Source organism: Aythya ferina (assembly GCF_964211825.1).
Source record: "Aythya ferina genome assembly, chromosome: 1".
Classification (NCBI taxonomy): Eukaryota; Metazoa; Chordata; class Aves; order Anseriformes; family Anatidae; genus Aythya; species Aythya ferina.
Window position 1 is genome coordinate 92,772,453 of NC_140296.1, and position 53,208 is coordinate 92,825,660.

General features: G+C 42.4%; 1 protein-coding gene across 1 annotated transcript; it reads right to left on the reverse strand.

The window, feature by feature from the left end:
- Positions 1-1,450: 1,450 nt before the first annotated feature.
- Positions 1,451-45,704, reverse strand: UMODL1 (uromodulin like 1). Its single transcript, XM_084536023.1, has 21 exons — positions 45,467-45,704; positions 38,208-38,369; positions 37,696-37,802; positions 35,565-35,757; positions 34,503-34,643; positions 33,578-33,697; positions 31,644-31,898; positions 31,360-31,472; positions 29,600-29,819; positions 25,835-25,972; positions 24,553-25,281; positions 21,257-21,369; positions 16,242-16,455; positions 14,626-14,763; positions 12,424-12,875; positions 11,584-11,726; positions 10,483-10,719; positions 9,551-9,710; positions 7,179-7,263; positions 4,749-4,953; positions 1,451-3,096 (listed from the first exon to the last, which is right to left on the reverse strand). Exons 1-20 carry the CDS (start codon positions 45,642-45,644, stop codon positions 4,766-4,768), a joined length of 4,086 nt encoding a protein of 1,361 aa, XP_084392149.1. The 5' UTR covers positions 45,645-45,704; the 3' UTR covers positions 1,451-3,096; positions 4,749-4,765.
- Positions 45,705-53,208: the final 7,504 nt, after the last annotated feature.

A 53,208-nucleotide genomic window follows, 5' to 3' on the forward strand; every position in this document is an offset into this window, starting at 1 on the left:
AGCCTGATGTAGTCTGTAGAAAAAAAAAAAGAGAGAAGCCTTGAAAGGCAGCACCTCTATAACAAGGATACTACTCAGCTGTCTGTTTGCTGCAAGTCCTGCAAGACAGGCCCCAGGACAAACTATGTTTTGCTGAGCAGACCAAAGAAGCCATTAGGAGGCTCTGTGCTCTCAGCTTTCTGTCACACTGTAGCTAACATCATGTTTTTAGATCAATTGCAATTAAACATTTTCAGTTCCTCCAACTTGTTTCCTTCCTCAGCCTACAAGAAAACTTTCCAAACAGGCATTAAAAAATCCACTCCTTTATATTTTAATGGACAAGGAAAGTTTCCAATTATCTCAGCTTTTTTCCAACCCTACTGGGACCGGAGTTTGGCAACATTATAACGTGAGAGCAAGGAATAATGATGAGTGTTTTGCATCAGGTGTCAGCAATATGGTTTTCTCGGTGAACAATGGAGACATTAGGCACGCATACTGCTGGTCTAAAATGCTTCTCAGGAAATAAAGTAAAAGGTCAAAGCTAACTCTTCAGATTTTATTTCTACACATTTTTAATTGTCTCAAATAATTTTCTAGAGCCAGTTCTTCCTTACCAGAGCAAAAGGCAGCAGCAGACTGGAAAGGGGAGAGGGTCAGTGCTGCTCCTCCAAAAGAGTTCTCCTTGGTTGCAGAACTACATATTTGGTAAAAGTGCCCAGGCACTGGTGTGGGGAATTGCCCACAGTGTCTAAAATGAGTCCTCCAAAGATATCAAACCTGGTCAGAGCAGCAGATGGAGTGAAATAAGTAGGGACAGAGGGACCCTACTGCACTTCATATGTAATACCTCAACCAAACAGCCTGTTCTGTGCCTCAGCATGAAAAGGAGACACGGTGCTGAGAAAATAGTGACTGCTAGCCACTGAAAGATAGCAGACAGGAAAAAAAAAAAAAAAAAAAAAAAAAAAAAAAAAAAAAAAGATGAATAAAGAAAATGGGTGGCACCTGTGTGACACTTTTGTGACAGAGATGAGAAAACAAACATTTGGAGCAAGTGCTGATGCTTTTCCCTGCTTTTCACTCTTGGCTCCAGATGAGTTCACCAACATCCTCAGAGACACTAGTTTCAGACTGGATCACCACAGTACTAGATTTCTATTATTGGGTTGGGAATGGTGAATACTCTTTTGTTTGTCTTCACCACAAGCCATAAAACTGAAAATATGTTTGTCCCTTGCAATGGTGAAGAAAGAGACTTTCAGTAAGCATAAGCGTACATGTTTGGTCCTTGGTATTTGCGGACCAATGGTGTTTGGATAAGGTCATGTGTTGCATTGTGAGTGATGTTTGAACATCATGCTAATACTTTAACAGTTCTTCAGAAGCTGCCACATTTACACAATACATGTCTTAATGCCCATGGCTAATTCGTGAGAGAAAAAAATAACAGTACAAAAATCAACAATTAGATATGAGAGTGCTTTTATTAAGACACAAAGACAAAGCTATTCAGATAGTCACAATATCAGTTTCTGCTGAGCATGTAAGGTATCAAACAGAAGCTTTTGCTTTGCATTTCAATCTGAAGACTAGTGCTCAGCTTTTGTAAATAGCATTGCTCCACTGAAATCAATAGGCAAATCTCTAGTCCTGTCACTTTCAGGCAGTTTACAATTGTAAGTACTGTAAACTAGAAAAATACGTTTAGTAAAATAAATTATTCTTTCATTGTGTGCAGAAGGTAAATGTATATTTGAGAGCAAACAGCAAAAGCGAGGAGACTCATACATAATAAAAAGTTAATGGTTGTACTCATCAAACCTTAAAATTGCAGATTTAAACTGCAGTTTCATTAATAAGTTGTAGCCAAGTGATTTTATTTATTTGTTTATTTTTATACCAGGATCTGGGAACTGATATTTCAGCAAAGAAAAGACAATGAAATTAACTTACAGATTTTCAAGGTAAAACCTCCAAGATCAGCCACTCTTACATTTTACAAAACATAGGCCAAATCTTTACCTGGTTATCTTAGTACCTAACAGCAATTGGACTAAGGAGACAGAAAAGCAGATTTCCAATGCTTTCCAACTTGCTGTTTCCAGCCCTAGGAAGGAGTCCTGCAAGAGCTGCTCACTGTGTGGAGATTTTTGTTCTGGTTTATCCAGCTGAACAGATTGTTGTGGTATCCAATGGAGCACAGAAACTAAACCTTTGCTGCTGCAGTAGTGGTAGGGTCTTGCAGCCAGATGAGATACGGCTCAAATTTATATCTACTGTATTGCAATTGGAGTGCTCCCACTTCAGTAGGCAGCACACGCTGTACCTCAACTGCACAATCACTCTTCTCTAATTAAACAGATATAAGTAGGTGCCAATTGAGTTATCTGGAAAAACATGAATTGCCAGACTCAAATTTATTTATTTTTTTCCCACCAAACCCTTATCAATTAAAGAATTTACAATCAAATCTCAAAACTCATGCTGAAGAACATACTGAGCAGGCTAAGCCACAGATTCATGATGCCTTTTTCTTTATTTTGTGGCAAATCAACTACTTGTTCTTCAGCTTCTGTATACTTAAGGCGTTGCACAATTAGGTCTTCAACATTGCTGCAGCTCAAGGTTTCAACCTCACCTTAAGTAAATAGTGAACAACAAAGTAAAAATGAGATCTCTCAAAGAGTTTGCTGATTTACTTCCTGGAATATTTATAGAAACACAAATCTGTGAGTAGTAACGACACAAGTGATGCCAAGAGGGGAAAAATGGCACAGTGGGACAGCAAATCTTGGAACTTTAGTAGAGAACTGTGAAGTCCCTCCTTTTCCCCTTGTATTTTTTTTTTTTCCATGGAGAAACTGCCAAGGAAATTGATTTCAACCTGGAGCTGCAGTCACAAATAGTTCTTTGGACATTAGGGAAAAGCCAAATTGCTAACAACAACAACAACAAAAAGTAGGGATACAGAAGCCTTTTACTTGTGACATTAATTTGGAAGAGCCAGTGTTGCAACCAGTTGTAACTACCATCATGAAGAGTAATGAAAGCCAAATGCTGAGTAAAGACAAGCTTCAATTCTCTGTGAAGAGACACATAGCCAGTTTCCAACTAGGAAAAAAAATAAATTGCAATTAAGAAATGTAATGAACTACCTTACAAAGACAGTGAGGTGCGTAGGGAAGGAGAGATGAGTTGTTCTGGTATCTAAAAGGAGCCATTGAGATTCCAACATGCAGATTATATATAAACATTATAAGCATGAAGATATCCTTTATGCTACAACCTCATTGTGTAACTCCTTAATTGCCATTAATATCAAGTATTGCAATCACTCATAACCAAGAGTGCAGAATGATAAGTAACAACAAGCCAGTCTTCTCTCTGTAGAGAGACTCAGAGGCTTTATGTATAGGTTTTAATTTAATGGACCTAGATATGCCCTTTGAGCTGGGCTATGGCTCCCTAGTGGGACCTGTATCGCTGAAGGCTGCAACAAGATGCCCCAGGTGCTTTCCCTTCAGGCTCCGAACTGACAGCGCTGCCCAGGTTTCAGGAAGCAATCAGAGCATCATCCTCACCTACAGAGGTCTCACAGAAGCTGCCCACAAATGACTCCAGAAGGTGATCTTTGTAGTATAAGACATGGGGAAATAGGCTCTTCAAGAATTTGCAAATAGGCAGCTGTGATACTAGCTTCCCTGTCCTTTCTCTGTCATGTTCTTAAGAGTCACTGCACCCAGTGAAACGAACTGTTATCTGCAAATACCATCATGATGAGCCTGTGAATTAATGAATTTGCTGCAGGCATGGCAGCTGTGTCGTGATGTGTGAGGCCTCCATCAGGAAAGAGTTACTCGCCACCTGTGGCAACACTGTCAAATAAGCCCTTGCCCAGGAACAAAATGAGATCAGATCCGCAGTAAACATCCTTGAGTTGTGAAGCAATGTTAGGTATTATTTTCCAGGAAGCCAGCTTTCTAACCTCTTTTTCCTGTTCTTAAAGGCACAAAGATACAAACTGTGGTGAACAGCTAGATATTACACAAGAAAAAAGAAAAAAAAAAAAAAAGAAAAAAGGAAAAAAAAAAAAAAGAAAAAAAAAAAAAGGAGAAAAAAAAGTGCTGAATCCTACAGCATTCTGGAAAAGTGTTAAATTTTTAAATTGCAGAGGCAGAACTTGTTGTAGTAGTTAACTACTCAGAAAAGTCTTTTCAGACTCTCTGCAGGCAATTGCAAGCACCACTTGCACATTAGCAACAGTTGCCATTGTTTATGTGTAATATTCCACCTTTTTTTTCTTTTTGAAAAACAGCCCCTCCAATAAATAAAATGAAACCCAAGTTTTTGAAGAAAGGGATAACTTCTAAAGCAAATTATCTTCTGAAGCAGACTTATAAAGAGAGTGGCAAAGTATTCCTCCTTTATTATACTAATCCATGATCCAAAACTCAAAGCAACATACTTTTTGTGGATATGGTTATCTATATGGTTCTTCAAAAGTTGCCAGTCATTTACTATGACTGAGACTAAAGCCATGAAGGAAGATGAGGAAGATAAAATTATCCTCCTCCTCCATGTTCTGCAGCATCTGGAAACAGGCAAGAATAATAGGAACTTCATATTGTTATGATTTTCACCCACAACTAAACGGACAGGAGATTCAAATAACCTTAAGTAGAGGATGCTCATCTGCCATATTTAACCATTTCAGGAAGAGCTAAAGAGCTAAATAAAGTAATTTTCCATGATTCAGTACTTACTGGTAACTTGGAAATCACTAGTTGTAGAACACTTGGTAGCTGAAGTTGTCAGACTTGATTCTGAAGTTGTATCTTCCCATCTTTCGCTGGTACTGGAAAATGACAAGGCTCACAACTCCCACCACAAAGCCAAACACAGCAATAGCAATAAGGATGATGTAGCCAACTCCCATCCCAGACTCCTTCTCTGTGTTTGAATCAGATGCTAAAAAAAAAGAAAGAGGTTAAAAACAGAAGCTTTGAAACTCTTATTTATTATTTTTTTCCAGAGCTAAAAAGACAGTCAAGGAGTATAATCTTGCCTACAGATTAACCAATATGTGTGCTAAAGCCCAGAGCTATGATACAGCATTGATTCAGTCTTTTGGGGAAGGTACTTCTCATGAAAAGGCCTATGAGCCACAGTCCTTCATTCATCTGTGATTGTTAAAAACTCATGATTTGCATTTATCTCATGGGTAAACCTTCTTTAAACACAAAACATTTAGGGAAGAATTATTTGTGTGTTCTGAGTCTCTAGGCTCCCATTCCAGTAAGTAGAGATCTGGCCAGTGCAGCCACTGGAGCCACACTGAAGTCACCATGGGCTTCTTACACCTCTATTTCTGTTTACACATACACTCTTGCACACTTCTAATTCATTCTTGTGAGCGTTCGATGTACCTGCAAAAGCATCTCTTTGCATACGTTTACAGGACAGCACTCATATAGCCAACCACCTGTGCAGTACCTGAGTTGCACAGAAGACAGGTAACGATGCATATATGCCAGTAATTAGAAACAAGATTTTTGGCCAAACGGCCCTGTCAGCAGCCATGGAGGCACATGATAGCAGAGCCCAAGATACATAATGTCCAGGGATCATTCCAAGACAGGCCAAGGGAGTGTTGCACAATATATTTGTGCCTATTTTGAATTTTGGTATCAAACAAAGGAATTAAAAAAGAAGATGCACAGTCAAAATGATAAGTCCGTAGCCCAACACAGACAGGACAGGACTTCCTGAATGTAATGTATCAGTGGCCTTTCCTATAGTATGTGGCAAGCAGTATAGGTAGAGCCATTAGGACTTTTTCATGTTTTACTGCAGCAGCTTACCTGACATAGCAATTCACATTGTCTCCTTCAACACAGATCTGGGTATCACTGCCTATGTCTAGCATCACACTTAAAATGCAATACAAATATCCAAACTGGAAAGAAAAAAAAAGACTACATCTTGTAGCACCACACGGCTACAGCTTTGCTGTACTGCTGTCCTGCCACCCAAACAAAGCTCCCCTCACCAGATTTTCTTTTGTGTGATGGCCATTCTTCAGCATTAGAAATGCATCAGGGTCTTCAGTGCAAATGGGAGTGAGATCTACTTGTTGCAAATGCTGTACAAAGAAAGCTGTATTCATCTCTAAGTTTTTAAAAAAAGAATTAAACCAGAAATGAACACTGAAGGCGTATTCTAACAGACTAATACTAGCACATGAGGGAAGAAAAGTAAAATAAGCTGAGTCAGAGCCTGTTTCAAGTTCCAAAAGAACATTGTGGCCATTACAGTAGAGGGAAAAAAAATATCCCAGATCCATTATCAATCCATCACTAACCTATCTCCACAGACAGAAAAGCTTAAGTGACTGGCGGAACAGGCAACCAGCAAGAGGAAAGAGGGTGACTTCTGTCTATTGACAGTAGCCATGTGTTAAAACTGTGATGTTGCTGTGTGCAAATACTCTCAATTAGTGTTTTATGTTAACACAATATGAATGCAAAGGGCTGGAGGAAGCCAAATGAATGAAAATGTTAGCGGCAGCAGTTGTACTTGAAAATATCACTCGGGGTAAGTGCAGAAGGGGCAGAAACATAACAAATTAGACCTTGCTTGTACACAGAGCTGATGTTCGCTCTCTATTAACCTGTACTGCACCGCTCTGCCAGATTAACCAAGGTGCTGTGTATCAGCTAGGCTCTGCCACATTCTCTCACAGTAATAATGAAATCAATACCAGGGAGTCTGAGGAAACATGGCAATGCAATCTCTAATCTCATCTGATTTTGGGCTTCAAATCTCAAAATAACCATGGTCTAAGAGCGGTGTAAGGTAAACCAGAAAAACTGATTGCAATCTAAGAGATGAGAGCAGCTTTTGCACTTTACAATTGTAATTACTGCTTGATTTTGTGGCTGTTGCACTTGCTATCCTGTGCAAATAGCTACACTTTTTTCCTCTCCCTTTCATCCCCCTTGATAACCTGACAGTCACTTCATCAAGGAGGGCACACGCTTTTCCACACTGTCACATGGCTTCAGTGAGAACTCCTCCTCCTTGGAAAAATACACAGAGAGTTTTGTTTCAACAGGCATTCAGATTCCTGTGCAAACGATAATATTGGTGTTTACTCAGTGTCCAATTTTTGCAGGCATCTATTTGTAACTCACCCGCAGATTTACACAGAGGTCCCCAGGATGTTCTGTGGGTAGCGATGATTTCACCGGTTTTCAGGGATCGAGCCGCGTGGCATCTCTGCAACAACCAAGTCAGACTCCAACAAGTCACATGGCTGACTAATTAATGATACAAAGCCTTCAGATGAGTATGGGAAAGCCCAGTGCTGTTCTGACCCACTGAGGTTTTTGTTTCTTAATGTTATGTATTAGTTTCACTGAAATGAGCCCCCAAATGAAAGTTCAAAAGAAATGGCATTAGGGAAACATCAATCTAAGATCTCTATTCAGAAACACTGGAAAACACTGCTGTGAACAGACATTTCACATAGACAACCTCTTTCTTTTCATTAACTCTCCATTTGTTTTGGAGAAACCTTAAAGGTTGGATTAGATGATCTTTGAGGTCTTTTCCAATGTAAATCACCCTGTGGTTATGGGAGAATAAACTTCTCACTATTTCTATATGCCAGGGTTTTGCAAACATTTTTGCTTGGATGCTTCTACTGCCCATGGCAGGCACGGCAGATCCTACAACCAGCACCAGGATCAGCAGTGGCAACATTCACCCCCTGCCAAGTTGTGTCCTTTGAAAACAACACACAGCTCTTCAGAAATATGTGCACTACTCATCTGGGAACTACTGGTTTGTAGCTGCAACTTTGGCCTGCCCTTGAATAGATTTCCCAGTACTTGTCCACGTAATGTTTTCATCTCTACCTAAGATACTGAATACTCAAACTTTTCTTATGGGATGAATTTTGTGCAGGAGAAAGAACTATATATTTCCTCTTTTTTTTTTTTCCAAGTCTATATGAATAATATAGAATATAGGAAGCAAGAGGGCTTCACTGATTAACCCTGCTGTGCCTTGTTTACTGCAGATGTCAACCTTCATCAGACCTCTAGGCCTCATCTTGGGCAACAATTACCCTGTCACTGACCCCTGTAATGCAGCTCATAGCCAGGCCTTCAGTTAGCTGAATTCCTAAACTCTAATCCATGCAGCTACAGCCTGCCCTAACAGCAAACGTGGTAGCTCCTAGAAAAGCATTTGGTTGATTCCTTGCAGCAGCAACAGCAGTTCACACAAACCATGTCCAGCCCATCCCTCTTATTCCCCTGCCTCGAACCTACCAACGTGTCTCTCCTCAGCTGTGCAGGACACTGCTTGAGCAGCCACACCATGAACCTAGGGAGGGATCCACCTCCTCCATGGGGGCATAGCATGGGGATTGCTCGTGCACTGATTTTTAACACACAAAATCAGCTCTGAAACCTGGGGCCATCTTTCCATCTGTCAGTCGTGTGTCCTGTTCCTACCTTTTTTATTATTATTATTATTATTATTTTTAATCTGGAGGAAGCTTTGTACTTTGAGAAAGGAAACAAGCATTTTCTGCTGGCTACTTTGAACCTTTTAGGAAGAGATTGGCTACTTTATAATGAGCTTAAACTGAGTTATTTAGAGCTAGAGGAAAGTGTTAAACAATGGAGAAGCAGCAAGCTGTTAATGAAAACATCCTTGACAGAAAAAAAAAAAAAAATCACAGGAAGGCTGACAGAAGGAGGGGAGAATTCCTGTGCATAGGCTATAAAGAAAAAAAAAATCAGTAAAAACTGATTTATTATTATTTTCATTTATTGCCATGGTAGCAACACATTTTTAGATTAAGCAGTGTGAGCAGTGTGTATCACTTACTTAGAAATAAAAGAAACAACAACAAAAAATGCTTTGGAGTACAGTAGGAAGACAATTAGGGACTGAAGTTTTTATGAGAACAGTGCTTGGTTTCCTACTTCAAAAGCAACAGGGTTTTAAAAAGCCTTGTTAAACTCTATTGGATTCACAGCCCTGGAAACTTAATGCCATGGTGCTTCCTCCCTGGCACCTAAACTCTAACCTGGAGGAGCAAATCTCTAGGGGATAGATAAAGGATAGAAAGGATAGAAAGACATCCTAAATAAGTTTGGTCAGACTTTCCCACTGAAACTGGCAGTAAGGGTGATAGTTTTTTTCTGTGGCATGTCCATCTGAGGTGGAACATTTCTAACAGCCTTTCTCACTGTAACTTCTGCTCATCACCTTCTGGCCACCCCTAGACAGAGGTGAAGGGTTCAGTCCTCACGTCCCACAAATTTCTGACACCCGTTTCTGTGCATGCTCCATGATTTTCACTACAAGAATGAGGAATAGGAAGAAAGGGGGATGCTTCCATATGGCTATGGTCCTTTCCCACTCCTCCCTGCTCCCAGCAGGGGATGAAGGAGCTATTTGAAACCCTGTTTGGAAACATGACTCCTTCAGTTCCACAAAAGGACTGCATGGCAAAGGAGAGAGAAACAGCACATAGCAAAACCCTTACCGTCCTGCAGGTGCTTCCTGGTGTCTCCATACAAATACGAATTTTGCAGTGTAAGTAAACTACAGAATTGTTGACAAAGGAAAAAATTTTCAGCTTAAACTGTGCTTTGCTTGAATTCCCGTTCTCTAGCAGTGTGGTGTACGTATTTGGGATAGGACAGCTGAAAAGGAGGAGAAAAAAACACAAATATCAGGTAGGGCTATAGAAGACATGTTATAGCACTTAACTCAGGTTGTAAGACTCCTTTAAAAAGCCACAGCCACACACTCCAGAGTTTGCAAAAAACGTCCACTTTGCAGAGTTGCAAAAGGGGAAGAGTGATAGAAAGAAGGATTTGAATTTGGCTTCACCAAACAAAAAGTGAAACTAAAAATATATTAAAAGGAATAGCTTTTGTTACTGAGTAAAAGGACTATCCTGTATTTTAAGGTGAAGGATGAGCATAGGGGACATGGCATGAGGGTAAAATCAGGGATCCAGACAGGAACAAGCCTCTTTTACCAGAAACTGCATTAATACTGTCTGTGAGTCACAACACACAGGAATCAACCAACTTACACCTTCAGTGAAAGAGTTACATAAGCTCTTGGTAATATCCAAATCACGGAGATATGGGTGAAACGCCCATATGTCAAAAGTTCTTTCCCTATTGCCCATGAAAACCACCTATTTCTTTTGGTCAAATGTACAACGCCTTTACAAAACTATGGGGAAGACAACCAAACTCAAACAGCTACCACATTCCACTTTGAAAACATTTTCTTTTCGTGCCTACCTTCCTGGTTCAAAGAAGGTGTGGCCAGTCAAAATGGTAAGGGACAGTGTATATGAATGACAAAAACACTCAAAAAAGGCATTTAAAATATAACACATCCGTAGTCAGTACCATTCAATGTAGGGCACACGATATTTGCAAGTGGTGTTTGCTATACCTGTTGTTGATAAAAGTAAATGAGAGGGGATCCACTGAATTATTAGTCGGAGTCGCCCAGCAGTCAGTGAGGACCACCTTCAGCTTGCTGTCTGCTCTCTGGATCCCCACTTCAATCAGTATATCATCACTGGCAGAGACACTGAAGTTTTTTGGTATTGGGGAGTTTCCAATAAACAACTGCATTTCTGTTCTGAAGTGCCCAGATCCATGTAAATCCTCAAAAATGGTGTAAACTCTGAAACAGGGAGTAACCACTTTTAAAGATCACAAGTTGGAGTGTTTCTGTAAGTCATAAAATGGTGCCTGTTTCTCCACCTGTTGCACATGTAAGTAGTGAAAGACGCCCAAGATGCTAGGGCAGTGTTCAAGAGAAAAAAAGTGAAAATGTATTGAGTTCTCAGATGGGATGGTAGGAAGCATGGAAATGAAAAAGGGAGAAAACAGATGGCATAATGTCTTGGCAACACAAATTGAGCAGGTAGAAATATTTGAGTGCACGTGAAGGAGAACAAGACTATGAGATGCCTTAAAGTTCAAATAAGGAGAGTAAAAGCTTAGTGCTGAAGACAAGAGACAAGAAATTTAAGGAAAAGGAACAAACCTGAACAGTAAGTATGAGAAAATTAGGAGTTAAAACTTGTCATCCTCAGCAGCAAACCTAGCACCCACATAGCAGTCTCTATGCCTGCCTCATCTGAAATGAGACATCATTGTTATGTTTCAAAAGCAGGTATATACTGCAATAATACTCTTATTGCTACATGTGGTTGCCCAGGAAGGCAAAGAGCAGGAATCCTGCCTCCCAAGGCTGCACCAGTAGCTCCCAAGGCTTTATTTTCACCTGTGGTTTAGCTGGGCAATGGCCGAGCTTGGTGGCTGTTGGATCTGTTGCCACTTTAGATGGAGTATGGTGGAAGCACATAGCAGGGATCACTTGAGAATGGGACATTTAGGAAGGCAGACTGTTCAGCACAGCAAGTACTGTCAGTGGATCCAGCTACGACCCCTTTCTTAAAGGGGGGAAAGATGGGAGATCTCTCCCATGCAGCAGCACTGCGTCATGCACCAGCATTTCAAAGCAGAGGGAGATATTCCTTACCCCTCTGCAGTGTATCCAGAGGAAGTCAAGAGATTGTTCTGAAACACACAGTGAATGGGACTGGCAACTTTTAGGTGGTGGATCACTCCCTGAGCAGAAGCGTCATTCCGGAGTATGGTTTTCACTGTGGTATTACTTTCATTCTGGAACACAGAAAGAAGAAAGCACAACTTTGTGAACACCACTGTTTCTACAGGTACATCAGAGCTACAGGCTTAGCAGCTTCAAGGACTTTGGAATTCTCCATTCTTCAAACAGATTAAACTTCCAGCATCTTTGTTGTTGTAGAGCTAAGCAATGATAATCCATCAGCCTTCCTCCTTTTCCTCAATTTGAAATGATCACTGATCCACAAGGGATTTTGTATACTTCGGCATGTTCTGAGTTTGGTTTGGGATTCATAGAAGCAGCCATCAATTTTTGTCCCCATTACTGGGAACAACTGGGGTGTTCTCTAAATATGATGCTCAGATTGCTCTTAATAAAAGAGAAGCTTCTGAGACAGCTGCAGGGGGAACCCAGAGAGGTATGGGAAGTGGGTCTCAGTTGGGAGAGACACTGGAACCTTCCTGCCTGACCCCAAAGATGCCTTTCTCTTTCTTGCTTGCCCCCATACCCAAACAGAGGGGTACCTTTCCACTTACAGGAAGTTTTCTTTTTCCAAAGACACTGGAAACATGAAATACGTTGCCCAACATTTCAGCAACTAATAGACTGTATTTCTAGCTAAGGAACTGTCCTTGCCCCTCAGCCCCCCACCCCCCCCTCCACTCCCCATCCAAGAGAGCAAAAAAAGAAATCTTAAGGACTTCTTTGCATTCCCTGTCTCAGGGGACTTACGGTCTCAATTTCAGTGCCACATTCGCTCCAGCCAGCCTGCAGCACAGCATGAGTGCCATTGCTGATGCTCACGTTGCAGCGAGGCTCCCCTAGGTACAGGGAGGACTCAGGGATGGATTCCTGATCTAAAAATCCCTTCTGGATGGCAAGAACAATCTTCTCAATTTCACAAAACACTCTCACCGCATCTTTAATGGAAATCTCCTGGGCAGGTTTAACAAGGGGGATGGGAGATGCTTGAGGAGGAACATCAGGAGTTGATGCAGGATCTGTGGTGAGAGGAGGCAGCACCGCACTGGAGAACTTGGTGTCCTCCATGTGCTCAGTACTAGAGAAGTTTAATGAAGCAAGGAAGGAAGCAGGAGTCGAAGTCTGCAAATACGTTGTAGGTAAAACTGTGCTGGGTACAGGTTTCTTGTCCATCTCTGTTGCCTCCTGGCTGGGAGGAAATGCTGAAGAGTGCCAAAAATAAAGGACTGATGTAATTTACAGGTTCAGATTGATTTCATAAGGTAAAAGCAAACACATATGAGGAAATTCACAGTTTCCTAGTTTCTGTGTTGTTGTTTTTTTGTTTGGTTTTTGTTTTGTTTTGTCTTGTTTTAACCAGCTCTACCTGCTGTCAAAGCTGTGGCTGTTTCTTTTTTTTTTTGTTTGGTTGATTGGTTGGCTAGGGCTTTTGTTTGCTTGTTTGCTTCTGGTTTTGTTCTTTAAGGAAGAGCCCATGAGATACATAAGGTATCAGTGAGAAAAGCCTAAGTGCTTTATTTCCTGAGAACTGCAATAATTAATGCATTTGAGTAAAGCTCATATGTACACCTTTTGGATGATCAGTGCTTGCAGAAGATCCACAACTGCAAGTCGCTGAGCAGCGTTCATATATTTTTGCCTAGTATTGTTGGAGACTGCACACTTCAGGCTATGGGATGCAAACAGGAACAGAGCCTGTTAAAAAAAATGGCCCCGCTTGTAAGAAGTTGGTATTCAGAATATATGACCCTGAATGCTTCGGAGACATCATTTTGGGGGTGACATACATAACAAACCTTATGTAGCAGGCCCATATTGCACACATATACCCTGAGAGACACAGCAGGGAGTTGAACAAACGCTCTGGTAGGAATCTTTAATGATTCCAGTAAGAAAGTGAACAGAGGAAATGGTGAAGCAGAGATCAATGTGTATGCCAAATATCCTGCTTCCAGCACAGGCTCTGGGGTTACCATGGCTCTCTGGCAGTAGAAACCACGTAAGTATCTGACTTCGCACCCAGATAATAAACTCAATTTGCAGTGGAACAGGATGTATCTCATTGCATGAAAAAAAAAATAAAATCTCTTAAGCAGTTTTTTACATTTATTTCCCAAGCAATATATATATGTGTATATATGTGTGTATATATATGTGTGTGTATATATATACACACATGTCCTTCTGGAGCTCCCCACCTTTCAGGAATGCCCCAAACTGAAAAGATGCTGATTTGAATGTAAGTTGACAAAAAATTCCGAGTTCTTTTCAAGTTGACTTCCCCAAAAAGTCATTGTCACACTACTAAATGTGTTGGTTAAACAAAACTGAGCAAAGGCTGGAATCAGTTCACAAATCCTTGTGACTTCAGCCAGTATGTTATCACTGCGGTTACAAAAACAAGTACAAATTATGGAAGAAACCTAAAAGAATTTAGACACCTGAAGACTCATTACATGTCAGCTAACAAATGATTCAAGGAAAGACAGAAGAAACTAGATGAATTGACTGTTGCAAAACACTCATCTGTAACACTGTATTAACTTTTTGTCCCTGAGGCAATACAGAGGTCATACTCCGTACCTGCTTTCTATGACCTCTTCTGCTATCTCAGCTATCTCTGCTATCCCCTCTGCTACTGCTAATGGAAGTAATTAACATTCCTGATAATCATATCTACTTTTAATGGCACATATGAGAAAATTGAAATATTATAATTATCTTACAAAGACAGCATTAAATATTAATATAATAACTCTCATGACAGATTATTCAAGTCAGAAATGCTTAAATCCACAGCAAGATTCCTTCCATTAGGATGTAGTTGAATACAACAAACCAAATTAATCCCTCACAAACTTCAAGGCCTTTGGCAAGCGTGACTTTGATCCAATAAAGATAATAATGCTAAGAATTAGGTTAGCCATTAGATAATAATTTAAAAAAAATTGCCTTCACAGTTTCTTCCAGGCCTTTCTGGATGCACATCAGCAAATCCATCATTGCAACTGCACTGGTAAAACCCGAGTGTGTTATAACATGATGCATCTGGGGAGCAGTCATCTTCTCCACTCTTGCATTCATCATAATCTGTTGGGTATATTTAAGGTGGAGAGCATACAAATGAGAATGTGTTGGTTCTGAAACAGGAGCATGATCATATCATCATGATATCATGGTAGAATTGCACTTCTTAGATGTGAAACTCTACTGTAGGTGTCAGGTAGCTGCTGGGTGTAGAAGAGGTGGGGTATTGGAAGCACAGCCTGATTGCACAGACACTGGCATAACCCTCCAGCAGCAGTGCTGCCAGTGCTGCTTAGCAGATGCTCACTGTACCCCAGTAGGTACCCCACTGCAGAGCTCGTATCCTTCTAAACTGACCAAGAGCCCAGGGCAACATTTCTAGCACCACCACCACCTGCCTCTCCCATTCTACCATCCTGAGGAGGTGGTTAACAAATGCCCAGCATGAATGAAGCAGTTTGGAAAGCAGGGGGTCTGTGTGACTTGACCAAGTTGCAATCTAATTGAAAGAAAAAATATGGTTTTTTTTTCCCCTTTCTGTTCCTAAAGCCTAATCACTGCTGCTCAGATATGAATGTACCACCATCAACGAGATTCAGGAAGCAGCAGTAACCAAGCACCTGCTCTATGGGGACCTATCCCTGAAACAAGCCATCTGTTCTAAAACAGCTTCAAGGGGCAGGCGCTCCACAAAGCATGAAATAACCACAATTTTACTAATTAACATAATATGCAACTTTCCACATTCACAGCTGTAAGGATAACAAGCAGAGAAAATGTACAGGATAGGCCATATACATGCTTTTGTTGTCATTTTGCCTGAGATTTTACTTGACAGGCTATAACAATAATATTTGGACAAACTTATCATGTTGAGGATATAGAATTTGATACTGTTTTCAGAGATGACACATCGATTTGTAGAACAGGGTTCAACAGCACTTAGTCAGAAGACTAATTTTTATTGTTACTGACTTAAATCACTTATAAAGAAAATGAGGTTTTACAATAAGCCATTGTGCTGATCTTGGTAAGCTGTGTACTTTCGTCTGAACTGCCAGCCCACAGGTTTCTGAGGGAAACACACACTCCCAGTGCAGGAATTCACATTTTCATTTATTTGTTCTTTGGTTTCTATCTCATGCAAAATTATCAGTGCAAAGAAGGGGGTAATGTGTTTCAAAATAAATTTAAACAGAGCTAGTTATGTCTGTGTACGTGGACCTGTTTCCACTGGTAGATTGTAAGACCCTCAGTTTGTGACCACAGTTTCTAATATCTCCATATCATCTTCTCTATAAAATTATTACCAGCTATAAACAAAAAGACTACTTGGCTTCGGTCCGGTGTACCTCGCTTCTTATTCTATCTTTTGATGTTCTCTGAAAAAGCATATTGGATAGCTAAGCAGAAGTGATAGAGAGAGAATGGTGTCTCAGCTGAGTGTTAAACAGATATTTTCAGATCAAAAAATACAGAATAATAATAGGTGTTATCATCTTTCTAACAGAAGAACTATTGGGATATAAGCTGCTCCTTACCATTTATGGAGAGACTGCTCTTGTCAACTGTGAAATAGGAGCTGTGTTCAAAAGCATCGCGAAAAGTGGTGATGATGTAGTAGATATCCACATCTTCTGCAATCAGTAAATGGAAACTTACCACTGTGCTCCCATTAGTAATACCAGTTATCAGCACTTTAATCAGACCAGCATCCACCTGCTGAAGGACCTCAAGGGGCAGAGATTTGTGTACCTGGAATAAAAACAAAATGCATGTGAAAATGGGCAGGTAGAAGTAATTACAGTTTTGGCATTGTACAATGCCCAAATGGTAATATGATGCATTACAATTGCACTTCATACTCTGGAGGGAAGCAGGAGAAAAATCACTCTTGTTTATAACATTTCCACTCTACAGCTGCTGAAGGAAATGGTGTATATTTAGCTGTGAGCATTAAACAAGATAAGTGATTAAGATACCTCATCTGCCATTTGGCACAGGTCCTTGCAAAGGCCTCTGAAAACAGAAAGAGAGGGAGGAAACTGCAGGAATCATAGAATCGTTTAGGTTGGAAAAGACCTTCAGGATCATCAAGTCCAACCACCATGTAGCACTACCAAGTCCACCACTAAACCTGTTGAGAAATCAATAAAATTCACAGCCTGTACACAGCAGCCTTGCTAATCTCTAGCGGCCTAAGAGAGAAAACACTGCCTTTGCTGAAGCACGCTGGGCCTTAGTCATGGTAGCCCCAGAAGCAGCCTCCCTGACCACAGAGGAGAGCAGGACGGTCGGCTTTCTGCAGGATGGGAAAACATGGCTCTGCTTGAGGCTTTCAGCCTCCTTGCCTCCACTTTGGATGGAGACACGAGAGAGAGAAACAGACTGGAGATGTGTATTCATCCTCTTCCCTTTCCAGTCTTGGAAGCCAGGTACCTCTGGAGGGCAGCTGCCCACGGGAAGATCTCCTCCCACAGGAGGGCGATCATGGGGCAAGGCTCCCAGGCGCATGCAGGGAGCACACAACAGCTTTGGCATTTCTAACTCTGTTCATTCCCCTCCATCTCCAGGCCCAGCACCAGCCAAAGGAGGAACAGACACAGGCCAGATGGCATCCTCTCACAGGACCAACACAAGACGAGACAGAAGGCTAATATTAATTCAGCTGTAAACAACATGTTGAGAAAACATTATACGCAGAAAAGCCGACCTGTTTCAGAGAAATTGGGGAAAAAAAAATCTACGAGTGTTTCCTTTTTCCTCTGGTTGCCCAAACAAGGGGCCCAACAGGACTGCATAGGACTCCCTGCCTACCCGCACATCCCAAGGGGAGGCAAAGCATGCACACACACAAGTGCAGAGTTTTGCACTCCTGGTCTGGCCCCAACATCAAGCCACAATGCATGCAGAATGCATACAATCTCATGTACACGGATCCCTGTGTTTTGTAATACCTTTCTCACATGTCTGGGAAGTCTTTTTAGATCCTTCCACATTTACAAATAAAAAGTACAGTGACAGGAAGAGTGAGACAGAGCTTTCAAGCCTGGATGAGGCAGGTAGCACAGGCTGCTGTGAGCTGTTGGCATTACCATCGTGCTTAGAAGCTGCCAGCAGAAGTGCAACAGGAGAGTGTCCATGATAAAGGAGCTGCTCTCAGAAACACAAGGACAAAGCCCCTGCCATCCTCGTCATCCCCTCCTCTTCCATCAAGACACAGGGTTCTGGGATGCATCCCCCTTTCCCTTTCTGCCATTTTACAACCATGTGCTGAAAAGCTGGGGGTCAGGCCTAAGTTTTCATCTTTTCTTAGCTTTTGTCTGAACTTGTGTGGACTTTACATACATGCACCTGTGACATCCTCCTAGCCCTACCTCGATTTCACCAGTATTCCCTTCTCATCTTTCTCCTGAAGATCTCATTTTATTGATGCTTCTATATAACTCAGGTTTGGGATTTTTGGCTGTTTGGGGTGGTTTTTTGTGGTTGTTGTTGATGATGATGTTCATTTTGTTTCTGCCCTTATCCATATTTTTCCTCAGAAGGCAGGACTCAGAGCTTCAGAAGTACCACAGGGACATTCATTTGTATTTGTCACCACTAGGTGACACTGCAAAACCCTTTATTCTGAAGGCTGCCCGATTTCACTACAGGTACCACACCCTAGGCCATCAAAATAATGGTTGATGAAGTAAGGCTAGAAAAGACAGGAAAAAAAAAAGACTGAACTTTTCAGAGGGAACTCAATAAACACTTAATACCCTTGATTATGAGATTTTCTTGCTAGAAAAATAAAATATCTTGTGATCCATAGTTGCATCTGCCTTTTCTGTAGCACACAGAGGAAATGCTGGCAATGCCAAACCAGAAGAAATAGGTATGCCAGAAGAAGAGCCACGAGAGAGGGACGTGAGCAGAACTAACACCAGCACCGGGGGAAGGGAATGCCTCTTGGTAAAAGAAACGAGAGGCAGATTAAGTATGAGTTAAGGGTGAGACGGAGCCCACACTAAAACCAATGTGCAAGCCTAAACAGCCAGCAGAGCCAGGAATGTGCTGGCATTATGAAAGCTGAAAATAAGTGAATAAAAGATACATCAGTATGAACAGAACAATAAGATACCCTGCATGAACCATGGTGTTTCACGCACAGAGCTCACCCCCCTGTCCATGCTTTGGCTGCACCTTCAGAAAGAAGGTATCGGAGCACAAGTCTGCCCAGCTGCTACCTGCAGCAGTTTTAAGGACCTCCCAAATTGGGAATAAGCTCAAATTAACAGAGGGCATGAAATTTCACTGGAATAGTGAAGCTGCCTTAATCGCTTTATCAATGCTCATCACACATTCAGATAGCTTTCATTGCAATTATTTTAAGTGCATTAAGCTGCATCAGCTGAAGGCGACATCAGTTCCAACAGAGGGGTCACCTTGATAAGGCACTATCAGTTATTAGTTTTACACTTTCTGTCCGTCAGTATTTAAGACACCAGAATTCAAATCCATCTTTGGCACTCCGGAATTTAATGCACAACAACGAACACATTCTCAAGTCAGACCTTTTGTTTTCCTGCCTTGTCTTCTTGAGGACAAGCCCTAGTTCTTATGATGTTCCTTTTGGCTCTTGCAGAAGAGAGGCTGAGCAAAACCCAGGAGGAATAAAACACTTTCTTACCCTTAGCTACATTGTTCTTCAGTTGCAGTGGAAGGAGGATGGTGAAGCTAATGTGGACAATGACAGTGCAGGTTGCCACTTCAAGTTTTTACTTCGTTGTCATCTACACATTATTTAAGGAATATTATTTCTATTTGCTGTGCTGCCAATTTAACCACGTGGCACTTAAGTGCTGGGACAGCTCTACGCTAAAGAACATTATACGCATTAGGATTTATAAATTCTCTCAATTGTAGATGGTGACTCCAAAGAGGTTTAAGAAATCTTTGCAAATCATTGGCAAAATTTATTTAACTGGAACTTGATAGTGCTTTTAAAACCCATGAAACTTTCCCTATCCACTTTAAATGATCAATTTCTGGCCCTTATAACCTGGAAAGGAAACATGCAGACCTTTTTTTTTTCCTAAACTTCCTTTTCTTTGGTGTCTGGAAACACGTTGTTTGTAATAAAACACTTATGGCATGTTTTGCTGTAGTTGATACCGCTATATATGCATTGTCTCAGAGGTAGATGGAATGAGCATTCACACACCTTGCTTGTGGCTGGTCCACAAAACTGGAGTGCTGGAAAAAGGTGTGGGTGCCTTATAAACACTGGTGGCTGTTTTCTGCCTGGAACTTTGAGAGGTGGGTAAAAGTGACACAATGCTTACTTTTGTTTCTTTATGTAATCATTTCACAGATTTTCCAGACATATTTGTATCCATGGTTTTCTGGATTTATTATTTAACTGAATACCCCTCAAAGAAAATATATGATTTTAAGCCCATTTTAATAATGTGCTATCCCAAAATAGCCTTGGGCAGTGAGTGATGCTGAACGAAAGTGAGGTCAGAGGAGAATCACTCCCTCTTCACTTTGCTAATCACGTCCCTTTCATTCTGTGGCTGGTTTTCTGCTGTGACAGCTTGGGGCCAAAACCACTCAGAGAAAGCTGTGCTGCTGTAACACATCCAGAAAGGTGCAAATAAGTAATAACCAGTGGGAAACCTATATGATATCCAAGAAAACATCATGCACAGCTAAACAGACCGCACATTTCCCTCCTTACAGTTTTCATGCTGGCCTGAACTCTGCCAAAAGTGTTACCAGTGCCTCCCCCTGCAGACAGCTGTTTTGGTGACAGGCTGTGACTCTGTACACAGTGAGAGTCTGGGGAGGCTTCAGCAGCGTTTGAAAAGGCAGACAATTGTCAGCGATGGATTTATCTTCACTGTTATCAAGGCCTCTAAAAACACAGACAGAGAAGGCAATAAAACAGCCCAGCACAACCAGCGGTTTTCCAAGCAGAGTTGTTTGAGTAAACACCAGCAGGAACACACTTCTGATAACTTTAGCAAGAAATGAGGAAGAGAGATACTGTCAGAGGCAATGCCTCAGCGTTAAGCTAAAGGAGCAGCTGACATGGCCATGTGCTTTGATGTCCTGTGCTCTAATTAGAGGTGAGGGCAGAGGTGACTTAGCAAGAAGCCACTCCCTTTCCAGAAACGGGGCTACATGGAAGGATGATTATAAGAAATGTCAGCCTTAACGTGCTGTGACAAAAGGTAATCATAATCACACAGCTCATTAATAAGCTGTTGTGCAGGACAAGGATAGAACAGCACTTTTTGCAAATATCCATTAACTTTTCAGCATAACCCCGGAGGGAGGAAATAAATAAGCCAGTATAACCAGATACAGTCAGTAGGGGAAATGGAGGCTCCAGAGAATCCCCAGATCCTGGTCTCAGTCTAAAACACTGCTGCAGTCTCAGGCAGGACTCAGACCTCCAAGGTACATCAAGGGATGCACATGTGGCATAAACCCTTCATGGGAAACAGGTCAGACATGATTTCATCGAGACCAGTAGCAGGTCACATCCTTCTCAGCCACTTACTTCATCAACAAAGAGCTGTGCAAAGTTTTGATATTCCTCACTGCTTGCATTGCTAAAGCCTGGAGAGTATTTCACATTTGTTATCCGCACCATCCCATTAAGTTTCTGGACAGCTGTGAAGTAAGAAAAAGACAATTTAAATACATGCTCCATGGGTGGTAGCTCATGGACAAGTGTGTGACAGTCACGGGCATGCGTGGCCATATGGGGTGTGCATAACAGCAGAAGGCAAGCCCTCTAAAATGTAGTCAGGAGATCAACTGCCTAAACACGGGTGTCCAGCTCCTGGCTTTACACTCTCTGGCCTTTGGATGCTTCTCAAAAAGGACACAGATGTCCTGTGAGACTTATATCTGCCAGCTCTGTCTTGGATGCTCTGGGGCTTCTGAAATGCTGCTGTATGGCAATGTTCAGGCACACAAAGTGCTCTCCTAACCTCAGCTCCTTTCCCAGATCCCTCTACACACAACGGGGAGGCACCAGCCCCTCCAAGGGGCAAATCTTTTCACAGTCCTCCCTTTGTCCTCACAGGAAGGCTGGACAGCTGCCTGGGATCAGGCATCACCATTTCAGACAGCTAGTGTAAGAAGAGATGGATCCCAACAGAGTGTACACCTCCTCCCTGAAGGTGTATAAGCTGAACAACATTAAGGCAGTCTCAAATGTTTTCAGTCATTTCTTGATATTGCTGATTGTGGCATTGTTACCACAGACACTGAAGGTGATCACAAGCAGAAGAGAAAGGGCTTCTAAAGGCATGATTCATACCCCTAGCACCATTTATGGGCTAGCCAGACAGGCTGACTGATATCACGCAGTCCTGTGACCACTGCCAGCTGTCTTCATGCTGCCTTCCACCTACCAACAGATCATCACCCCTAGCATTAAGATCTAACACATCAGTGTCTTTTATGACTACAGGATAATCTTCATCAAGGTCTCCAAGAGCACTACCACCTAGATAAGGATTCCGTTTAAAATTGTTTCTGAATCAAGTTACCAGTTTTTACTTTCTGGTGCACCAGCTTGCTTTCCTCCATGAATATTTCTGTCCTGATTTCAACAGTAGATAAGACACCAAGTTCCAGCCCTGACACTGTCACACTCCTACACTGAGTTTTACTCTCCCATATTAGCTGCTTTTACTGAAGCAACAAGAATGGAAAAGCAGGGCCCCGTGTAGACTGTATGGATCCCGCTACATCAAAGCAGGTACTAGCCTGCAGGTACTGGAGACTGCATTGAGCAGGGACAGCTGCTAGCAGAAAAGAAATAGTCATCAAGCAAAGCTTTGCAGGGGAGAGGTGGAAGTCATGCCTGCTTGAAGCAAGCAACAGCAGGCTACCTTTATCCCGACATACTTCTGATCCCAAAGGAGCCCTCACCATCACCAGTAAGATCAACGGATTTGGGCTTGCTTTCTGCTGTGGCTTGTCCAGCCAAGTAAGAACAGGTATTTAGGAGATAAACCAGATTAAGGTATCTGGTGGAGAGAGGGGAAAATGTTCTGAGCAATTTTAAAATGAAAAAAATAAAAACCAGCATTTAAAAGAGGTGACAGACTAAGGGTTGGCTGTTGACCTTCCAGGTCAGAGATGTTGCCACAAGGAGGAGCTCTGTATCAAACTTCTCCAAAAATGGGGTTTTGCCCTCTGAATTTCCTGCCTTGTCCTAGTGAGACAATGCTGTGGTGGCTCCTTATCTTGTTCCCCAGGCATCACCCCTTCACAGGCTTCTTTCCCTGCGAAAGCTGGACAACATGACTTGGCTGAATGTTTAATTCATCAGGAAAATAAAACAGGTTTGTATAAACTGAACTTGTTTGTGTGGAGTTCTTCAATTTGTTTTCCAGATGGAAGAAAATGACCCTCGTTTTTTGTCAGTTAAAATGAGCTATTTCAACGTTTTCAAAAAAAATGGGGGGGGGGGGGGGGGGGAGGGAGGGGCGACAACGACGACATTTTTTGTTTTAATTAAGGGAAGAAAAAAAAAAAAAAAAAAAACACTTTTCTTTTTTAATTCTCCCCTACTTTGAAAGGGGTGGGGAGAACAGAAAGTAAAGCTGTAAATGGAGTTTTTCAGTTCAGGCCTATATGTTGTTCAGTGCAAAATGGTTCTTTTCCCCATTTAGCCAGCAAGCTCCCAAACTGGTTATTTACCTGGCTCTGTTCCTTGGTCTTACCAATGCCAGGCAGAGCAAAAGTTACAACATGAAGGAGACAGAAAACAAAAGCAGAAAAGAAGCATTGGCATGGCTGCCCAGACACAGCAGGACTGGGGAAGTGGACGCCGTGGCACTGGTTATCAGGACTGGTGGTGCACTGGTGCCACAGGAAGGGCTGGAGAAGCAGCAGAGCTGCCCTTGGACGACCAAAAAAAAGAGTTTCCAAGGAGAAATGAATGTGGGTGAACCAGAAGTGGGGCTGAGTGAATGGAGACCCCCAGGAACATGAGAACATAGGGTAAGGGAAGAGAAAAGAGCAGAGGAGTGTGGTTTGGGATCAGAGAGATGTGAAAGGCATGAGAGAAAGTACAAGGACAAGCTGAAACAAAACTGAAATAGGTATCACAAACTTACACACTAAAGAAAAAATACCTTTAGTGATGGGTAGGCACAGCAGCATTCCTATCCCAAACAAAACCATAATTTAAAGGCCAAATCTGACTCTAACCTTGAAATATGATTCAGAAAAATCCCCTAATGAGCTGCAGTACATCTGCCCAAACCCAAATAGATGAAGCCCTCGCTGCCAGCCCAGTTACCCTCAAGAAGAGCTCTTGTAAAAGTGGTTCATGGGTTTCCACACAGCTCTTGCCCTCTGGGAGATTTGTGGGGCTTTGCCATGGATTCATGCTCCACGGAGGGGAACAGGCAGGCAGGTCGTCTGCCCTCATGGGCCTCTGAGATAACTCTGTGGGCTGCTGCTGCAGTAGCCTGGTGCCAGAGTACTCAGGAGAAACTGAAATGTGTGGCAGCAGGACAAGCAGCATATGTTTTGAAGAGCCACACACAGCATGCTGTATGATTTGCTCTGTCTGCTTCAGGAAGAAGAAATGTGATGTCGATAAAGCTAACTGTCAAATTATCAGAAAGTGAAATTATTTTGACATGCCAATTTAGAAATAAAAGTCCCAATTCCTGCAAGAAAATAATTTTGGCATATACGAACTGATTTCAGACACTTTCAACCCATACCACTGAGGACAACTTCTCATCTTTTGGGACTCTGAGTGAGGTTTTGTTTCCCACATAGGTGCATTGCCACGTGTGCATGCCCTGCTGGATGCATACTCACTGCGGTCCACAGCTGAGCTTGGTGTTGAGCTGGAAGCTGAAGAGAAGCCTGGCAAAGCTGGCAACCCCAGAGTTGTGGTATATTTCTCAGACCAAGAGATGTTCTCTCCTCCTGTCTCTGTGTATGTGTCAAGAGTGGCGTTGAGGGTGGAAGCTCCAGCATCCCCTGTGGCCGGTGGATCTGTGCTGGGGCCACCTTGAGAGTGGACTTGAGGCCCTCCAAAAGCTGCATGACTTCTAGTGGTACTGGAGGCTGTCTGATTTGATAACACTGATGAGCTGCTTTGCTCTTGGGCTGCCGTGTCCATGGGTGTATTTGTGAGAGCAGCCTCTTGCTGCGATGCATCAGGGGAAGCCTCTGCCACCGAGCTTTGCTGTGATGGACTTAGGGCGGTCTGCTGCTCTGCTGTCACGGCCGGTTCCTCACTGGCTGCCATCTCCCTGGCCACAGGGCTGCTGTCGCTGCTGAAATCCATGTGTGGTTCTGTGTGTGGTGCCAGGCTTTTTTTCCAAGGAGCTGGAGGAGTGCTGGTGGGAGAATTGTGATGAGGTGCTTGCTTCTTACCCAGGGGCAGCACTGCAGGCAGGTGTATGGTGGTGCTCATCTCAGAGCCTACCATCTCGGTGACAGAGGGGGAAGCAGAGGTTGCAGGGTTTACTTCAGGAGCAAACTCTGTGCTGTCTGCTACTTCGAGAGCTGTCGTGTCAGTGAGAGGGTTCACGATCTCACCTGCAACACAACAGGCACACTTGCAGTGGAATATGAAACGGGACAAGGAGACACCAGGGCATGCCAGGTCTCGCCTGAAAATTGGGCTGAGACCACACAGACATGTGCAACAGCATTACAGAAACAGGTCTCGGATATTTCATTAAGGCATTGTAGCATGTGTGATTTTTATGGTAGTGAATCTGGTTTGTGCCTACACAAAGAAGCAGATTTGGTTCCTGGGTCTCCTCTTCTGGATGGCAGGCATGGATCATTACAGTGGAAAAAATTAGGCACACAGATACCAAAAAAGGAAAAAGTATGCCTCGTGTCTCTCTGCAATCAGTCTTCAGGCTATCAAGGGAGTGCTCAGAGAGATTGTATTCAAAGACATATATAAGGTTCATCTTTGTGTTCAGAGAGGTTCTCTTTAGCTAGGGACAATATAGATGCAAAGGTGCATCTATATACACTTTGTGTGCTATATAAATATTTGCAAAAAAACAGGTAGAAAAACTTGACTTATTCAAACTTTTAATGGCAAAGGGAAACTACATGCCAGTCTTTTGCTCACCTTCACAGTTTCTTCCAGGTCGGGATGGATTGGTGTCCACAGGTGTCTTGCACCTGCACAGGTACGAGCCCATCACGTTGATGCAATCTGCAAACATGGAGCAGTCATTCTCGGCGTGGGAAGCGCATTCATCCCAGTCTGTAAGAGCAAAACCAGACCAGTCAGACAGCCCTCCAACTGGCTGCACTAAGCTAGAAATGTTCACAAATCAGTCCTTTCTTCAGCATTTGAATTTAAGAATGTGGTCTGCCTTTTTCACCATTTGCCTGACAGACAAGCTCTGAGAGTTGCAGAATGCTATCTGTGTTGTTGTGCTGTCACATAAAAATTAACATTTGTTCTTGCACTCTTAAACATATTTTCTCAAAGTACACATTATTTTTTCAGTTCTTTTTAAGATTATTATTTTTTTTAGAATTCAAAACATTTAAAGCAAAAAAAAAAAATACTGTAGGTTTGTACTACAGCTATATCATAAGCATATAGTTCTGCATACAGTACCTCCAGATCCATCAGATAATGAATAGTTCTGTTACCACTAGCTACCACTAGCTAGAATGCTAAATAGAGTCTGAATCCAAATTGTTTTCTGCTTCAGATAAAAGGTAAATGAAAATGAAAACAATTCCCACAAAAAAAGCACACTTCAAGAGGAAATGCTAGGGGCAAAAACTCTTTTAATAAACCATTTATTTTCACAGGTAACACTACACAACTGTGACCCTCTTTCTGATAGTCTCAGAAAAAAAGGTCCTTGTTCATCAAGGCATGAATATTCTGTAAAGGTGTTCCTTAAATTTAATTTCAGCCACTCTGAATAAGTTAGAGATGCTCTTTCCATGGAGTTATGTACCAGTTTTATGGCTGAGTATCTTCACTCTTGAAGGATTTTGTTCTGGAGTCTTATACTACCATTTGCACCCTGCTCCAGCAGACAGGCAAAGTACGAGTTAACGCTTTGCACATGAATAATCTCAGTGAATTCCCTGTGACCTCTCCCTGTGTGCACTCACTTGTGCACATACATGCATTCACTGCCTCAGGGCAGAAAGTGAGGGAGAGCAGAAAACTAGACTGAGCACTGTGTCTTGGGTCAAATAATTTTGATCAGAGGCTAGAAAATTGTTTTGAACAATGTGTTGTCATAAGTGTTTCTTCTGCAAACATGCAGAGATTAGTCACTGTGATTATTACTCAGAAACAAAGGAAAGTCCCTGTCTAGAAACAGAAAGCAGAGAGCATGTGTACATGCACATATGTGTGCATCTTCTTGCTTGCACACAGGCTTCCCCAACCTCAATTCAGTTCTTTTTCCTTTCTTCCCCATTAGATAATTGTTGCTATTAGATAATTCCTTGTGCCTATGGCCAGCATCTCTCTGTTAATCTACAGCTTAAGCCACTCGGAGGAAATACAGGAGCATGCAGGACTGGCTAAAGCACCAGCAATGAAAGTGCTCTCCCTGATGACTTATTATGCTGTGAGGTAAATGTGGCTCTTGATAGCTTCAAACACCACCCAAGAGACGCTCCAGTGCTAATTGCCAAGTAACTTACATTCTCTGGCTCCACAGGGCTCTGGGGGTTTCCTTTCCCATTACTTAGCACGACTTTTTAAGCAGCCCATCTCTGATAGCCACATTCAGCTACACATCAGGCCAAAACACTGATCTTGTCTCCTCAGTGCTCCATGGCAATAGTACGTGCACTCTCTGGTCTCCCCCTTTTGGCTAGTACCTTCCCCACAAATACCTCAACCAACAGTCCTACTACCAGCATTATTAAAATAAATAAATAAATAAATAAATAAATAAATAAGAAAAAGAAAAAAAAAAAAAGAAAAAGAAAAAGAAAAAAAAAAAGACACCACTATGTTTGCTCTGATTACACATTGTACCTGTAGGGGGTACATGCAATGGGTAAAAATCCATGAAACTCCTTGCCAAATGATGTTGCAGATATGAAATGTTCATGTGACTTCACAGGGAACCCAAAATTTAAAATTCAGCTCAAAAGCTCATGGAGGAGAAACCCATAGAAAACTCTTTGGATTCAGGGAATCCTGGAGCTGAAAACAGTTGGTGGCTAATAGAGTATTAGAGAGGGATGCTGCCTATACTTGCCATATTCTTGCATGATATTATGCAATATGGGCCTGACTCCATGCAAGTCCCCTTTTCCTTCCTTACCATGCCTCACAAAACAGACCGTTTAGCACCTCTATTAATCATGGCAGAAAGATTACTAATTATATGAGACTACAAAGAGAGATGCCATTGCTCCACTCCCTGCAGTTCTGCTATCCCTCCTGGCTTCTCATCTTTGCAGTTCCAGAGCTGAACTCTCTCCTCTGCCATAGTCATGAAACCAAGCACGTTGCCTTTTGGTGGCCACTGAGGATCCAGGTGGCATCACTCCACAGGTGCAAGAAGAGCCATGTGGTCTTACTTCCAAAGGGCCCATCCCAGGGCACTCAGGGGTGAGGAAGCAATAGAGCCTATTATAAAAATCCTTTCCTAAGTCTCCCTCCTTGGAGATCTTAAAAGCCACCTAGACGTGGTCCTGGGTAGCCTGCTCTGGGTGGCCCTGTTGAGCAGGAGGATTGGACCACATGGCCTCCAGAGGTCCCTTTCCACCTCAACCACTCTGTGATTCCGTATTTCCTCCATGCGCTGCACTCCTTGGCCTAATTTTCCACATCTGACTTTAAGAAACTCATGTCAAACAAATGCCTCTCTGTGCAGAACTAGGAAATAGATCACTTTGCTCTAGCCTAAGGAGGAGTGGGGGAGTTGGCTGCTCTCCTGGATAAGAGTGCTGCTACTGGAAGCCATCTGGCTTTTGTGCAACTAAAAAAAAAAAAAAAAGCACACATCTATCTCCTTCTTCCCCACTCCTTCAGCCACAGGACACAGCCCCTGTGCAGCCAGGAGAATATCAATAATGTTTGTAAATGATTTTGGCACATGCCTGCATCTTGCAATTCAGTTCCTGTTCGCACTGTGATGTTTGCAGGCTTCAGGTGCAGTTTGTCTCTTCTGTTTTTTCCTGTCCTCCCTAACCTCTGCATGCTCTGCAGCTCCAAAGGGAGCTTTCCCTAATTGCAGCAAATAAGCTTTTAAGGGCTCAGTACATGGAGAGAGAAGAATAGCCCATTTTGTTGACTTTGGCAACCCTTTGAGCTCTGGCTGGCTCTGCCAGCTGGGAAACCTGAAGCCAGAACTTAGCCCTTTGAAGATAAAAATGGTGATTACTGAAGATCAAACAAAGGCCTAGTTTAACATAAATTCCGTACGTGTTTCTTCAGTCCTATTCACTGAGAGGACATTTGGGAATTTCTCCTACCCAATTTCCTAAACCCTGGCCCAAGTACAACTCCACAGCCTTGAAGCATGAAACCATTTAGAGGGCATGAGTATCTAAGGGCTACAAATACCCCAAAGTAATCCTGCCCTCAGATCAGTGTGAGAGAGATATTTCAAACTTTCCACAGTTCACAAAGGAGAGAGAGAAAGGAAAATTAATGTGGAAATTAAAGGCTCCTCTCCTCATTAAACACCATGGAGGGAAGTGGTACCTGCAGCTACCTGGGGACAACCAGTGCTCCTTCTTCTTTGTGGCTTTCCCTCCAACAAACCATCTAAACTCCACATACTTTCTCTTCCTGTGAAGTACTTTTCAGGAAGAATGCTCATGATACTGTGCATGATCAAAATATCAACACTGTTCTGTTGTCAAAAATAAATAAAAATAAAATTTAAATTACCTTCTATTGCAGAGTTCTGCTGATCCACCAAAAGTACAGAGCCATTGTACAGGTAAGAAAGCATCGGGACAAAGGTGGAGGCATCAGCTGGAAACCCAGGATCCTGCACAACAATTCTGAGCCTCACAATGATGCTCCCAGCTCGCAGGGATTCGGTCTGCACTTTCAGTTTCCCAGCCTCGTATAAAGCAGTAATGTTGGGTGGAAATGAATTCACAATCTGAGTAGAGTTAGAGAAGCAGTGACAATCAGGTACCCAGCAGCCACAGGTGATTTTTAAAACCACGGTGGTACTGTTTTTAAAGGTTTATATACATGCAACATCAGTAGGAAATGTGGTAAAAAGACAGAAAAGTTTCAAAGTATTTTGGAGATTATTTACACACACAGAAGTGTGAGTCTTCTTGGTGAAAAAAAAAAAAATGTACTTGACACAGCCCGCCTTCAAGGAAGAATCACAATTACACCATGGTTGATTACCAATCTAGTAAGTAGGCATATGAATTGAACAAATGGTGTTACTCTAAGCATTAATATTGATGTCAGTTTATGAGCTGGGAAGAGGTTAGTGGTTTTGCCTCACGTCCCTAGAAGACATCTCTGTTTTTGAGCCTTTTGTTCGTGCCTCCAGCTCAAAGCATGCCTTTGAGCATTCAGAACAGCACCATAGATCAGCTCATCTTTGCTCCCATTCAGGCAGTTTGCTCCAAAAATTCCTAAGTACAAGCAGTTAAACTGACCTAAGTTCAGATCTGGGTGAGGAGGCAAGAAAAAGAGCAGAGAGGAAGTGAGAAGGGGATGCTGTGCTCCCAGTGGGGCAGAAGCAAAACAGATGGGCATCACTCCTTTTCCTTCCCAACTTCATGATGTCAGTTAGGTCTGTGTCAGCCTCAGAGGAGATTCACTGACAAAAATCCTCCTGCACAGCAAAAGCAAGCAATTTGCAACTATGGAAAATAAAACCACGTCAGGAGGTTTGACTTGCAATTTCTCATGAGTAAACGCCTCTTCTGGACTGCCTTTGAAAACACAGTTCCAATGTTGGTGCAGTGTTTATTTATTTATTTTCCCCTCAGATTTATATTGACAAATGTTTATGAGTGCCCTTTTGTTTTGGGAAAGTCTAGTTTTGGATCAAGATCTGAATTCCTCTGTCTGGGCCCTGTGCTATACAGCAAATCTGTAAGAGACTGCCACATCTGAAATGTCCTGCCTGTTTGGGAAGCTGAGAGCTGGAAGCAGAGTTCATGACTCAAGTTTTGTTGATGGCTGATTACACCTGAGCATTAACAGTGGCTGCACGTGAGCATGCAATGAATGGGGCTGGAGAAGAAAGCCTGGCCCCACCACTTTGCTTAAAGAAAAAAGAGCTCTGTGAGCAGCCAAACACTTAGGGAGAGGACAGCACTGAAATGAACGCCAGCAATGTCATTTCAATAATCCATTAAAGAGCCTCAAGTCAATTTAGTGTGTGCTTACTGCCAAAGTAAAGATCCAAGGAAAGGAGTCCCTGTTGCATGCCTGGATTTCTAATTCCTTTGCTCTTCTGTAAGGGAAAATTCTCATAAGCTCCATTGCTAATAAGACCAAGGGCTTGATCTGTTTAGTCAGTTGGATTTTGTTTTAATTATAAAGAAAGGTCATAGGAAACAATATTATAATTTCCAGGGGACATTTGAGCCAGGCACAAAATACTCTATTTCATTAAATAAATTCTAAATTGAAGAAAAATACATTACCCAGATATACTTTAGCATTACCTCTGTAAGCAACAGTCTTGAAAATTCTTCATATGCTGAGCTACTGGCGTCACGGAAATCTTCAGTGAAATTATAGTTGAGAATCTTCATAGTAACACCAAAAATCTTAGCCTCTGTAAGACACAACATCAAAACACAGATTGACAAAGCAGAAGAGGAAAAGATCCGGTCAGAACTGATGCACCCAGATCAAAATGTTAGATGCATAGCCCAGCACTGAGAGCCAGCGGGAACACAGTGTCAGTTTTGGATCTATAGCTACCATCACCTTCATGGCTATTTACCTGTTTTAACATTTTGATGGGAGATGCTCTTTTTTCCACAGGTTTCATAGCTGATCTCCACTGAATACATCACTCCTGCTTCCAGTCCAGACACATTCATTTTCATTTCCTCTGTTTTCAGGTTTTGTACAATCTCCTTGCCCTTGAACACTTGGACTTGGAAAGTATGGTTTAGCGTAGACTCAACATGCCAGGACATTTCAAAACTATTGCTGGTGACACTGAAGATTCGGTGGTTTCTAATTGCAGAGGGATCTATTGCAGTCCCAGGAAGAATCATCACAGAAAAAGCAACATTTCTTCTTTAAAGCACTGTGATATCACAAATCCATTATACACAAGCACTTTGACAGTCAGTAGGGGAAGCTCGTCTTTACATTATGTCAGAGCAGATTTGGTCCCCTCATCCATGAACCATCCCACTAGACTGATTAATTGGGTATTTACTCTTTTTATTTCTTTTTACTATATATTTATGTGTTGAATCTCTAGTAACGTTAATAACCATACAGTGAGCTACAGGCTCAGGCAGCAGAAATAAGTTTGGAAGAGTGAATCTGTGTACTCTACTTGTCTTTACACCTGCTTTGCTTGTCACTTTCATCATTAAAATGCACCTCTTCAGGTAAAGGCTGCCTTGATTTACGCCTGGAAAAAACCCACAGATGGCAGCTTTTACAAGCTGAGGGTGAAGCAGGGGTGAGCATTTTACCTATTTATGCCATGCTAGTCCAGCACAATCATTGTCACATCAATGGGAAAAGACAGAACCCTTCAGAGATGATTCCTCTCCTCAAAGGAGGAGGAGGTGTCTAAATCGGGCAGGGTGTATTGCCTTCTGGCAGGGCCTGCCTGTCTCCACCAGCTAGAGGGAGAGCTGAGATGATGAGGACAGACTGGGCACACCTCCTGCAGACAGCTGCGGTTGGGTAAGAAGAACATCAGCCCCCACGCTAAACTAGAGACCACAGCATGCTGCTGCCACAACATCCATTCTTTCATGCTAATGGTTAGCCTCAGGCAAAGGGTTGTTTTCTTCAATTATTTCAATGGGACACGGTTGTTTCCAGGCTTCTGAGCCAGGTCGGTGCCAAAAGCACTAACGGCCATACCACCCTTGCTCTAGAAGGAATTTGGTCTAATTCCTTTAGTTTCAGTTTGGATCAGAAGCTGTGGATAAAGATGAAGGTCAAGAAAATTCAGCCTGCCTCTGCGAACTAGACAAAGAACTACTTAAAGCGATTTCCTCCCACAAGAAGAACAGGATGTTGTTAAAAAAAGATTGTGACCATTCTCATCTGAAAGGACTGAAGTCACTGATACAAAGATAACTCTGTCAGGCTTTGTTTCCGTCACAGTCCCTCAGACAGCTGTAGTGCATAGCAGGGAGCATTCACAGAGGCTAACTTAAATACAAGGTGGCTGTGGCCAGGTTCTTTGACTCATGCCCCACCAGCATCTCAGTGGCCATGGCCAGCAGGAGCTCAGGTGGCAGATCCTCCTGTACCTCAGTGCGGGACAAGCCCAGAATGTGCATTCAGCAGAGCCCAGGGACAAGTGAGTGGTGCCAGCCTCCTACAGCCCTTACTGGTGTGCTTCCTCATGCTGGAGAATTTGGATTACCTGTGGAAGAACTTGTGCTTGAATAGCACACCAGGCACCAGTGGATCAAGCCAGCCCCCCTCTTCCAGCAGCAGCCGTGGGGGTAACAGTGGGGCTTCTCCAGGGCTCACCTCACAGCTCCACAGCCCCTGATCCAAGTCTCCCATTACAGGACCCTCTCTCCTGCTGTTTCTGTAGGAGGAGATTCACTCCAAAACTACCATCAGCTTTTGTGAACACCCTCTTGTAACTCAACTAGCCCCAGGAAAAAGGGATCACAAAGCGCCTGAATTAAAGCAAGACAATATGCATTCAGATCCAAAGTTACTTACAGCACCCAGCATCTGTAGATTGGTTAGTTGTGGACAAGAGACTCAAATTACTTATAGATGGAGAGCTATTGCTAGCAGTAATGGGATCCAGCTCTGAGCTTGGAGTAGACAATGCCATGCCTAAGGGACAAACAGCATTATCGAAGAGTTAAAGCATTCCTAACAAAGCAAATCCAAAGTAATACCATTCACATTTTCACCAGCTGAAGAGTAGCAATAGAAGGAATATAAATAGAAACGAAAATAAACGTATTATCATATCACACAAGCAAAAAGCAATACATTATCTTAATTTTTGAGATTAAAGGATTGTTAAATTGTTTTCTAACTAGAGCATTGGATCTGCAAGCACTGATTTATCTCATTATCTTTAAGCCTATTAGCAGGCTCATTGGTGTCTGTTGGCTGTAAGTACATGCCTATATTCGTTGCTGAACTGGTGCTGAGAATTATTTCATGCATCGCTGAACTCCAGCTGCCTCCAGCAGAGGACTCGCTAACAGTGCAGCAGCTCAGGGTGGGATTGGACAGCCACGGAGTGCAGGCTGCAGTCACGCAGTCAAAACAGGAAGGAGACTTCATGTACAAATAGCGTCACTAATCGTGTTCCCCCGGGAGGCTGGGAACATGTACTGACAGTCAATGACTTGCTCTGAGAAGCAGTCAGGGTCTGAAGCTAGAGGTATTGGCAGGTAAGGACAGCTGCAGGTGAGGTACGAGAATCAGCCTGGAACTTTTAAATGAATACACTGCATTTTGTCATGAACAGCTAGCAAGCTGGCTTATACTGTGTATTCTTCCAGCAGGAGGAGAAAGGGCACTGCATGCTCCAGAAAACTTTACCTTATAGTTGCTCCTGCAGTTGGCAATAAAGCCCAGCAGAGACTTTCTCTGTGCTTCCCAAAGTGGCACCTACATTTCTTACCATCCTTTCCTGTGCTCAGCTGCTGAGGGTTGACATCTGCATGTTCATTCTCAGGGTTGCAGCTGTAGTAACCCTCCAGATTTACACAGGTGTTTTGCTTAGGACAAGCGTTGAATTCAGCATAGGAGCATTCATTGACATCTAAGAAGAAGAACAACACTTACACGGATACTGACAGCAGCATCAAGACTGCAGTGCATGTAGACCTGCTCTGGGTAGGATAAATTCTGTTTAAATAGGCAGTAACTCTGATTAAGCAATTCCAGATTTATGTGGGCACAATGAAATCAGAATGTCGTCCTTCCCTGAAACTAGCCCCCATTCGGTTATAACCTCATCACTTTTTAGTCAGATTAATTGGGTTAAGATGGCAACTAGCAGCAGCTCTGTCTTACAGTTTCAGGGTGCCATCCAAACCTGAGAGAAGTCAGTGGCAGGGGAAGGAGATCTACCCAGGGATCTCACTGAAATCTGGCAGGAGTTTTCAAAAGTAAATACAGAAATAGAAGTGATGACAAATAGTGCTTATGGATACATTTCAGGAGGGAAAATATTCAGATGACTATGCAATAATAAATAGATTAAATTAATTTAAACCAAACACATTTAAATATTTACCTAACTTTTAAAAAGTAGGTTAATAAACAAATACTCCTTGTTTCATGCAAGTATCTGGAAGCATTACAAGTCCATAAAAACGGAGTATATCTGGTTCCCAAGAATACTAAAAACACTTAAGAGCCTATTTAATATGACTAGTGATTGTGCTACAAACTTGAATACCTTTGCTTTTTCATATGAAGTAGAGCTATGCTACTAGGAGAAAATACAGTTATTTGAGGAAGCAGAAGTATTCCACTCCAAACTATTTATTCCAAAATTAACTACAACCCTCTCTTCATCCTATAATATCTGGGTTACAGCCATATTTGCAAAGGTTAGAAGATCCACTATACTCTGTTTTTGAAAGCCAATTGATAGTCATGTAGACAAAATCCCAGGTGAAGAGGGATGAAGCCCCCTGGAAAGGCTTCCCTCAGTGATATGATTGTAATAATTAACCTTGTACATCCGTGTCAATAACTTCATAGACACGCTTCACAATGTCTTTCAAGGAAGAAGAAACCTCTGCTAGTGGAGCTGGTTGATGCAGTCCGATGAGAACCTGAGATGCCACTGTCCCAGAGTATATTTCTGCTTGGTTACTCTGGATATGGTGCACAGAGGCATTCAAGGGCTGTAATGCACCAGTAATCTGGAAAACAGGTGAGCAAACACTTTGGTATCTCATTTCTTTATCAGTACAGCTGTACACAAATGAGACATAATCTATGCAATGAATATCACCAGAAACCAAGTGCAGAAAGCGCCAATTCAGAAAATTCAGGAAAGCAACAACATTTAGTTATATATTTATGCAAGGTGAGCTCTTCTTATTATGACATTTCGCAAAAGAGTTACATGTAACTACATGTAAGAGTATAGTAAATCCAAGTTAAGGAAGATGTGGAGCTGCATGTCAGATCTTACATGCTTAGACAGGATATAATACAAGAAAATATGGAAAAATCTCTTTGACATGTAATGCTTAAACACCAAAATTGCCATAGACAGAATATACTTCAGACAGGCTTTTAAAGTGCACCCAAACTGTCCAACACTCCCCATGTCAAGCAACTAAAAGGACTGCTGGCAAAGGGAATGGAAAGAAAAGGGAGAAAGAAAAGGGAAGAAGGCTGATACTGAGAACTTGGAGAGACCCAAGGACTGCTCATTGCAACTGGGAGTCAGAAACCAGAGAAGGGTGGTGGTGATGGACTGAGCATTAGAAGTCAATATAGCAAACAAGGACTGGAAAACATTCCTTTGGGTGGTGGTTCATTGCTAATCTTCATTTTTTATTTTCTATTTTTTGAGTGTTCAACTCTGCCATAGCTTGCTTTAGACCAGCTGTAACAGTTCTAGTATCAAACCAGTGTAAGAGTCTTAGATCACTGCCCACTACTCCTTTCCACACAGGTACCGGGCCAAGGTTTCTCACTTTTTCAGGGTATCAGAAGTGGGAATTCAGGTAGGAGGAAGGATTAAATTCATGCAATATCCCCACACTACTGCTACCATCCATATTCTCCTGGCTGTCAGTGCTAAACTGGTATAGGAGAAGTTTCCTTTGCTACTTGCCCATACCTACATAGAAACTGTGGAGGAACAGAAATAAAAACAGTGATATAGAGAACTTTCTTCTTGGGTACCTTTCAAAGGCCATGTCCAAGCCTAGTCTTCTCCATGAGGTGGTGACATGTACTAGGGAAAAGGCCTGGAGGGTCTTTGTGCAAGTTCATTGATGCCTTTCCTAATTACCACTCAATGGACAGAGAGATCCCCCTTGTCCAAACATAGCTGTAGTTTGTAGCTTGGCTCCCTCCTGTAGACCCCTCTTTAAAGAAGTGGGCCAGAAGGGCAAACACCTCACACCCTTGTTATGGTTTGGTTTTCTTTGGTTGCCTCAGTTTCTTCCTCCCTGTGGTGGCTGGGGCACTGAGAGGCGGGCCGGGCTGCTGCCCTGTGGGCCTGCTCATGTTGTTACCATGGCCACTGCTCATCCACGCAGGAGGCAGAGCCTCCGACTGATGGAAAAAGCAATTCCCTGCTGTCTCCTGGGGCGCTGCTGCTGTGGGAGAGGTGACAATGAAATGCCCTTGCTCCAGACAGGGTCCCTCACCACCAGCCTAGGTTCTCACTGGGTTCTTGCACTGCACAATCCACCTTCCATGTAGCTCCCAGTGTCATGGATCAGAGCTCTCTCTTGAAAGGTTCAACTCAAAACCAAGCCATGCAGACCATGAAATCCAGACACAGTCTGTCATAAACTCAAAACTGAGCTGAGCTGAAGCTGGAATAAAGCAGGAAAACTATTTCAGACTGTGAAAACTTTCTCATCCTCCTGGCAGAGACCTGAAAAATTTACTATAGAAGCTGCTAGATCAATTTTACTTGAGCCCTGTGAGGATGAGACTGACATTCACCAACCAGCAATACATGAGGGCCAAAAAACAGGGTGAGCAGCTGGCAAGGTGGTATCCAGCTCAGAGGACCATGGGTTCCCTCCTGGGCTGAAGCAAGTGGAAGTCAGCAAGTAATGGAGACATAGACATGATGGGCAACACATGAGAGTGCCTGAGTTTGTACGTACCATGGAGTGCAAAAGGCGTGAATGGTTCAGAAGGTGGGAATCCACTCTGATTAATTCATTAAAATCCATCTTCACCAGCACTGTCACGTTGTACCAGAATATCCTTTCTGAAGCATACAAAATAAAACAGCCAAGTCATCTGAGGTAGGATGCTATACAAAGCTACGGAGCTGTAGGCAGGCTCCAAGAAACCAAGGCAAACTTTAACTTTGAGGTTATGAAGGGCCCGTGTGCAGCCATCAGCTACTGCTCCAGTCACCATATGCTGCAGACAGCAGCATCAGCTGAGGAGGAGAAGCTATGTGAGGTCCAACAGACCTGCAACACCCCCTGCTCAGCCTCACAGGCACAATCTCTGAGAACGAATATCCTGGAGCTAACCCAAGGCAGATTCCCATATTTGTTTTATGAAGAGCTATGGTAACAGTTGTTGTTCTGCCCACTCCCACCCTCAGAAGGAAAAAATAAGCACATTTCTATTAGAAGCAGTCTTGAATTTATCAGTAACATACCCTCTGGCTTTGGATCCACACAGCCCTCTCCTTTGGATGAGTTGCAGCACTTTTTAAACCCTGGACATTCAGCATCGAACGTGCAAGGATAATCAGATGTTTCCATATTCTCCATTGGACAGATACCAGGTCTTGAGGCAAATACACTGGACCTGTTAAGTGCTAAGTAACAAAAACATTTCTGAGAACAAAAACACAGAAAATTGTTTCCATAAAACCGTGCCATTTAATTTATAGCAAACACTTCCTCCTCATTTTAGAAGTGTGTCTGTTCTGAGGTTTTCATGGGGACAAAACTGGAGCCTAAATGCCTTTATTTCATTTCAGAAGTTTAAAAGTTCTCAGAATTTTCTCACATTCGTGACATTTCTGCTACAGAAATATTGAACTGATAATTTTCCACTAATGACAATGTATAGACAGATAGATAGGCAGCATGGTAGATTAGATAAATAAATGGATTCTAAATGTGGAGAAATCGGAGCACTGCAAGACAGAAAATGTACGTGGTGCCAGCTATGACTAATCCAAATGCTGTATAATGATCAAAGCAAACAGGTAGTGTCTACGCTAGAAATCAGAAGTTTTTATTTAATCTTTTCCATTCATTTTGTGGTTACAATTTTTTGATCCTACAAATTCTTGGTCCATTAACCAGGCAATTAAAGGCAGCCTAGAGAAAAATAAAAGTTACTCCTGTCATAGAAGGTTGCAGTGTGGGAAAACCACATTTCAACATAATAAAGTCCACAGCAAATGAAAGGTCTATAGCAAACTATAGATCTATCATGAGCTGCCATTTCTGAGGGTTTCCAATTTCTGTTATCCCAAGGCTCTGAATAAAAGTAAATCTGAGGTTTCTGAGAAGCAGAAGGGAATAATGAATCTATGACTTTTGGCCTCAGCAAAGTAGGCTTCTTAAAAAGGCAAATGATACTGATTCATCAAGTTTTAAACTAAATCTGTGTCACTTGCTGCCACATGCACATGCCAAGTCCCCCTCTCCTCCAATTCATGCTAGACTGGAACTGATTGCAAAGAGCCTTGGCAGATACCATAACTGATCTCATGCTTAGCACTAAAAATCCTCAGTTCAATCTGCAGTCCATGGCATGCAGAACTCAACACATACAATTTTCAGGCACTTTTGCATCTGGGCATGCAGTCATGTTTGCATTAAGAAATAGTATATTACCAACAGTGGTTTTAGTATTATGGTCTTTGCCTTCTAGTGGTCCCACAGTACTTTTCAAGGGTCTTGGAAAGGTAATTAAGAAAATTAATTATCATTTAATAATAGGGGTCCACACCTCTGCTGAAAAGCGTGACAAACCCCATAAGCTGGGGAACAGTGAAGGCACAGAGTTGAGACTCTCAGCAGCATGTAGGCTATTTGCACATGTAACTTTGAAGTTTTGCATGCAGAATATATAGGACAGCACCTCTGCACACTGTTATATTGCATTTGATATACTCTATTTGTATACCCTTTGTATAGCCAGTGAGCATACACTTTAATGGGACTGTGAGCATCTTTCAAGTAGAGTTGGTGTTAGACCTACAAGAGCTCTGGGCAGCAAATAAGGAAACTCTACTCTGTACAATCTGACCCAAACTATTTCTGGGTCCAGCAAGCCCCGTAGTCCTGTTCTGCTTCCCAGCATGGATCAGGACCCTCTGCTTCTGACTCTGGGACTGGCGCTGCAGGTCATTCCCTCAAATGGGTCCTACTGCTGGAAAGCCTCTTCCTGATGAGCCAAGTTTACTCTGATAAACTTGACTCAAGCATTAAAAATCTCTCAATCTCTAAGATTCAGGTGCAGTTCCAGCAGGTTTGAAGTTCAACGCAGCTTTTTCCACCCAGGTCCTTTTCTGCCACGCTGAACTGTGGTGTAAATGGTTTAATGGGTCACGTGCAATCTCAGAAAACACTATTGTGTCCTGGCTGAGTGCCACCCTAGCCATTTATCTAAAATCTAAAGGTCATCATTTTCGCATCAGCGGAAACTGGGATGGATTCACATCACATTTCTGCCTAATCACGCCAGATGCACTTTGCAAATTTGATTTACTCTTTCCACTTTGATCATCTTTGAGGATGGTCACCCAGAGCTACAACACTAACCAAGCAACACGGCCAGCACCAGGGAGCGAGCTGGGCAGCTCGTCCATCAGTCAGACAAAGTGTGGACTTTCCTCTGTTATCTGCATCATTGTGCAGAAGGAGAAATGCAGCACTCAGTGCTTAGCAACTGAAAGCAGTTACCAACCTGTCCCCAGGAGAGCCACTGGGCTGGGAGATAGGTGCTGAGGGACAGCACTGGCTCAGCTGCAGCTTCTCTCTTCTCCCTCCTTCCACCCAGAGCTACCAGGCTTCACCCAGAGGGTGTGGCGGAGCAGGGGGCCAAAACTCTGAGCTCATCTCAGGCATCAGAAGGTGAAGACAAATCTATGACAATACAGAAGGAGCTCCTGGAAAAGCCTGTTGCAAAGGCAGACTGACAGTTTTCATCACACAACCCTGTTTTCAGGGTCTTTGAGCATTGCTAGCCTTTACCTGCTCAGATGGATATTGCCCACCCTGTCCAGGCCTTAAATGGGATGGAGGGCAAGGTCTGGATGTGCAGGCTCGGCATCTAACAAACACCCAGTGCCCTTTCCCATGAAAAGCCTTATTATTCGCTGCAACATATCCAGGAGCCGGGGGCTGAGATTCGGCAAGGACACAGCTGTGGGACGACGGGGGAGCACGGCCTTCCAAGCACAAAAGCAGCCTGTGCATGCTCAGGAGAAACTTGTTGAAATTTAGCCAGAAGGGGCTGCTCCCACCAACATCACCATGACGTGGCCATGCTCTGCCACGGTGCCACTCGTACCAGCAAATGATGAGAGCTGGCAGGGGCCCAGGGTGAGCCCACAGCCATCCTGCGGCTTAGTGCAATTGGAAAAGGCACCAGGTGGTGTGCTGAGTGGGGCAGATAGCTTGCGAGGAAAGGCTACTAAAGAGACTGGAATTTTGCTGTGGAAAGGAGAAGGCTGAGGGGGATGCAATCAGGGTTTACAAAATCTCTGGTGACAGCCCAAGCAGTGGGGACAGCCGTGCCACAAGTCCCCGCTGCCCTGGTTAGATCCAGCATGCATCATCTGCACACAGGGGCTGAAAGGTCCCAGCCCTGCTGGGGAGCTACCTGGACACCTGAAATTAAATTTATTATTATTATTATTATTATTTTACTTTACTGTTGTTTTTCTGAAAATCTGAGGAAGTTATTCACATAAAGCATTCTCCAAATGAACTTTGCAAATCAAGTTCTCTCATTAAGAAACTCCAGATTAAAGGTGTCTGGACCTTCTTATTTCAGCCTTTTTGTACACGTGCCAAAAAAAAACAACCTCCATCACATGCTGATGCACTCTTTGTCTTCCTGGCCAGGGATCAGTCAGGGTAAGATGGCAGATAAGGAAGGAGACTCTTGCCTGAAGCTCTCTGGTTTCACCTTAGGTAGCATTGTAGAAGGTGGGTGCCAAACCAGCCACCAGAAGTAACCACACATCTGACCCAGGCAGACAAAACCTGCTTGGAGAATTGGACCCTGCCTCTGCCTATAAAAAAAAAGACATGCAAAATACTGGGGAAGTCTCCTGCAAGAAGCTCATAACCACCTTTCCGATACATGAGTTTCACAGTTCCAGGAACCAGATCCACAGCTCTGGGATATGCTCAGCAATCGGAGGCTGCTCAACCATCACCATCAAGGGCACAGGGCTCCACGCTCCAAGCACAATGGTGATGAAGGCAGCACTAGGCACTCCATGGATAAAAATAAATAATCAAAGAGTAGAAATCACACCCTCGGTGTCTCAGAGTGGGCACATGGAATGATGTGATCCAAGTCTCGCTGCAGTTGTGAAAGGCAGAAAACCTCCCTCTCCTCCCACAGGCTTCGTGAAGATAAATTGCTGTCTGGGCATCACCCCGGGATTCACCTCATGAGGTGATAAATAATTCTCTGTTCAGAGAGAGGCTTAGCAGAGCACTGAAACACGCTGTGAAAGCAGAGCCCAGGACAGCGCTGCTGGGATGCCCTGTAGGGGGGCTGTTGCCCCTGAGCACCACATGGAAATGTGGTCCTCAGGGCAAGGCAGCGGGGTCGGGTAATTAACAGGGTTTATTTGCATGCATAGGCAAAAGGAGAGGAAACAATGATTGTTTTTATTTAATTCTAACTTTAGAATTAATTCTAGCACTTTTTAGCTTTTAGAAATATATATATATTTTTTTTAAAGTTAAAGTAGTTTGTGTGTGTGCACACATATATAGCACCATCCTAACGGACTGATAGGCAGCTAGTGAGAACTACCAGAGTATCTTGACTCGTGATATAGATATTTTTGCCCCAACAGTAAATAATAAGAAAAGCAGAGCCTGTCGTATCTCAGGCAGGGATAAATGTTTCCTTCCAGGAAGAAAGCGAGGGGAATGGCGAGGACCAGGTTTCTCTGAAAGGTCATGCAGACCCTCCAGCTTCTGGTAGGATGGAGAGTATGCCAGCATGGATAACATCAAGAAGAAAATAACAGTAGTTTAACAGCATGCTGTGCTGTAATTTCAGCAGTTCCAGTTTCTCTTTTCATCATTTATTTAAGACTGTGTCTAGACAGTGCATTACCATTCACAGAATATATGACTAATGCCCTGAAAAGCAAAGATACTGGAATAATCTAAACAGAGAAATTACCTAGAAGCGAGACAAACCCTTTTATGGTTTAAAATATTCCCAAATCTACTTTGACAGGAAAAGAGTCAAGGTGACCACAGTATTTCATGGACAATCCTGCCTAGAGTGTATATCAACAATGTGGCAAGGGTGGATCAGAAGTTCTGCAGCTAAGCTTTACAGGAGATTTACAGATTTGTTAATGTTAGAAAAAATCTCACTGACACTTCTCAAGCCTAACATTCCTTCAGAGGTGCTTTTAAAAGGCATACAATTGTACCGGAAAAAAATATTTAAAGTGTTACCAGGACGCCTTCTTCTCCACCCAAGAAGGTGATCTTGAATTCTGGCGGCTCTGAAGCACTTTGAAAATCATGATCCCTCAAGGAGTTCCTTGTGCAAATAGAGGTAAACAGAACTAGCTGGCCACCCTTCAACATCTGTCTGACACAGTTATTTTCTTCTACTAGGAGATCAACAAGCAGTTTTCTCCAACTGCTTCTGCGCCTTGTCATTGGATTAATTTATTTACACTACGCATGTGCACACATGCATGCAGATGCATGTATTTGAAATGACCTTACTGAAGTTGCTATTCAACACTAATTAGATCTTCTGGAGAGTTTTCCCAGCCTGTAACTGCTGCTTGAAAAACATGCATTATCAGCAGTGGGTCCTATGCCCGTCAAGCAAGCTTGCCTGGAAATACCATAACATGCAGGTCAAATTGTGCCCTGGCTGACACTCCACCACAGCCACGGAGACAAAACAATTGCAGGATACAGTAAGTGAGGGATGATGTGTGCCTAATTATGCTTTTCTTCTTCTTCTCTTGCACATTGTTTTAAGAACAAATACAGCATAACAACCACTTCTGTGTTCTGACCTTTCTGTTAAAAGCATTTTCCTGATAGATACAGTATTCTACTAGCATATGTTGCAAAAAAATACCTTGCAAAAATGTTTGGAGGTTCATTTTTCCAATGTTCTGAAGCAATTTAAATGTAGGATGAACACATTCTTCTCGGTGCATTCCATGACAAGACATACAGCTCATACCCTCTCACATCACATTATATGACCCAATGCAGGAGCAGGTTTGGGGACATTCCCATAGAACTGAGTCAATCAAGTCCTGTGACCCAAAAGGAGGATCAGGACTGCAATAGGACCTTTCCTTTTTGATCTTTTGTTACAGTGTCGACACTATATAAATTACCACAACCATAACGTGAAAAGGGGAAATGGAGAAATGCAACGTCATGCAGAAAATAGGAGAAAAAATTATGTCTTGCAGAAGTGTGCTGGATGCTGGAACAATCCAGTGCTGTCCTATCTAATCCAAGACCTACTCCAAAATCAATCTAAGACTAGATCTTGGATTAGATAATCTAGTTCAGAATAAAAGCAAACAACTTTTAATTAATTTAATTAATTTTTAATTAATTTAAAAAAAAAATAAAAAAAATTTGCATGGGTATAACTTGAATCTTCTCAAATATATATTATGTAGTGCAAAATGCTACCTGAATATTTTTTTCCAAGTACAACTCCAGCTTGACTACAGATGTTCTTAAGGGACTTAATATAAAGAAAACTAAATTCCTCTTTTATCAAAAAGGTTTCACGACACCTTCCACTCCATTGTGATGCTATTGAAATCATATCAGTTTATACCAAACTTACTTGAGTAAACCAATACCCATTGGGACTTTGTCACAGGAACCCTTTGGAAACTTTTTGGAAACCCATTTTCCCCCAGGAATCTCTTCCACCTGTGACTCAAGTCTTGCTAAAAATTAGGAATTTCTTGTTTATAACTGCTAGTTCTGAAGTGGGAAGGCAGAATAGTTTCCATCTTGAGTCAAAGATGATTCCCAGGTAGAGTCCTGTTATAACTCAGAAGGTAGATCAGATCCACTACAAGGTTCACTACTTTCAACAACATAGCCCTAGATAACCAAGGAAGCACCTGAGAAAATGGGCCCTAACGTAGCTTTGATAGAAAGATGGTTGGTACCATCTTCCCCAAGGCCACAGGTTGTTTGAAATTAACACCAAAATTGAGCTAGAAGCCTGGGAACTGACCTTGCTCCAAATGAAAGGAAATATTATTGTTAGTGCATACTAAATTACTTTTGAGAAGAAAGCTCCTAGAGTAGATGCAAGCACACTGGCAGCAGACACAGCACACATCAAGGCTACATGAGTTATCCCACTTGGCCACAGATTTTGACCTGGACCAGGACAAGTACTAAGCCCTCCTTGGGATGACAAACAAGCTCTTTCTTCTTGGTCACCATGAACTGTCAGGAGTTTGTGAATAAGGCTGGCAAACAGGAAGAACCAGGAGCATTAGTGTTTCGTGTTTACTCCTTCCCATGTTGGGCTGAGTTTGCTGTGGATTTTTACAGACTCACTCATTTCAGTGAACAGGAACATATTGCCCAGGGCTGAACTAAGCCTTTACATGTCTCAGTTTACATGAATCCTACTCTAGCAGAAGCTTTTATATTAACTATTAATCTGACTGAAACTTACCTAAAGAGCAGTAGAGACCAACTTGTTCATATCCTTCACAGCAATCTGTAAGGTTGGTGGTCTCAGGGACTTCAACTGTATGATACTGTGTTTTATAATATGTCCGGGGACATACCATCCACGGGATCCATCCACCACAGGAAGTGTTCTTCTCATAGGACTTTTGGTAGGCAACCATCTTAAACGCATTTTTGGTCAGGCTATAGTTGCACAGATGATAGCCTAGCAAAGAGAGGCCTTTTTCTAGAAGAAAAATAAAAATTAATATTAGTAAAATAAACAGGAAAGAGAGGGATCAGTAATAACTTGTCACCCTGCAGCATAAGTTCCCTGCAGTGTCTAGTTAAATATGCTGTTATGAGAAAGCAGTGACAGCATCAACACAGACGAATGACTTCCAGGGAGGCTGATGTTAGGAAGAATGTCACTTAAGAAAATGGACAGAAGAAAAGATTAGTAGTGACTGCTTGTCATGGGAATCATTTCAGTCATAAAACAATCCATATTGGCAGAAAATTCAAAGAGCTCTCAGTGCCTTCAGGTACAAAGCAGAAAAAGGGTAATTTAACTCAAGTACTTGTAAAGTAAATTAATACACATTAATAGATATTAACAGTGGAGCAGAATAGGCACTTCCAGAGCAGTCATCCAAGCACTTTAGATGTCCACTCCAGGCTCATGCTGCTGAAGGGTTCATCTGGCTGTGCTGACTATAACTGGAGAGAAGGGTGAGCAACTCATGGGCAGATGAGTCACGGGAGGTGTCTGGAATAAGACATCCTTCAGACACCGCCCTAGGCTAAAACTGTGTGCTCATACATCACCAGGGAGGACTTTCAGGTATCTGAGACAAAAGGTATTCCTGGAGCTTCTGTGTTGCCTGCCTGCATTTGTAGTAGACAGTATTAGACCAGGTCCTCTGAGAGATGCTGCGGTTCCTTCAATGTAAATGAAGTTAGAGATAAGTTCATTAACTACATAATTTCATACCAGTTTGAGAATGGGGCTCAATTTCTGAGGTTCTGAAACTGCTCACAAGGAGTATTAAAGTTAGTTTTGTTACATGCTTTACTTAAAACTGAAGTACTTGAGCGGGAGCAGTAAAAAGAAAACAACACCACCACAGATGGGATTGAATTAGCATTGAGCAACCTACAGTCATCTTACAGACATTAGGCTGTCCCTTAATAAGATGTTATACAAGCCATGGGGCTGAGTCACCCCATGTCCCATTTGGGAAGGAGACGGGATAGAATTAAAAAGGCCTTTATCATCCTTGATACAAAGCAAAAGATACTTTAATAGGGATAAATATGATTTAGCTGCAGAGATTCGAATGTGGTAGGATTTTTTTTTTTCTAAGAGCTCTTAGGGGACCTGGGCCAGTCAACACATGGACTGAAGCTAACATAGCATACACAACAAGCATAAAATGGAAGTATTTATGGCTTGTCTTATTTGTACAGCTTATCTCTTGCCAGAGAAGATGAAACATGCAAAAACAATTAGAACAAAGAAACAAAAAAGTTACTCAGGTTCCTAGGAATCATGTGCTTTTATGATGTTTAGCTTTCCAGATAAACAAATAATATATGTACAATTAGAACAGGACTGGTAAAAGAGCTTAGAACAGGATGATGCATGTGCAGTGCAAGGACAGTCCAGCAGAAGTCACAGGACAGATGCCGTAGGCCACAAAATGTCCCTCAAGCTGGTTCCACCAAGTGACTCAGAAGGCCTTCCTCCAGGAAGGAGGACAGAGGTCTGATCATGAAAGCCCGTAGCCAGCCACAGCCTCCCTCCCCAGCTGAATTTAGGACATCCCTCAGGGAGAAGGGAAACGAGAAAAAATCTATGTTTGGGAGCAGAAATCACAGATCAAGGACTGTTCTTCCAATGCATGTGACTGATTACCACTTTATATCAGGCACAAGCAGCTGAGTAAGGAGAGCACTGGAGACCGACATTGTCAGTGCAGAGCTGAGGCTGCAGCAAAGGCATAGCACTGGAAAGCTAAAAATTCCAGAGTCAGCTGAGCTGGCTTAGGCTTTACAGCAATGTGCAACATAAATACAGGTATGAAACTGAGAATAAAATGGTATAGAATTAGACACAGTTTATAATTAGAAGCTACAGCTGTCATAGCAGATATGAAATCATATTTCATTCTTAAACATTGATACTAGCTATGGAATGAGGCTGCCAAAGCCAAAAGAGAAGGTCTGAGACATGACTCTGGAGGTACAGAAAGATACCCTCCTGGAAGAGGTTAGACTGAAGGTGACAGGAGAAGGTGCAGCACCACCAACCTTACCGTAACCCGCCACATCGATCCAGTTTAAAATAAGTTTTGGCACTCACAGCATTCAATTATTTGCTGACAGCAGTTTCCTGCTGAGCAATGTGGCTTAGATCAATTTGGGCTCCTTAGCAAATTGGCTGTCAGTTCTCATTAGCCCCCATCTACGGGATTATGGCACTATCAAGCGGAATCAAACAACACCGGCTGCTTTTTCCAGCAGCACATAGTTAATAGCAAAGCAGAAGTACGGAGTCCCCTACCATTGGCAGTGCTATGTTAGTCATCTCTGGGCTTCATGTTTTTATCTTAGCAATCACCAGCTTTCAGCACTGGCAGGAAAAAGTACTAATTTTATTGTGTTAAGCAAGAGGAAGAAAAAAAAAAAACAAAAACCTTAAAGCACCTGTTTTGTTAATAGAAATAGATACTCAGGAGAAAGGCTGCAAGGGAAGCCTGTGTTAGGAGCAGGCTGCTCAGGACTGAAAGTCAAACCCAGAGCAGAGCCAGAAGCTGAGAGCAGGATCAAAAACTCAGCAACAAAAACAAATAAATAAATAAATACAAATAAAAATAAATAATAATTAAAAAGATGGCTTTTACACCACAGACTTAGTTGCAATTCTGGAAACCTCACAAGAGCTGCTCAAGGGCCAGAAATGTCACTGTGAGCCGAAATCTGCAAAACCTTTCACTGGAAGACAGCAAGAGCCAGAGATGAGCCCCTCTCCTGCTTTGCCATAACCTCAAAAGTAGTCTGTTGGAACAGGCTCACAGAAGGCAGATTCAAATGCAACTTTAAAAGGCAGAGGCTCTGAAACATGGGGAAAAAAATGCGTTGAGAACTCAGTTTTTCTGGTCATTTCAAGCTCTTTCTAAAATCAGAAACATTGACTTGAAGCAGCAGCAGAACAGGCATTCTGCTGACTCCCGACCTCTAGCAACAGCTTTTTTAAATGTGGCTTTGACAGGATAACAGAAAAGTTTGCAAAGCTTTTAAAAATATGGTTTTGATTTTAACTGAGACTCAAAAAACCTCTTAATTAAAAAAAAAAAAAAAAAAAAAAAACACAATAAAAGCCAGCCAAAAAATCACAATCTTTTTTCATCTAAATAAATCAAACCAGAAATTAAGAATGATTTAGGATTTAATATAGCAGTTAAAACCCGGCAACTGGATTAGTTGTTTTTTCTTTTTTTTCCAAACCACAGCCTACAACATAGATGAAAGTTAAACACGTCACCTACGGTCTCATTTTATGCATCTCTCAGAATTTGCCATGTACGCTACCACATAATTTCCTCCAAAAGTTTATTCTGAAGACAATTCTCATAAAAATGTGCACATTCCTGAACGTAAAGCAGAAATCCTACTCATTTACCTGTGGCACAGAGGAAAAGACAAGGCTTTTGCCTGAAGACTAGGATTTTGGCACAAAAGGTGAGGTTTTGTTTGGTTAATTGTCAACAGAGACTTCATAAATGGTCGCTGCAATGCTGCCAGCTCTTTGGAGAGGGCCACTACTTTATTTATTTGAGATAAGGAGATATCCCACACCCAACCCAAGCTGTCCTACAGAATAACTGTGGTCCTCTGCACTGGTTTGCATCACTCACCTGTGATTTCATTTCCCCTTCCCTGCTGCGTGGCTGCCCAGAGGATGAGAACCAAAACCAGAGTAGGGACCCTGGCCATGGTGTTGCCTGGCCGGGATGAGCCCTTCTTACTGCTTCGTTTGCAGGGCAGTCCAGCTCAGTTGGCCTCACTTTCAGGCTTTTGGATCAAGGGAAACTGTGCTGTGTTTGTTCTCCTGCTGCAGGTGGGTGATAGCTGCTAGCAGCAGAAACAAAGGGACTCCGGTGGGAATTTCACCGCTTCTCTCTCGTTCGTGCTCTCCCCTGGGAACCTGCCTCTTCTGCCTGCCCGGCTTCACCTCCCTGCATCACTTTGAGAGCAAGGCATTCCAAAATTCCTGGTTGAATCCATGGTTATCCCATGGAGCACTTATTCCCTCTTTGCCTTGAATACCTGACAGTTAGGAGATAGGTTTATGTACCTCAGCTGTCAGGTATATATATCCTAAATTTTGTTACTGTTCACACATCAGATGATATTGTTTTCAGGTCTTGAAGATGAGTACAATGTCTCTGTCAATGCTTTTCCTGAATTTATGCTGTTTCACTGGCTGTTCTCACTTTGCTCCTCGTTTCATTGCAATTTCAGCACCACATAAGCTAGAGCAGTGCTGGCAAACAAGAACGCCTAGCAGAGAGGGCATGAGTCAGTACGCTCGAGAAACCAAAACCCCTTTCTTTTCTTCATGTAAATCACAAAGGCAGGCTCCCAGGAGGAATGTGTCTGTGGCTTTACAATGCATGACAATAACTTCAGTGCAACTAACTTGGCTTATACGCAGTAAAGGACTAAACCCAACTCAGTATTTTATTAGGAGCTGACAATGAGGTATGGAAAGTCACAGGTATGGTTCTTTGAGCTGATGTAATATGTTCAGATCTGTACTTAAATACAGATAGCAGCACCATAGGCAATTTCATGTGCATAAAAGAGCCAGATGTAAGGGAGCTAGAACCACAAACTCTTTCATTTCTATATGTGCAGAATATCACTAATACAGTTTCTATAAAATACTTCCAGGCAATCACCTTTTCAGCACTCACAAAGCAGGACAGTCAGGGCCCTCAACTGAAAAACTGGTTTGGTGAAAAGTGCAAAATGGGCATAGGAGAACATTTCAACCAAATATATATATATTGGTTTGGAAATATTGCTGCTATGCCTGAGGAGAATGTGTACCTTAGCACCCTTTCTCCTGCCCACACCAGGATGTCTAGTTGGGCTGCAGGTCCCAGGTGTACCATTTTTATCTCCTCTTAGCACAGCGAGGCAGTGGGGAGACTCTGGCTGTAGGCTTTACAAAGAATGCATTTGACTCGAAAATCCCACTAATAACATTAAAAAAAATAAATCATGACTAAAAATTTCCAGCTAGCTCTAACAAAAAAAAAAAAAAAAAAAAAGATCTGCAGTACTTAGAAATGACTTGGCACTTTCTGCAAGAAGCTTATGTCCTGGCTAAATTCAAATATGGGTAATTCCAGGCTGATATCTGAACTGGATTGTGTTGGGGTCTCCCACTTAGAATCCTAAATTGCTGGATAGGCTGCCATATGTCTTAAACAGCTGCTGCTTTCAGAGTTAGCTGTAGAACAAATGTTACCATCTTCAGCACTGAGGACTTCCATGACTGAAGATAATCCTCCAACTTGCAATAAAAGACTGACGTCTCTGATCTAGAGTATTTAGGTACATGCTCAGCTTTAGGACTTTTAGGAAACATGGATCCAACTTTGCATAGCCACAGCTCAGCCTCAAGGCTGGCAGCTGTTGCAGGCCTGTACTCAGGGAGAGGTAACCAACAGCGAGTTGCAACTTCATTGCAGGAGTGACTGAAACGGTTCCTACACAGATATGCAGAAACCCCTTTTCAAACAAAACTGTAAGTAAAGTCAGTGGGCTTTTAATCTAGGTAAGAAATGGATACAAAAGACATATACAGCAATGACCTTGTAATTTTCAAATTCTTAGAGGTTCTGATGTATAACTGCTTTGTTTCATCAGCATTACAACCATTTATGCACTCAACAATTTCATTTCTCAGCCATGCAGGTGTTGGGAGACACCACTCAGTCAAATAAGCACATATCCTGTGCACGTACAGCCATTTAAAAATCTTCCAGACACATTCTTGCACTGCAGTAAGCAACTGCAATAAGTTTAAGACGATGCCCTGCATCCCACGCAAGTAGCATGTGCTCCTCATATTACTGTAGTTGCTGTAATGAGTTGTGTTTACCCAACACAGCTCAATACAGAGTCTCCTGCAGGGAAGCTAGATAGATTCATCAATCATTTTGGAAAACCAACCACTTGTACACACATTGCTGGTTACATGTAATTATATTTTTAGCAGCTACTGGTTTATTTCACAAATAAAGTTTTGGTGTTTTTTCCCTCGTTCATTTCAACTAGGTGTTAACTTAAGACCCCAGTGGAAAATTTGCTCACTTTTGCTATGCTGATGAGGAAGGTCAACTGAGAGGAACAGAGAAGGAAATGCTTACTGGAATCAAATGCCTGGCTGTATGGTGCTGGTAGTGTGCTGGAGTGCAGTCTGGGAGGAGCTCATCACAGCCCTCCTGGTCCAGTCATCAGGAGCTGATCTGTTCTCTTGGCTTTGTTGTTTATACTTTCTGCAGTTACGTTTGTAATGTCTGAATTGATCTGAAGTGTGTCATTTATACAAACAAGAACTATGCCAATAAAAGCCATGTAAAATCCATGCAAAAAAAAAAAAAAAAGCATATATTTAGAGATGGGACACATAGGATTTGACTCTCCTGAACTGTATAATATCATCACTGAGTGCAGGCTTTGTCATCACTCTTCTTAGGCATTTATTTCTTTACAGACATACACTTTTGACTTACTTAGTCACTTAAAGATCCCAATCTTCTTTAAGCCAGGAGTTTGACACAGAAAGGTCAGTTGCTGGAACATTTCTTTTTGCTTTTGCATTATTTTGTCTATGAAGTAATCACTATACCAGATACCCAAAACAGTCATGACATTTCAAGACAGACTGGCTTGCATGCAGGAAGCAGGACTATGCATTTGGGTTCCATGGGAAAGTAACCAGGCATGGGTTTTGGTTCCATGGGAATCCAACGAAAGCTGCTGAAAAAGCGTGCTCCAGAAATCAACGTCTTCTGTAAATGTACAGAACTTAAAGCTTGAGAACCAGTAAATCATTCAACCCAACCTCTTAGAATCAGCCATTGGTACAGGAACTTTATAGCCTTCAAGTTGTCAGCTGTCAAAACTGGCTCCAGTTGGCCAGCAAGGCCAAAAGGTGTTAGAAGAAGGCAACAGGATGACTTAGCCAGAAGAAACTTTATGCAGTTAAAGACGAAACAAAATAAATCACTCATCATCATCACACAAATTTATTCCATTTTCTGAAATTCAGTACATACTATTGACACCTTAATGTTTGCTCCTGACAGAGGTTTGTACTTCTCAGATATCTGAACTACTCAGCCCTCAGAGATAAAACTCTGGTCTGGGATTTGAGAGACCTCAGCTCCCTGCCACCAATCTCATGTGTGGCCATGAGCCACAGGTCAAACTTGCCAGTGCAATGAAGACATGGGGAGAGGCAGAAAGTCCAACATTTCAGACCCTGTGGAAGCCAAGGCTGCAATACTATAGATGTGTTTTTGCTTACGTTAGCTGAATAAAAATAAAAATAGGAAAAACACAATTTTGCCAGTATATGCCAGGCCTATGTGAGGATGGACAGTAACCTGGCAGCTTTTTGAAGGGGTCCTTGTTTCCATGAGCTTCAGACACATCCAAAAAGTG

Excerpts from the sequence above, each read along its gene's own strand:
- UMODL1 (XM_084536023.1), bottom strand. The coding sequence starts at position 45,644 with ATGGTTGCCTACCAAAAGTCCTATGAGAAGAACACTTCCTGTGGTGGA. Across the intron at positions 31,473-31,643 it reads CCATCAAAATGTTAAAACAG|AGGCTAAGATTTTTGGTGTT; the intron begins GTAAATAGCCAT and ends TGTGTCTTACAG. Across the intron at positions 10,720-11,583 it reads TCTGGATACACTGCAGAGGG|AGTTTACACCATTTTTGAGG; the intron begins GTAAGGAATATC and ends TCCCTGTTTCAG.